The sequence below is a fragment of the Solanum pennellii genome, chromosome 8, assembly GCF_001406875.1.
Source record: "Solanum pennellii chromosome 8, SPENNV200".
NCBI lineage: Eukaryota > Viridiplantae > Streptophyta > Magnoliopsida > Solanales > Solanaceae > Solanum > Solanum pennellii.
This window is the reverse complement of record NC_028644.1, coordinates 29,209,608-29,275,028: the sequence shown is the minus strand read 5'-3', so window position 1 is coordinate 29,275,028 and position 65,421 is coordinate 29,209,608. Positions and strand designations below refer to the sequence as shown.

Genomic DNA, 65,421 nt, shown 5'->3' with positions numbered 1-65,421 from the left:
GGTTTTAAGGTTTAAGATTCAACAGCCTCATCATGCTAATTCATCACAATTATATAATCACATCATGCATGCACACAATTAAGCATATAGGAGACTTTACAATACTACCCAATACATATCATTCGCTATTAAGAGTTTACTATGAAATAGCATAAACCATAACCTACCTCCACCGAAGAATCGTGATCAAGCAATCTACTTCCCAAGCCTTTTTGTTTTCCTCTTCGTTCTCCCTTCTCTCGTTCGTTTCTCCCTCTCTCTCTGTTCTTTCTATTTTTCTTATTCAAACCCTTTTTCTTTTACCCTAATTGTCATATAATTAAGTATAAAAGATGATAAAAATAACTCACTATTTATTTCAAGGTTATCTCCTTTAACCCCCAAGTAATTGAATTATTAACATTAACCCACTAACTTTATAATTATAAGCATGAATAGTCCAAAACGCCCCTTTAAAAACTTTAGTAGAATTCCGACCCAGTCAGGGTTACGCAGCCTGTGACGGTCCGTCATGACTGTGACGGTCCGTCCTGCAGGTCCGTCACAAAGTTCAGAGAGTTAATTCTGTGGAAAGATTTGTGACGGTCCGTCGTGCCAACGACGGTCTGTCCTGCCATTCCGTCGTGAAGTTCAGAGAGTCGATCTCAGTACCCAAATTTTCAGAATCTAAGTGTTTTGGAACGAGACCCCCTCGACGGTCCGTCGTGCCCACGACGGTCCGTCGTGGAATCCGTCGACCCTGACAGTTATTTACCAGAATAAACTCTACTGCTCAAAACGACTAAACAGGTCATTACATATAATTGTATTATAAATATTGTATTATCATAAAATTAATTTTAGATTTTACTAAATACTCAAATTTCAAGATTATTACGTTATTCTCATAAATATTCTATTAATTTATTATGGAGTTCAAAATAAGCATTTTTTTGTCCTTATTTTTTATGTGTAGCTAAAAATTGTATAAATTAACAATTTCATCTTATATTCAATTATTCCGTGTACTTATATACTTCCCATATTCCATTTTGAACTATTCAATCAAATATTTTCATGTTATTTACAAAGTATAGTTTAATAAATTATAACTATAACATAAAAAGTAGATTATTTAAATTAACATGTGAATTTTGTACATACTTCATAATGAAAACTAATTATAATCTAAATTACATATTTAAAATGACCAAAAGAACTAAAAATCAATAATATGTTATAGATGTTATATTTTACTTAGAAAATAATTACAAATATTAAAGACTTAATTAATAATCTTATATAGTATAAATAATATTAAAATAACTTTGAGTTACATAATTAAAGTGACAATTTCTTTTTAAAAAATAAAATAAAAAATAATTAATTTGACGGAAGTAGTTAACTTGTTAAATGTTTGCATTAAAAAATAATTATAAATGATAAAGATTAAATTAGTAATATAATAGAAATAATATTATAATAATCAAAAAGCAAAATAGAGAGGTGAATAGTAGTTCTCCAAATTCTATTCACCTCTCTATAATTGAAGAATAGAGAGTTAAACAGAGAGTTGTTGGAGAACCCATTCTCTATTTTACTCTCCAAATATAGAAATGGAGAGTAAAATAGAGATGGGTTGGAAATGGTCTTAAAGGTCGGCTCTTCTTTTTTTCCTATTTCGATGTTCGTGTTCATATTATACTAAATTTAGATTACGTATTGTAGGATCTCTTTTGGTGTGGCAAAATTATTCTCGAACTCGAAAACTCTAATTAATGGTGAAGCAGTACCAGTGCACCACAATTCATGTGGATATAAATGTTGCTTTTACTTATTAAAATACTATTTCTGGAAATATGTTTTGCACGTTTATCCTTACTCTATTATATAAAATTTACGGAAAAGGGCCAAAAATATTCCTGAACTACAAGAAAAGGTCTAAAAATATCTTACTTTCATATTTGGTCTAAAAATACCTTTTTACTAATTTTTTTGGTCTAAAATTATCCTTCCATCCACCTTTTTGTTCACTTATATCCTTGCAACTAATAATTCTCTCTTTTTTTAAAAAATATTTATTATGTGACATTTTCTTATTGAATGAAATAAAAATCCACTTCTCCATTGGATCCTGCTGTAAAACTCCATGCCAAAGAAGGTCCTCAACTTTCAGATCCTGCATTTTACAGAAAACTTATTGGGAAGTTAAATTTTCTAACTAATACTAGAATGGACATATCCTATAGTGTGCAGCATCTTAGTCAGTTTATGTAGGACTCGAGGGATCCTCATTTAAAGGCAGCATTCCATCTCCTAAGGTATCTTAAGACAGACCCAACTATAGGCATATTCATGTCGCATGATCAGTCTTACAATGTTAAAGCTTATTGTGACTCAGATTGGGATGCATGTCCTGATTCTAGAAAGTCAGTGAGTGGGTATATTGTACTGTTAGGTAATAGTTCACTCAGTTGTAAATCAAAGAAACAGGAAACAATATATCTATCTTCAGCTGAGGCAGAGTATAGGTCCTTGAGAAAAGTTGCAGGCGAATTAGTTTGGTTTAAAAGATTGCTTGAAGAACTCACAGTGCCCCTGCCAACTCCAATTGATGTATATTGTGATAGCCAGTCAGCTCTCCACATTGCTCGGAATCCTGTATTCCATGAAAGAACCAAACATATCGAAGTTGACTGCCATTTTGTGCGAAACCTACTACAAGAAGGCCTCATTTTGCTACATCACATAGGATCCAACGATCAACTGGCAGACATATTGACCAAAATATTGACTGGGGTTAAACATTCTGCTGCATTACACAAGTTGTCAGTGTTTTCCACTCCTCCAACTTGAGGGGGGGTATTAAGATTAGATTAGTTAATTAAATATCATTTTTAGTTAATTAATTCTCAGTTAGTTAGTCAGTTAGTTAGCCTAGTTGGTTATTTTGTTAGTTAGTGACAACTCATTGACAGCTGTACTATTGTTACAATTTTATTCTCATTGTATAAAAACGTGTACAGCTACAATGGAATGAATAGGATTGATTTTTTCCCAAACTCATTATTCTTCTTCTTCTCCAACTGCATCCTTATGGATTCTGCTTTGCTCATGTGAGCACTGATGTTAACAGATTTGAAAAAGAGATCTGGTTTGTGGTGTTCCAGTGAGATTTCGCCGGAGAGACGGAGAAGAGGTATATGAGTCTGTTTGGTTCGCTGTCTTTTGTGGTGGTTTTGAGCTGGTGGGTCGTTGTTGGTCGGAAAAATAGAGGAATGTGGTCTACCGGAGATGGCAACGGAAAATGGCGAGGATGGAGACGCTTTGGACAAAAGAAAAGAAATGGGGGTTCTGTAGTCTAGTTTGGATGGTTGCCGTAGAAAAACGGTGGTCTTATCTTCTTTGTAACTGGTTGTGAAAGAAAAAGAATCAAATAAAAGAGAGGTCTTCAGGTGGTGGCTCCGGCAGCAAGCTGGAAAAGGTGGGTTTGGTTGGTGGTTGTATGGTGTATGAAGAGGGAGCAGGAAAGTGAGGGAGAAAGGTTTCTAGAGTTGGATCCCGTTGGATTTTGCCGGAAAAAAGGAGAAAATGATGGGGTTTTGGGTTGCCGCATCTTGGCCAGATTCCGGGGTGATGGCAGCCGGAGAAAAGTATTGACTATTGAAATCCTTTTGTGTATAAAATTTGAAAATTTATAATCCTAAAATAAATTCATCACACCCTTGACTAGTAAGAATTATTCTATATATTGGAAATTGTTAAAATGGTCCTAAATTATGAGCTTGAGATTGTTGTCCAAAATTATTGGTTCATAAAATATCCTTATATAGAAATTATATTCGTACTTGAATGAATTTTTAAACAGTGCAAAATATCAAAATGAATATCAACCGATGTAACAAATAAAATTAATATTATAAAATGACATGTAAAACTGTAATTTTAAGAGTAACTACTAAAAAAATCTAAATTTTGATAATTAAGGATAAATATCGATAAACTTATTCAAAACTATATAAAAAATTATATTGAACTATTAAATAAATAAAGTCGCGAATTTTAAAATGTTAGGCCAAAATTAGGTGTCAACAACTGTACCTTTCGTCGGATATGATAGACGAAAGAAATCGTGGACAACAAAAATTGACAAACCGATTTTGGCCGAACGCATGACCTTTATATAAGAATGTGATTGGAATTGTGGTGGAAGTTGATCCTGGACTTGCATCCAAAAGGTTCCACCCTATGTTGTGTCCTTGTTGAAGTGTCCACACATGTGGCTCCACTTAGAATGCATCCTCTGAATGTTCTAAAAGAACAAAGATAAAATTCATTAGTATAGGCAAAACTAAAAGAAAAAAAGGTAGCATCTCTTAGATACGATGAATGGAGATGATCCATTGGTAGGATATAAATACATATCATTGGTAGGACGAATGAAGATGATCCATCGAAAGGATTTGAATGTATGTCCATCGATAGGACAAATAAAATGATCCATTGGAAGGATATAAATGTATGTCCTCGGTAGAACGAATAAAAAAATGATGATCCATCGGTAGGATTTTAAATGTGTGTCCATCGGTAGGATTTTGAATGTATGTCCATCGATAAGACGAATGAAAAAATGAAGATCCATCAGTAGGATTTTGAATGTATGTCCATCGGTAGGACGAAAGAAAAAAGATGACGATCTATCGGTAGGATTTGGGATGTATGTCCATCGGTAGGACGAATGAAAAAGATGACGATTTATCGGTAGGATTTTTAATGTATGTCCATCGATAGGACGAATAAAAAAGATGATGATCAATCGATAGGATTTTGAATGTATGTCCATCGGTAGGACAAATGAAAAAGATGACGATCCATCGGTAGGATTTTGATGTATGTCCATCGGTAGGACGAATGAAGAAGATGATGATCATCTGTAGGATTTTGAATGTATGTCCATCGGTTAGACGAATGAAAAATATGATGATCCATCGGTAGAATTTTGAATTTATGTCCATCGGTAGTAATAATGAAACAAATGATCTATCAGTATGATTTTGAATGTACGTCCATCGGTCAGACGAATGAAAAAAATGATCCATCGGTAGGATTTTGAATGTATGTCTATCGGTAGGATGAATCGAAATTCTTTTGACACAAGTCTCCTCTGACTTGAACGTGGAATAGATAGGGTGCACATCCTTCACCTCCGAATAGATGCGACTTAAATGCAAATATCTTTCAATGTAAGTTTTCACTGACTTGAACGTTGAATAGATAGGGTGCACATCCTTCACCTCTGAATAGATGCGACTTAAATGCAAATATCTTTCAACACAAATTTCCACCAACTTGAACGTTGAATAGATAGGGTGCACATCCTTCACCTCTGAATAGATGCGACTTAAATGCAATGGCCTTCTCGGCGAATGAAAAATGCAATGACCCTCTTGACAAATGAAAAATGCAATTATCCTTTCGAAAAATGAAAAATGTAATGACTTTTCGGTAATAAAAAATGCAATGACTATCTTGGCAAATGAAAAATGCAATTATCCTTTCAGAAAATAAAAAATGCAATGACCTTTTCGATAAATAAAAAATGCAATGACCCTCTTGGCAAATGAAAAATGCAATTATCCTTTCGGAAAATAAAAAATCAATGACCTTGTAGGTACATAAAATATGCAATGACCTTTTTGGCAATGAAAAATGCAATTATCCTTTCGGAAAATGAAAAATGCAATGACTTTTTCGATAAATAAAAAATGCAATTATCCTTTCGGAAAATGAAAAATTGTCACGCCCAGAGCCTACACCCTGGACGTGGTCGGCACTCGAAGACCATTACTGGCCCCCAAGCGAACCCTTGGCCTGACTTACTTAACTCAGCGGAAGACTTACTCATCTTAGATAAAGAATTTATAAGCATTCTCATCAAATAACTTAAATAATTGTCTTGGCCAAAATGACACTAAGATAAATTAGAATCCAAAACTGAACTACTAACTTTATATGAAGTCTCTAAACTAACTGAGATGGATGTTGGGACAGACCCTACAACATCCTAATGAACTAGGTAGAAAAGAAATAAAAGGGATGTCCTCCGGAATGCAAGGAGGCTCAACAAGTGATTGTTGAGTGCTCAACTGGATCAACGGTGAGCTGTGTGCTGATCCTGGTTACCTGCGTTTGCATCATGAATGGCCAACTGGCATCAGTACATTGAATGTACGAGTAAGTGAGTTGGAAAGCTTAACGACGACTTAAGCTTGAGGGGATAAAGATGAACTTACCTTGGCTCTGCTCAACTCAAGAATATGCTTAACTCAAAGTATGTATACAAAACAATTTAAAACATATGTGATATATATAAAGCTTGTAAAACAATAAAACAACTTAGTTTGTTATACAAATGCAATAACAAAATCAACTTTACTTATATGTGAAAGTAATATAATTTTTGTGGGAGATTCTGTAACTAACAACCATCATTTTGAGCCTAAGTGATGATACAACATTTTATCTCACGTTGCCCAATGACTATTCTATACCTTGTCATCCGTATAGGACCTTACTTGACTTAGTGGATCTAGTAGCTCAACTTACGTGATCATCTAAAAAGTATGACCCGTCAATTCCCATGATGACTTCATGGTTTACAATGGAGACGTGAGTTAATATGAACTCTAATACCCACATCGGTACTCAATACTACTCCCAAAATATACTTTAGCTCATGCTTTTAATAGAACTTCCTTCCTTTGGGTTGAGATAACTTACTGAACCCTTTAGCTTTTAAAAACTCCTTTTGGAATCAATGTTTCCCTTTTTGTTCAAAACTCTTTTGGAAATCTTAGTTTCCTTTTAACTTAAATGTGAAACATTTGCAAACCCTTAGGGAATACTTTGTCCCCTTATAGCTTTTGAGAAATGAAATCAACCTTGCTCTATACATAACTTGAACTTTAAGTCTTAAATCAAAGTAAACATGTTTGTGAAAGACTTTAACCTTTACTCTTCCTTTAATTCGAAACTTTAACTTTGAAACGAAATTAAAACGTTTAGACAAGATTCTTTGAAACTTTGAGAAACTTTACTTTAACTCACTTCATAGCTTTAGACTTGACTCCTTAACTCTCATGACTTAGATCTTAACTTTCCTTGAATATATTATGGATTCAAGGTTTTGATTCGAGTTCTTTGGATGATTTCTAGGTATTTAGAAATCATTTGAAGTAATTAGAATCATTGGGAGATGTTAATGTACCTTGGAAGGACTTAAAAAAGGTTAACTACGAAAAATGGACAGAAGACGCGGGGTTAGGTGTACTGGTGGCGCACCGCACCAGCCTCAGTTGACTGAGGCCTACTTCTGGCGTACTGGTGGCGCGCCACGCCAAGCCTTGGTTGGCTGAAGCCAATTTCTGGTGCACTGCAGGTGCGCTACTCCTTCCCTTACCCAAGTACGTCTGACGAATTTTTCAACTCGTTTTTCATCTCCAAACTCCCCAAAACATCCTAGTTCTTTCACTAAAAGATTGGGACTATTTGTACTAACAATAAGTACTGAATTCAAATCAAAATATCTCGAAGAAACAAGAATCAAATCAACAATGGCAGCCAACAATCCAATCAACAAGAAATCATGCTTTCCTTTAAGAATTTAACTCCTGACATGAAATCAATCCATAAATTAGCTGAATTGAAACAAGTTGGTGTGTGGGTGAATTAAATCAACACGAAAGATCCCACATACCGCGATAAGGATCACCCCCGATGAAATCCATGCAACGATCTTGGTGTTCTTGGACAATTCTTGACCTTTCTCTTCTTTTCAATTTTCTCCCAATCCCTAAACGTTCTCAATTTTGCTAAAACTGATTTGGGACTTGGTTTTACCCCTAATAAACCCTTAAAACGAATTAGGAAATACTAGGGTGAAAAGACAATTTTGCCCTTATTAAAATCCGGATTGGACTTTCCTCAACCCAACAACCCAACTTCCGAAAGCATCTCTCCCTCATAAGATTTTGGATTTTCGAATACTTGGCAGATTTGGAAATATCTTCCTAAGAGATTTCCAACCATATAAAGAACTCATCCAAACTCCTCGTGAGCTGGAAGTTATGGCCGTTTGAAAATGACAAAAACTCACTTTTGAAAGCTGGAATTTTCGAGATTTTCCTACTTATTCCCAAAAATGATTATTCTTTGTTTCTTAACTTAATATTAGTTAATTCAAGTTACGAGATGTTACAAGCTCTCCCCCTTGGGAACATTCGTCCTCGAATGAAAATTCTTTCACTAAGCTAAGGGTAGTAACATTGCTTCAGCATTCAATAACAAAAGCAAGTAATAACATGCTTACACATAGTCTAATAAAATTTTAAGAAGATAATTTAATAACTTGATTCACATTATGTCCGGATTTAAAGAGATGTGGATATCTCTTCTTCATATCCTCCTCAGCTTCCCAAGTCTCTTGTTCAACAAATTGGTTCCTCCAAAGGACCTTGACTGAAGAAACTTCCTTTGTCCTCAACTTGCGAACTTGACGATCCAATATCTGAACCGTAACTTCTTCATAGGATAAATTATCCTTAATACCCACATTCTCTGTTGGTAATATCAACGAAGGATCACCCAAGCACTTCTTCAACATAGAAATGTGGAATACCGGATGGACCACTCCTAACTCTTGGGGTAACTCCAACTCATAAGCCACATTTCCCACTCTCTTGGAGATCTATAGGGTCCAATATACCAGGGACTAAGTTTCCCTCCTTACCAAACCTCATAACACTTTTCATGGGTGAAACCTTAAGATACACCCAATCGTCCACTTCAAACTCTAATGACGTTCTCCTAACATCTGTGTAGGACTTTTGGAAACTTTGTGCCGTCTTCAATCTTTATTGAATCACTTTCACCTTCTACATAGCTTGGTGAACTAGATCTGGTCCTATCAACCCTGCTTCACCAACTTCGGACCATCCAATAGGAGATCTACATCTTTTCCCATAAAGAGCTTCATATAGAGCCATTTGGATGCTCGAATGGTAACTGTTGTTATAGGCAAACTCAATGAGAGGTATGTGACCATCACAACTTCCCTTGAAGTCTATCACACAAGATCTCAACATATCTTCTAAGGTTTGGATAGTACGCTTTGCTTGTCCATCTGTCTGAGGATGAAAAGCAGTACTCAAATTCACCTATGAACCCAAACCTTTCTAGAAAGATTTTCAGAATTGTGCCGTAAATTGTGCACCTCTATCTGAAACAATAGAGACCAGAACTCCATGGAGTCTTACCACTTCTTGAAGGTACAACTTAGCATAATCCTCTGCCAAATAAGTAGTCCTTACCGGCAAGAAATTGGCTGATTTTGTCATTTTATCAAAAATCACCCAAATAAATTCATGTTGCGTTCGAGATATTGGCAAGCCTGTGATGAAGTCCATATTGATAATATCCCACTTCCATTTGGAAAATTCTATATTCAGGGCTAAACGTCCAGGACTTTAGTGGTCTATTTTCACTTTCTGGCAATTTGGGCACTTGGCGACAAACTCAACAATGTCTTTCTTTATGCCTTCCCACCAATATACCTCTCTCAAATCGTGGTACATATTGGTTGAACTCGGGTGAATGGAATATCTGGAGTTATGAGCCTCCTCCAAGATCCTCTCTTGGAGTCCATCCACCTTAGGTACACATAATCTGCCTTGGTACTTCAACACACCATTCCCCCTTGTTCGAAAGCCAATACTCTCTGCTTATTGACGCTTGCCTTCAAATCAAGTAAAATGGGATCTTGGGCTTGTTTTTCTTTCACCCCTAACACTAATGATGACTCAGCTCCATTGGTCACCACTATTCCTCCTTCTGTAGAATCCATAAGTCTGACTCCCAAGTGTGCCAGTTTGTGCACATCTTTTGCTAACTCAATCTTTCCTTCTTCAACATGGGAAGTGCTTTCGATAGATAACCTGATTAAGGAATCAACAACCACATTAGCCTTACCTGGGTGGTATAGAATACTCATGTCATAATTCTTGAGTAATTCCAACCACCTGCTTTGATTGAGATTGATTTCTTTCTGAGTGAACAAATATTGGAGGCTCTTGTGGTCACTGAATATATCAACATGAACACCATACAAGTAGTGGCGCCATATTTTCAAAGCAAACACTACTGCAACCAATTCTAAGTTATGAGTCGGATAATTCTTCTCGTGAATCTTCAACTGTCTAGAGTCATAAGCTAGACTCGCCATTCTACATCAATAAACAGCTCAAGCCAACTCTTGATGCATTACAATACACAACAAAACCTTGAGTACCCTCTGGTAAGGTCAAAACCGAAGCGGTAGTCTAGTCAATCTCTTTTTCAACTCTTGAAAGTTTTCCTCACAAGCTTCAGACCATTGAAACTTGACTGTCTTCTGAGTTAGCTTGGTCAAACGAGACGAGATAGATGAAAATCCTTCAACGAATCTCCTATAATAGCCAGCCAAACCCAAGAGAAATCCTTGTATCTGTTGGAGATGTGGTCTAGGCCAACTCTGAACTACCTCTATCATCTGAGTGTCGACTCTAATTCCATCACCAGAAACTATGTGGCCCAGGAATGACACAGACTTAAGACAAACCTCGCACATGGAGAACTTGGCATATAGTTCCTTATCCTTCAAAATCTGAAGAATAATCCTTAGGTGACTCGCATGATGTTCTTCATTCCTTGAATAAACCAGTTGTCACGACCAGGGAGCACCCCCTAGATGTAATAGGCGTTAGCGTCCTCGAAGAGGACTAAGACTAGCCTCTTAATATTCGTCATTACATTTCATTAGATTAAAAAGTGCGGAAAATTAAAACTTTTCATATACATATCTATATAGTGAGGTTTACATAGACCTCTCGCATACTACATGTGGAGTTTACTTAGACTCTTCGCATATGAAACATACATAGCCTTCTCATTTAGACAAAATAAGATATATAGGAATTAGTCTAATACATCGTCTCACATTGAACCATCTAAACGAGTACAAATCTTGGACATAGCCAATACAAAGTCAACATGCCAATATAGGCTTACATCAATATCCAAACGATAAAGGGAAGACCAATGTCCTTATGACAATATAACTTTAAAGCTAGAATGTAGAACTATGTAAAGTCCCCGAACATGAGGACCTACCAACATTTGGAGAAAAGATTCCAAGTCTTCTTCAATTTGCCTTCTAGGAACTCAATGGCCAGAACCTATATATTTGTAGAAAACATAGAAATATGGGTTAGTACACCACTTCTACTAAGTATGGAAACATATGCACATAAAACATTGAAATCATGATTAGGGACAATTGTTCAAAACATGTTAATTTACTTTGAAAAGCCTTTATGCAGTATTAAGAGCACTTATGAACCAATAAGCACATATTTATCAAGACAAGACCACATACACTGCAAAACTAACATCATCAAGTAAAGTCAAGTCAACATGTATAGTAGCATATTAAATCATATTACCCCAACAAAGAATTTATAAGAGTTTATAACATTAAAAACATGTGAAAGACCATTACCCATAACTCATTACCAAGCTTACTACTGCAATGATCAAGTGAAGTCCCATAACCCCACATAACCAAGTAAACCCAACAAGGAATCACAAACAATGTCCAACTTCATATAACATGGCATCATAAGTAATCATAATCATATTTAACATTATAGACCAATAACACGTTCATAACTGAAATTAACATCATACAGGTCATCAACATGTAAAGCCAACATACACATATTATTTAGTTTATAAGAACACAGGAACTACCTCCTAGGACTTCCCTCAAGTCCAACTAGTGCAATGTATACGTAGAGTGCCATATTCCTACCTAGACTAAGTCAAACCCCTTAAGTCACCCTAGTTAGTGTTCACTTCATTACTTCATTTTACTTTTGGAAACAATTTCCTTAAAATGATATAGACCACATGAGCTAAAATGTGGAATCTGGTGTCATGAACCCCTACACCGAAAGAAGGTGGACTAATTGCCAAGGTAGTACCAAAACATGAACATAGCATTCTAGGTGGATCCACTAGCTAGTATTCGTATGGTGGCAACATATATAATTCAAGAACTAGGAGACATACTTGAGACCCTATTTATTCACAATTGCATTGTAATATCTATCTCATAAGAATCATTGTGAACCTACCTTCCCACATTGGAAAGGGACACCTCTCATAACTAGTTCACTCAGTGCTAAGCTAAAGTCCCTTTTTGAAATGTCTTTAAGCCTTTATTAATCATCAAAGCTTAGTATAGGCCATAAGAGACTAACCCTTGTATATTCATAACATTAGATCATTAGGAATTGCATGAGAAATTCCTTTCAATACAACCCTCATATGTGAGATTAACACATTATCATCATCATGTCATTGTAAGGCACATAAGTGACTCAAATCAACCTTATATCATTACACCTTAATCATAATCTCACAATCTATATAACCAAGACATTTCAATTACATTCATCATACTATGCCCTATCTAATCTAATCACAATCAATACTTCAATTGAACATCCTTATCAAGTACAAGCCATCACAATTGAAGTAAGACTTCAAGATCATAGGTCTTAACAAATTACCTTCACAAGCCTTCTTCCATGGTCTTACCATTAAAAAAACACATTCATCCATAAATAGACTTAATGAAATCACATAATAGTAATTAACACAAGAACTAAGTTAGTTTCATCATCACTATTCAATTCAATATCAATGCATAATCTAGGGTTATGGAAATAGGGTCAATTCATGATCTATTCTATTGGACTAACATGAAGAACAACCCTAATTCACCAATAATCAATCACATTATATCATAATAATCAAAATAAATCAAGAAAAATACAATTTGAAAGATCAATTTCGGATTAGGAGAAACCCATGTTTTTACCAACTTTTGGAAATCAATTTGGAAGAACCCTTTGGGGAAAGGAATCCCAAAGGTGAAGAGTTCCCATACCTTGTTAATCCTTGGAGTTTGATGAAGAGAAAGTGATGTTCTTGCATCCCTAAACCATTTTGACCATGATATTCTATGGATTCTTCTTTGGAACAGAGAAAGTAGAGAGAAGGAAGAGAATTTGAGTTTTTGGGAAATGAAGTGTGTTAGGTTAGTTAAATGAGAGTTAGGCCTTTTATACTCACTTAACTAACTAAAGCAATCATCCCTTAAAACCCTATTGAAACCCATATATAACTAACTAATTAAATGACTTAAATGAAATTGGACAGTGAAATCACAGGTCTGACTACGAGGCACTGACCTACAGTCCGTAGGTCAGTCGACAAACCCTGCACCCACCGTCCTACACATACGTCGATTGTGTCAGATACCATGTTTTGGAAACTGTTTTGAGAGGCATCACCTACGGAGGCCATCGACCCCTCGTCGCCTAGACGAATGCTCGTCGACTGGTCTCGTTGGTAGCCACTGTTATTCGACAGATTTTGGCCATTTTGGAAGGGTCCTCCTCAAGGACCCTTAGGGTGGTCCTTGGGGAGCCTAGAAGTTTCGACCCTAAATGTACTATAGTACATGTTTGACGCCTTCTTATTAAATTTCATTAAATTCCAACTCATAAAACCACATGAAACATGCCAAGGCACTAACCTCTATTTCACAATTCACCAGAAGTCGTGGACGTTCCTTAAGGTTTTGACTCTAAAGTTTCCTAAATGATTTATATTCGTTATTTTAGGTCTTAAAACAGTAGTACAAGGTCTAGTTCATCATGTGAGACTCTAGATTTGGTCTTAGACTTTCGGAGTGTTATATTATCCCCCCTTAGGAACATTCGTCCACAAATGACACTAAAACCTTTTTATAGGGAGATGATAGACTCAATATTAGTAGCCCAACCAACAACAACATATAATAACATGAGTTAAAACTCAAATCAACATAAAAATTTGGCATTTACAAATAGCAATTCAAATGAAAATTTACTACATGTAAGAGCTCAACATCATAACATGAGGAATTTCCTTCGATATATCAACATGAGCTCAACATGATCATCAAGTCACTTATGCCAAAACTTCTTACAACACATCGACATGCTCATTACTATTTCATGAAGGCAACAATACACAAAACATAAATAAGTGCAAAATTAAGCAACAGAGCATTTTCACACGAAGACTTATTTAAGCATAAACTATTACCATAATTATGCATATTTTTACCAAAAACGTCAAATTCAAATATATTCATTATTTAATTATTATTAGGAATAGCTGAGCTTAGTTAGGAAAAGATGAGGATAACGGGACTTCATGTTGGCCTCAGCCTCCCATGTTGCTCCGTCAACTAGGTGATTCCTCCATAACACCTTTACGGGGGCCATCTCCTTGTTTCTCAACTTCTTAACTTGTCTATCAAGGATCTCCACAAGATCTATTCATATGAGAGGCTTTGATCCGCAACTAACCCTTCAATAGGAATAAAGGATACGGGATCACTAATACACTTCTTTAACTTGGAAACATGAAACACCTGATGAACCAAAGATAGTTCAGTAGGTAGTCTCACTTCATATGCAACCTTTCCGACTCTTTGCAAAACCTCATACGGACCCACATACCAGGGACTTAACTTCCCCTTTTTGCCGAATCTCATCACACCTTTCATAGGTGAAATCTTCAAATACACCATATCACCTACTTCGAATTCAAGATCCCTTCTCCTATGATTGGCATAGGATTTTGGCGGCTATAGGTTGTTTTCAATCTATCCGTTACCACATGAACCTTCTCCAAGGATTCATAGATAATCTCGGGACCGGGGAGTGAAGACTCACCAACCATCAAAATACTTGAATGATAGCTATTATTATGGGAGAACTCAATTAACGACAAGTGATCATCCCAATTTCCTTTAAATTCTATCATACATGCCCTTAATATATCCTCAAGGGTTTGAGTACGCTCCGCTTGACCATCCGTTTGGGGATGAAAAGTAGTGCTAAGCTTCACTTTAGTACCCAACCTTTTTTGAAAGATCTCCAAAAACGAGATGTGAATTGAGCACATCTATTTGATATGATGGACAAAGGGATCCCATAAAGACTCACAATTTCATCAATGTAGATCCTTGGATAATCTTCTGTCGTATAAGTAGACTTAGAGGGAATAAAATGAGCGGATTTGTCAATCTATCCATTATCACCCAAATGGAGTCATTTTGCCTCCGGGTTCGAGGCAACCCAACAACAAAATCCATATTAATTTCTTCCCACTTCCAAGTAGGAACCCCCATTTCTTGAGTTAGAACACTTGGCTTTAGATTTTTGGCTTTCACTTGTTGGCAATTTGGACACTGGATACAAACTCCGCTATGTCCCTTTTCAAGCTATCCCACCAATATACCTCTCTAAGATCACGATATATTTTGGTGGAACCCGGATGGATGGAATATCGAGAACCATGAGCTTCCTCTAACACTCTATTCCTCAAATCATCAACATTTGGTACACATAATCTATTTTGGTACCTTATCACACCATCCCCCTTTGGGAGAATAACTCATTCAAGTTACTAAGTACCGACTTCTTCAACTCCATAAATAGTGGATCAAGATGTTGTTTAGGCTTCACCTCAACCACTAAGGATGACTCAGAGTTGTTATGAATCACAAAACTACCATTTGACGAATCTTCCAACCGAATACCCAATTTAGCCAACCTATGAACATCCTTCACTAGGTCTTTCTTCCCTTCTTCTACATGAGACATACTACCCGTGTTCATACGACTCAAAGCATATGCAACCACATTGGCCTTGACGGGATGGTAGAGAACACTCATTTCATAATCTTTCAAAAATTCCAACCATATTCTTTGTCGGAGGTTTAGCTCCTTTTAGGTAAACACATATTGAAGACTCTTATGGTCGATATAAACATCCACATGAAAACCATACAAGTAATGTCTTCATATTTTCAAATCAAACACTACGACCACCAATTCAAGATCATGAGTTGGATAGTTCTTCTCATTCACCTTGAGTTGTCTAGAGGTGTAGGCTATTACCTTCCCATGTTGCATAAGCACACACCCCAAAACCACTTGGGATACATCATAATAAACCACAAAACCCTTGGTACCCTCCGGTAAAGTCAATACCAGAGCGAAGGTAAGCCTATCTTTCAAAATTTGGAAGTTTCTTTCACATGCCTCCGACCAGTCGATTTCACACTCTTTTGGATCAAGGTAGTCAAAGGAAAAGCAATGGATTCAAAACCAGCCATAAACCTCCTATAGTACCTGGATAAACCCAAGAAGCTTCTAATGTTGGTTGGATTCAATGGTTTAGGCCAATTTCTAACAGTCTCGGTTTTCTTTGGATCAACCTCTACACCCTCACTAGAGATGATATGACCAAGAAACGCCATCGATCTCTACCAAAACTCACACTTGCTATACTTGGCAAATAGTTGGTGTTCCATTAAGACTTGTAACACCACTCTCAAATGACCCGTATGATCACTCTCATTCTTCATATATACCAAGATATTGTCTATGAAGACAATTACAAAGGAATCTAGGTAGTTTCGGAACACTCTATTCATTAGGACCATGAAAGCTGCCGGGGCATTTGTGAGACCAAACGACATCACTAAAAACTCATGATGCCCATATCTAGTTTGAAATGCCATTTTAGGACATCCTTACCTCTCACCCTAAGTTGGTGATACCCAGATCTCAAGTCAATCTTAGAAAAGTAGTTAGCCCCTTGGAGTTGATCAAACAAGTCGTCGATCCGAGGGAGAGGATACTTGTTCTTAATAGTGACTTTTTTGAGTTTGAGATAGTTAATGCACATCCTAAGGGACCCATCCTTTTTATTAACAAACAACACCAGCATGGTGAAATACTAGGTTGAATAAACCCCTTTTCTACCAAGTCTTTGAGTTGAAGCTTTAACTCTTTCAATTCCGCCAAAGCCATCAGTTAAGGAGGGATTGAAATGGGACTTGTATCAGGTAATAGGTCAATACGAAAGTCAATTTCTCGCTCGAGAGGAATTTTAGGCAAGTCATCAAGAAAGACTTCCGGAAAGTGCTTCACTATGGGGACCGACTCAATAAGAGAGATGTCAGACTCAAGATCTTTGACTCTTACAATATGGTAAAGACACCCTTTAGAGATCATTTTACAAGTTTTTAGACAACAAATTATACGACCTCTAGGAATTGAGACCCCCATTCCACTCTAAAATGGGTTCATTAGGAAACTTGAACTCAACCAATCTCGTTCGACAACCAATGAAAGAAAAACAAGCATGCAACCAATGCATTCCCAAAATAACATCAAAATCGACCATATCAAGTTCAACAAAATCCACCAAAGTAACTCTATTGGTCAAAAATATAGGACAACTCCTAAAGACTCTTCTAGCCACAACGGATCACACACCGGGGTTGTAATCGAAAATGGTTCAATGAAAATATCAGGTAGAACATCAAACTTTTTAGCTTCAAGAGGAGTTACAAATAATAATGTAGCACCTGGATCAAATAAAGCATAAACATCAATATAGAAGACTTGTTACATACCAATAACCACATCGAGGGACTCTTCTTGTTCAGCCCTAGAGCGGAGAGCATAAAAGTGGTTCCTCTTTGAAGCATCAGAAAAAGGACCACTTGATTGAGCTTGACCACTCCCCTTATCTTGACTCCTCACATTAGGACAATCCCTAATCTTATGGCCACTCTTTCCACATCCAAAGCAATTCTCCTTCCCAACTAGACACTCAACCTGATGCTTCTTACCACACTTGGAACAAGTTGGTTTATCACTTGGTGAATTTCCACTTATAGCCTTTTGGGACTTAGGGTTAGACACCCTATACTTGGTGGTCTTAGGAAAGTTGGAAGGAACTTTGTCGGAAACCCTCTTCTTGAACCTAGGATTGTCTTGAATACCAAGCCTACCTTTACCTCCCTCATAAGACTTGGCCCTCTTAAACTCTCTATTCTTCTTGTTGAGTCGAGTTTCCTCAACTTGCTGAGTATGCACTATCAACCTAGAAATATCCATGTTGTCATAGAGCATCGCTGAATGACACTCTTCAACCAAATCATCAGACACTCTCATAACAAAGCGACTTATTTTATCCCTTGGGTTAGACACTAAGGAAGGAGCATACTTGGACCATTTGGTGAATTTCAAGGATTACTCTTACATACTCATACCTCCCTGACGAAGGCTAATGAATTCTTCCAATTTGGCCTCCCTTTTCTCCGTAGGAAAGAAGCGATCAATAAAAGCCCTTATAAATACCTCCCAATTGATAAGAATAGCTCTAAAGGACCTATTTTCTCTTCATTGGGTATACCATGTTTGAGCCACATCCTTGAGTTGATAGGAATCTAGCTCGATTTTTCATTTTAAGTAAACCCCCATAGCATAGAGAATATTGTACACCTCATCAATGAAGTCATTGGGGATATTCATTCACTTTAGACCCATATAACATAGGAGGGTTCATCATAGAGAAGTCCCTCAAGAGGGAAGCCATGGTACTAGAATTTGGTTGAACACGAGGTCCAATTTCCCAATTGGCTTGAGCCATCATGGCTTGTGCTTGAGAAGCTACCGCTTGTTCTTGGGTAGTCATAACTTGAGACAAAGTCAAAGATGCCGACCTTATCTCTCCATCTGTCATATGTGGACGAACGACCGGAGCTTGTTTTTGAAGAGGCACTTGGTTGTCTTGTGGAGGGACTTGGTTACCTTGGGGAAGAACTCCCGCTTTAGCCAAATCTTCCTCCACTCTTCTTGAGGCTGCACGTCTTATAGTCATATCCTATATCCACAAGAAAAGAATTATAAAAAACATGACACATAGAGTTTCAACTCTCAAGGCACGAATTTAAAGATTACCATAAGTGAGAATTCCTAAATGTCACATAGCCTCTCAGTCATAAGTGTGGTGCGCTTCACACCCATGAACAAGACTCTACATAAACGTGGTTCAACGAGACATCAATCCTACAATTTCTTTAACCTCGCTCTGGATACCAAGTTTGTCACGACCGGGGAGCACCCCCTTATCCGATAGAGGTTAATATCAGGATTCCAAGTCTAGCTTTCATGGTCTATGTCGGTTAAGCTAACTGCCACAAAAGTAATGAAAGTGCTAAGTCTTCTAAAAGAGTGTACTACTTAGGATAGGTAGTGGAATGGGATGCTATTTATCCATTGCACTAGGTAGGCATGCCTAAAGGGGAGTCTTGGTGAGCCTTATATGAATTGAATGAACTAAGTCTCCTAAAAGAATGTACTACTTAGAATAGGTGGTGGAATGAGACGCTATCTATCCATTACACTAAGTAGACCTTCCGAAAGGGGAGTCTTGGTGCTAATCCTTCTAAATGAGTGTACTACTTAGGGTAGGTGGTGGAATGGGACGCCATCTACTCATTGCACTAAGTTGGAATTCTGAAAGGGAAGTATTTATGTGTTGCTTTAGTGTTCTTCTAATGTCTTGTCATTGAATGGAGGCTTGTTCTCCCGAGGTGAGTAAGCCAAAAAGGGGTAGTCTTAAGGATCACTTTGATGTGTATTGTAGGAGGTGTATGTGCATTTCTTTCATGTCTTACCTTGGTGAGTCTTAGGATAACCTTGGTTAGGGTAGCTCCTATGGTAATGAGTTCACTTCCTCTTTGCTTGGCATTGGAAGTTCATTATTTTGGAATAGGGATAGTTCACTGTAAATGTTAAAAGAGTTCACTGTAATGTTGAAAAGCTTACTGTAAGTTGGTCCTTTGTGGTAAAAATTATAGATATTTTTCTCTAAGTGTTAAATGATTATTCTTATGTTGTTTTACTTCTATATTCATGAATGTTTTACTTAATTTGCATGAAAATGTGTTTTTACTAAAATGACCCTTTTTTCATGTTTTTGCATATGTCATACTTATTACATTATTTGTACTAACCCCACACTTTTCTATACTTTATAAGAATAGGTTTGAAAACAAGAAGAAGTCTAGAAGGTGAAGCTTGGGAAATCTACTCTCTCGAGATTCGGTATGTCCTCATATGTTCGAGGACATAGTCTATGTTTCTTAGTTTTGTTATTAAGACTTATTATATATTTTCTTTCAATGTAAAGGTTCGTGTTCCTAAGATATTATGTCGTGTCTTTAGGATTGGATTGTGACGATGAGACTTCCTTATTATTTTATGAAAATATTTCTTTACTTAAATTGTTCGTGAAAATTTTTAATTCCGTATTACTTTTCATGTCTTATGTAATGAACTATAGTTAAAGGGCTTGTACAAGACCCCAAAGGGTCAAGTACGCCTTGTCTCGATCCAAGGGTTCTCCCTAACTTCTAAGGGGTACTTGCGGGTCGTGACAGACGAGGTATCAGAGCATAAGGTTATGGGAAATAGTTTAGGGTCTAAAAGTCTCACAAGCTACGTCTAGTAGAGTCTTGGTCATTGGTGTGAGCTGCGACGCATACATAGACAAGAGGCTATAGGACAATAGAGTTTCATTTCCTTCATTACTATTGTATCGTGCCATAAAACTTAATTCCATAAGATCTCTCTCTTCTTCTCCTTTGTGCAGTGGTTTTCTAGGTGTGATTTCTTGGAAAGGAGATGTTTCTAAGTTTGAGGGAGAAAAAGGTGAGTTTTGATGTCATGATGGTTTTGTGGCTAGAAGAGTAAATGTGAAGGTGATTTTTTTTAAAAAAAATTGTGATGTGATGCCATCTATGTCTAGTTGTGATTTATGAGAATTGAGATGTTATGATGAGAAACTTTATGGTGATGTAGTTCTAAGTATGGTAAGAGTTATAGTGATTGAATAAATTATCTTTGAGAATAAATGAGTTACCTTGTGATTATGTTCAATGTGGTAGAAAGCTTTAAGGTGTAAATTTGAGGAATGTTGAGAGAATGTGGAGATTTTGTAGGAGTAGAGGGCAACCCTCTTGTGTGGATTATTGTCTTAATAGTTGTTCTTGGGATTTGGTTGAGGTTCTTGTGTAGGTTTACACTAAGGAGTAAATGTGGTATGAATACCTAGTAAGGGAGTTTTGTTCCATGAGATTGAGTTAAGTGGTGCCTAAGAGTTGAAGTTAAGAGAGTTTGTCTAGGCTTGAATCCCAAGAGGAAAGTGATATGCTTAACTTGTAGGTTGAAGTTTAGTCTGTATGTGCATGAGTTAAGGGTAGTGTGAGTTCCTACCTTGTGATAGGTATAATGGTACTTTGAAGTATGAGACCTTGAAGATGGCTTTGCCTAAGTGGAGGGAGAATGAGTGAGTAGAAAGGTAGTTGATATCACATCTTTCCTTTTGTTCTTATTCAAGCTTGAGACCAAATCCTTAGTAGTTTGGTAATGATTAAGAGTCTTGCATCATAGTATGAGTTATCATGTGTTGTATATGAAGTTAGATGACTTAAGGTCTAATGTTAAAGAAGCAAGTTAAAGCTAAGTTTTGCATAGTGAATGTTAAGTAGAATTGCATGTAGTGTACTTAGTCCAAGAGAATCCTCAAGGGTCACTGAGTGGGAGTGGTAGTATGGGATGCTACTCTCACATTACACTTAGTGTAACTTACCAAGTCTCTTTGGAGTAAGTTAGAATGGACTTGTCTCTCATATTGTCCTGCCTTCTTGTTAAAGTTGCTTGAAAGGTGCATTATAGAATTTTTAAGAAAGTGACAAAGTGAAGTTTTGAGTCACTGTAAAGAAGTCCAAATTTTTGAGAAAATTGCATTTTTCATGAACAATGGTTTCAATGTGTTTAGAAATGATATTTATAAGCATGTTTAAGGTTCAAGAAGGTAGTTCCTCAATAAATGAAGAAATGAAAGTGAGATTGAATTTGTGAAGTTTTGCAAAGTTACCTGTGCTACAGTGATGCTCACTATGAAAATCTTCTTTTTTTGAAAAAAAAAATCTGTCTTAAATTGTAGTAACAATTTATGTAAAATTGTTGTATATGAGCATGTTTAATGTAGGAGAAAGTAGTTCCTCTATAAAAGAAGGATAAGGGTGAGTTTTGAAATTGTGAAGTTGATGCAAAAGTTGCTTATGTTGCAAAGTGTGTGAAAGTGTAAAGTTGTGACCCTTGTTAGTTGATGCCTTTACTATGATGTTTTAATCATGATAGTAATGTGTTATGTGATACTAAGTGAGTCCTTGATGATCTTAAAGTTTTTAGTGTCATTCGAGGACGAATCACATTCTAAGTGGGGGAGAATGTAACACCCTAAAATGAACTAAGGTGAACTAGAGCTTCGTGATTGTTTCTTGAGTTAATTTTGTGATAAAATGATTTATATTAGTTTCCATAGGCAGTTTGTGAATTTTGGTTAAGTTTGGAGGTCAAACGTCCAAGAACGTCCATGACTTTCGGAAGATATGACTTAGATAGTGCTTGTGTGTTCTCATGTGTTTGAATGAGTTTTACATGTTCATTTTGTTTGAAATTAGTGTGGGATGTTCCTAATACCTAGACGACTATGTTTAGTGGTTTAAAGTCCGGGTACGACCCCACCTAGGACCAACAAGGGGCCTAGAGAAGAGCCCAAGACAAGAACCCAAGACTGACTTGGCAGTGTCCACTAACGAGGGCAAACGACGGTTAAAGAGGGTCGATTTATTTTTACTGAAACCACCCTAGGCAGTCTTGCAAACTTCTGCAACACTCAGCCTATCTAACTCACACAGATTTGACTAAGCATAGAACTACTTAAGCAGCAAAGTTAAATAGCGAACAGAATGTACAGGAACTCGTCCCAACCTTTAGTAATCTTATAATTAATACAAAGGGAAGGCTTCACGAATTTATCTAAGGTTTGAATCACTCTCTATAGCCTTAAACGAAATTTCCACCTTTATAAAATTTCTGCACATGGCAGTTAGATGCGGTAGTTACAAATTACACCTGTCCAACACTTGTCATCATAGGATTCAAACTAAAGTTTCCAACAGCTATATTTCTAACAGATAGAATCTAATTCAAATTACATCCTTATCCACACGAAATATTAATATTCTAACACTTAGAATATTTCAGGCTACATTCCAACACTTAGAATATTTCAGCCAGCTTCCAACACTAGAATATTTTAGCTGCCCTCCAACACTTAGTTTTATTTTAGCAATCCACGTGAAATGCCTTTGTTTTTGCCATTGTCAAGTCTTCACAGCCTTGCCTTGTCAAGCCAACACGCTGCCTTGCCGATGACTCCAGCTCGCACGTAAGCCTTGCACGATCAGGTTGCTTTGCCAACACCGAAGCACCTTGAACCTGTGTGCACTGTTTTGCCCCCATTCATGTCAAGACCAATGCCCAAGTCCTTGACATGTCTGCACGTAGTTAGATCAAATAGTTTACGGGTCTAACAGACCACCCATAGCACTTGAACTCGATGTCCTCATCGAGACTGTTTTAAGATAGTCATCGATTTGAGCATCAAACTTCCATAAGTCTTTCGCCTTCTCCCAAACTACATCAGCTTCACACTTGCCTTTCCAATGAACCAAGAGTTCTGTCTTAGTATTCTTCTTACTTGTGCCCAAAACTCGGTGATCAAGGATCTTCTAAATTTCAGCATCATACTGTGTAGGTACTGATGGAGGAGTCCTCTTTGACCTATTTCTGTCCGAATCATTTGCATTTTCAAAGTAACGTTTCAAGAAACTCTCATTGAAAGTGGGATGAATTTTCAACCTTTCTGGCAGCTTCAATCTATAAGCAACTTCGTCCACTCGTTTTACCACTTCTTCTGGACCATCATATTTAGGAATCAATCCCCCGATGTCTAGTCTTACTTACAATCTGTTTCTAGATTTATGAAGTAAGTTTCAGTAACACTTTGTCACCCACATTGAACTAAACTGAGCGACGATGTTGATCAGCATACTTCTCTATGCGCCGCTGAGCCTTGTGCAAGCTATCCTGTGCTTCAGATAACATTTCAAGTATGTCCCTTGCAACCCTGTATGCTGATGGACACTTTCCCTAATTTTTAGTTTTGGCAACATCTAGTGGCGTCATAGGCTGTTTACCTAAAACAATTTCTAAAGGGTTCATTTCTGTTGCAGACGACTTGTGCAGATTATTGCAAAACTACACAATGTATAACAATGCCACCCAATTCCGTTGACTTGCTATCACATAGTGCCTCAAGTATTCTTCCAACAAGTGATTAATTCATTCCGTCTGCCCATCTGTTTGTGGATGATTCGCAATAGAAAATTTCAAGTCAGTTCCTATCATATTGAACAAAGCTGTCCAAAACCCTGTAGTGACCTTGTATCTCTATCACTAACAATGTCAGCCGGAACATCAAAATACTTAACCACATATTTGTAGAACAAATCAGCGGCAATAAAAACAGAATATTTCAAAAACCTATCAACTACCACCATGATAGATGCTTTGCCATCTACCTTAGGGAATCCAGAAATGAAATCCGTGCTTACCGATAGCCACGACCTTTTAGGAACAGGCAAAGGTTACAGCAAACCTGCTTCCTTCTTACGTTCAGTCTTGTCAACTTGACAAACATGATAAGTCTTGACGTATGCCTCTATATCGTCTTCCATTTTTGGCCAAAAATAAACACGAGACAGTAAAGCTAACATCCTGTTCAACACCTGGATGTCCAGCCCAAGCAGAATCATGTGCCTCTTTCATTAAGTCTTTGCGTAATCCATCCTGATTTGGTACAACGATCCCCCCCCTTCAAAATAGAGCCGATCTTCCTCGATCCAGTACCTTCTCATTGTGCCATCTTGCACTTGACCCATCCATTTAACATACAATGAATCATTTGCGGCACACATCCTGATTCTATCAAAAAATCAATTTTAAGTTTTGAAATTGAATATATTTCAACAAATACTTCTTTTTTCTACTCAGCGCATCAGCAACCTGGTTGTGTTTTCCTTGCTTATGTTCCCACATGAAATCATATTCTGCCAGAAATTCTTGCCATCCTACTTGTTTAGGACTCAACTTTTTTTGTGTCTTGAAAAATGTATTTGCTACATTATCAGTTCTTACTACAAATTGAGTACCTAGGAGATAAACTCTCCAAACCTGCAGATAGTGTACCACAACGACCATTTCTTTTTCATGTGTTTAGTATCTCTGTTCAGCATCGTTCAATTTCCTACTTTGAAAGGCCACAGGATGACCTTCCTGCACTAATACGCAAGCAATTGCTTTGTCCGACGCATCAGTGTGCATTTCAAATGGTAACTCAAAATCAGGCAATTTGAGTATTGGTTCAGATACAATAGCTTCCTTCAAATTCTAAAATGCTTTACCACATCGTTCAGACCAAACCCATTTCATATCTTTCTTCAACAAGTCTGTCAAAGCCGCTGCCCTTTTTGAGTACCCAGCAATGAATTTTCTATAGTTAGCTAACCCAAGAAACGACCTCAAATACTTCACCTGACGAGGTGCCTGCCAATCAACAATGGCTTGCACTTTCTTAGGATCCATTTGAACTTGGTTTTTACAAACAAGATGCCCCAAAAATTTTATCTCCTGTTGAGCAAACTCACACTTTTCCACCTTAACATAAAGTGTGTATTTTCTCAATTGAGACAGAACCAAACTTAAGTGATTAACATGTTCTTCATATGTTCGACTATAAATGACAATATCATCCAGATAGACAACAACAAAGTCATCAAGATAGTCAAACAATACATTATTCATTAAGTTGCAAAATGTTGCCGGAGCATTAGTTAGCCCAAATGGCATTACAAGGAATTCATATGAACCATATCTAGTTACACATGTTGTTTTTGGTTCATCACCTTATGCTATCCTAACCTGCCAGTAGTCTGCCATAAGATCAAGTTTTGTGAACCGACATGCTTTACTCAACCTGTCCATCAAATCCTGCACCAATGGAACCGGATACTTATTCATTACAGTTGCCTTGTTCAGTGCCCTGTAGTCTACACACATGCTCATCGTCCCATCCTGTTTCTTTTGAAATAAAATAGGAGCACCATATGGAGTCTTAGATGGTTGAATCAATGCAGCATCCAACAACTCGTTCAATTATTTACGTAATTCAGCCAATTTTTTAGGAGCCATACGATAAGGAGCCTGCGCAGGAGCAACCGTACCAGGCAACAACTCAATTTTATGATCAATATCCCTCCTTGGTGGTAATTTATTTGGTAACTCAAGCGGCATAACATCAACATACTTTTTTAGCAATTCAGCAACACAATCAGGAACATCAGGTCTCACTTCGACCAAGGCACCAAGTATAGTGTCATCACCCCTCTTCATAGCAGACAACAACATTCCCTTGTCTTTCTTTTTTGCAACTTTATTAACATTCCCAAATGGATGAACTCCTTTAAGAAATCCAGCATTGCTTTCATTCATGACCAGAAGTGAGGAAACGGAACAAACTGGAATTTTCTTAGAAAATCAATCCCAAGTATGATCTCAAATTCACCAAGCGGCATCACCATCAAATTATGTTTTCCCACCCAACTTCCAGTCGACATAGACACACCATAAGCCATGCCCACAATGTCCTGTGCCTTAGCATTGACTGTTTTGACGTAGGAAGGGCTTTTAGACAACTTCAGCCCCAATTTTGTAGCAATTTTCACATCTACAAATGTATGAGTGGCTCCTGTATCAACCATTGCCATCACACGTTGTTCTTTAACTGTCATTTCTATATGAATTAGGGGATCATGAGGATTTGAAGTACCAGACGTTTCTCCAACATTATTAACCAACGTAATATGGTTGAAGGACAATCCTAATTGATTTGTCATTGCAGCCACAATTTCTTCATCTTCCTCCCTTTGATTCATATATCTAGCAAGCAAAGCATTTACTTTTTCCCGGTTTGGACAAGACTTGTCCAAATGAGGACCACCACAAGTCCAACAACCCTTAGAATTACCAGTTTTGTTCTTTGGTCTATCTTTACCGTCCTTCATTAGTGCCTTTCCTTTGTCATTTGTATTGTCCTTACGACTATCCTTTTTCCATTTCCTCTTTCTTGTCACTCTTTTTCTTAATTTTTGAATTAGAAGAATATCCTTCAAAGGACGAGTCATCCGGAAATCAACCAACGAATCTGCAACAGCAATTGCCCCAAGCAGATCTTTAACATTCTGCCTCCGAAGTTTGTTTTGAGCCCAGCCTTGCATACCCGAAATGAAGTTATGTAACTTATCCTCATCAGACATGTTTGAATATATAACATCCTCAGCACTTACATCATCTGCATTTTGAGTCATCCACCAAATTTTAGCATCACCTGTCAAGTACATTGTGGTAATGTTTAACTTGTCAGCATCAGGAACCCTTGCAGCAGTAAAATACTGTTCCATGTCCCAAATGAAATTCTCCAGTTCTTTAGCACTTCTTGCACCATTAAAGGCTTTAGGTTTTGGAATTTTAACCTTAGATAATTCAACACGATTTGAACTCAACGTTGCCACAGCCCGACACAATAGAACGATCTCTGCACGAAGGTTTTCATTTTCCTTCTACAGTTCCTCAAGTTGTTGAGTAGTTGTGTCACAAAATTTCAAGTATTTCAGTGATGTGTTTATCAACATTCTGTCGATATGCACTAATCTCACCCTGACTTTCTCAGCGTTCAGTCTCAAATCAATGATTTGTGTCAACAGATCTACAAACGAAGGGTCTCCCAGATTATCATTTTTAATCCCAATGAATGCTTCGATTTTTTGTTCCAGTTCCCAGTTCTGCTTTTTTCACCATAGTTTAACCGTGATTTGATACCAATTGAAAGAGGTCAATTTTTTTTACCGAACACAACCCTAGGCAGTCTTGCCAACGTCTGCAACACTCAGCCTATCTCACTCACACAGATTTGACTAAGTATAGAAATACTTAAGCAGCAAAGTTAAACAGCTAACAGAATGTACAGGAATTTGTCCCAACCTTTATTAATCTTATAATTAATACAAAGGGAAGGCTTCACGAATTTATCTAAGGTTTGAATCACTCTCTATAGCCTTAAACGAAATTTCCACCTTTATAAAATTTCTGCACATGGCAGTTACATGTAGCAGTTACAAATGACACCTGTCCGAAACTTATCACCATAGGATTCAAACTAAAGTTTCCAACAGCTATATTCTAACATATAGAATCTAATTCAAATTACATCCTTATCCACACGAAATATTTATATTCTAACGCCTAGAATATTTCAGGCTACATTCCAACACTTAGAATATTTTAGCCAGCTTCCAACACTTAGAATATTTTAGCTGCCCTCCAACACTTAGTTTTATTTCATACATCCACGTGAAATGCCTTTGTTTTTTCCATCGTCAAGTCTTCACAGCCTTGCTGATGACTCCAGCCCGCACGTAAGCCTTGCACATTCAGGTTTTTTTGCCAACACCCAAGCACCTTGAACCTGTGTTGCACTGTTTTGCCCCTATTCATGTCAATACCAATGCCCAAGTCCTTGACATGTCTACACGTAGTTAGATCAAATAGTTTACGTGTCTAACAGACGGCCAGTGGTCCAACCAACGGCTCGTCGACTTGCCCCGTTGTTTGGACCTGCAAGGTAGGATATCCAGGACCCAAATGAATCTAAGTATCAACCCACAAAACCCCACCAACGGACCGTTGATGGACAAATGGTCCGTTGGTTGGATCCGTCTGTGAGACTTCCCCAAAAACTGTCTTTTTCCTGTAATGACTTGGGGTGTTTGGTAAATTCACCCCAAGTCTTTTATGATCCTTGAGTGATATTTCTAGGGTATTTTAGGTATATTAAAGTGTTTCAAACCCTAAGACCTAATTTTAGACTTGATGAATTTGATTATAGTTAGTATGTATTGTAAGTGTGGCTTTTGAAGGCCTAATGTGTGAAATGAAATGATAATGAAGTTATTCTAGTTAATGTGTTTTATGAAGCTTGTTACGAAAAGTATGCTAAGGATTATGCCTAAATGACTTCTATGATTATGTGAAGCATGTTAAAGTGTGTAATGTGATGAAGGAAGGTCTAAGCATGTATTGAATGAAATGTAAATGAAATAATTCTTACGTGCAAGGTGTGTTCACATGTATACATACACTCACACTTGAATTAATGAATGAAGCTAAGTTAAGTCAAAAGGAGAATTTTGGGGTGAGCATTTTCCGTGAGTTGAAAGAAGTGTTTAGTAGCAACCTCACTATTCCCAAGAGATTTCTAATGTAGGTTTTAGGATGGATACCCTTCGTTAGTTTATATGTGGTGTCCAAAAGTTATCCTTGACCTTTAGTAGTGAATGTTGAGAATTTGTGGGAGTTATGCCTCGCACCGAGAGGATATGAAGAACAGGTGGTTACACTTCGTGAGTTGAGATGTTGTATTCTAATATACCTCTTGAGATGAGTACTCCTCATTAGTAGAGAATGAATTACTTAGTAGCAATCTCCTTATCCCTTAACTATTCGTCAGCATAGGTGTAGCTATTGGGAAAGCCATATAAAAGCTAAGAGAATGACCTTACTCTAGGCAAGTAGGATCCCTCATCCGATAGGGGTTAATATCGGGATTCCATGTCTAGATCTCATGGTCTATGTCGGTCAAGCTAATCCCCACAAAAGTAATGAAAGTGCTAAGTCTTCTAAAAGAGTGTACTACTTAGGGTAGGTAGTGGAATGAGACACTATTTATCCATTGCACTAGGTAGGCATTCCAAACGGGCGTCTTGGTGAGCCTTATATGAATTGAATGAAGTAAGTCTCCTAAAAGAACGTACTACTTAGGGTAGATGGTGGAATGTGATGCTATCTATCCATTGCACTAAGTAGACTTTCCGAAAGGGAAGTCTTGGTGCTAAGCCTTCTAAAAGAGTGTACTACTTAGGGTAGGTGGTGGAATGGGACGCCATCTACTCATTTCACTAAGTAGGCATTCCGAAAGGGAAGTCTTGCCGTGTTGCTTTAGTGTTCTTCTAATGTCTTGTCATTGAGTGGAGGCTTGTTCTCCCGAGGCGAGTAAGCCAAAAAGGGGTAGTCTTGAGGATCACTTTGGTGTGTATTGAAGGAGGTGTATGTGCATTTCCTTCATGTCTTACCTTGGTTAGTCTTAGGATAACCTTATATAGGGAAACTCCTACGGAAATGAGTTCATTTGCTCTTTGCTTGGCCTTGGAAGTTCACTATTTTGGAATAGGGATAGTTCATTGTAAATGTTAAAAAGTGTTCACTGTAATGTTGAAAAGCTTACTGTAAGTTGGTCCTTTGTGGTAAAAATTATGGAAATTCTTCTCATAGTGTTAAATGATGATTCTTATGTTGTTTTACTTCTATATTAATGAATGTTTTACTTAATTGGCATGAAAATGTGTTTTTACTAAAATGTCCCTTTTTGCATGTTTTTGCATATGCCATACTTAGTAAATTATTTTTACTAACCCCATACTTTTCTGTACTTTATAAGTATAGGTTTGGAAGCAAGAAGAAGTCTAGAAGGCGAAGCTTGGGAAATATACTCTCTCAAGATTTGGTATGTCCTCATTTATTCGTGGACATAGTCTATGTTTCTTAGTTTTGTTATTAGGACTTATTATGTCTTTTTTTTCAATGTAAAGGGTCGTGTCCCTAAGATATTATGTCGTGTCTTTAAGATTGGCTTTTGACGATAGACTTCCTTAGTATTTTATGAAAAATGTTTCCTTTATTAAATTGTTCTTGAAAAGTTTTAATTCCGCACTACTTTTCATGTTTTATGTAATGAACGATAGTTAAAGGGATTATACAAAACCGCAAAGGTTCAAGTACGCCTTGTCCCGATCCAAGGGTTCTCCCTAACTTCTAGGGGGTACTTGTGGGTCGTGACATAACTAGTTCACTCGATGCTAAGCTAAAGTCCCATTTTGAAATGTCTTTAAGACTTTATTAGTCATCATATCTTAGTATACTAACCCCTTGTATATTCATAACATTAGCTCATTAGGAATTGCATGAAAACTTCGTTTCAATACAATCCTCATATGTGAGATACACACATGATCATCATCATGTCACAGTAAAGACATGAGTGATTCAAATCAACCTTATATCATTACACCTTAATAATAATATCACAATCCATATAATCAAGACAGTTAAATTACATTCATCATACCATCACCTATCTAAAATCAATACTTTAATTGAACATCCTTATCAAGTACAAGCCATCACAATTGACGTAAGAGTTCAAGATCATAGGTCTTACCAATTTACCTTCACAAGCCTTCTTCCATGGTATTACCATTAACCAACCACATTCATCCATAAATAGACTTAATAACATCACATAATAGTAACTAACACAAGAACTAAGTCAATTGCATCATCACTATTCAATTCAATATTAATTCATAACCTAGGGTTAGGGAAATAGGGTCAATTCATGATCTATTCTACAGGTCTAACATGAAGAACAACCCTAATTCACCAATAATCAATAACATTATATCCATAACAATCCAAATAACTCAAAGAACAATACAATTTTAAACATCAATTTTTGATTAGGAATGAAACCATGTTTTTACCAACTTTTGGAAATTAATTTGAAGAACCCTATGGGGAAATGAATCCCAAAGGTGAAGAGTTTCCATACCTTTTTAATCCTTGGATTTTAATGAAGATAAAGTGATTTTCTTGCAGCCCTAAACCATTTTGACCTTGGTCTTCTATGGAGTCTTTTTGGGGAGAGATAAAGTAGAGAGAAGGGAGAGAATTTGTGTTTTTGGAAATTGAAGTGTGTTAGGTTATTTAAATGAGAGTTATGCCTTTTATACTCACTTAAATAACTAAAATAATCATCCCTTAACCCCTAATTAAACCCCTATCTAACTAACTAACTAATTAAATGACTTAAATGAAATTGGACAGTGAAATCACAGGCCTGACCTACGAGACCTCGACCTACGATCTGTAGATCAGTCGACAAACCCTGCACCCACCGTCCTGCACATACGTCGATTGTGTCAGATACCATATTTTGGAAACTTTTTTAAGAGGCATCACCTACGGAGGCCATCGACAGCTCGTCGCCTAGACAATGGCTCGTCGACTGGTTTCATTTGTAGCTACTGTCATTTGATAGCTTTTGGCCATTTTGGAAGGGTCCTCCTCAAGGACCCCTAGGATGGTCCTTGGGGAGTCTTACCTTGACGTTTCGACCCTAAACATATCCTAGTACATGTTTAGCACTTCCCTACTAAATTTCATTAAATTCCGACTCATAAAACCCCATGAAACATGCCAAGGCACACTAACCTCTATTTCACAATTCACCGGACTTCATAGACGTTTGACGTTTTGACTCTAAATCTTCCTAAATGATTTATATTAATTAATTTAGGTCTTAAAATAGTAGAACAAGGTCTAGTTCATCATGTTAGGATCTAGATTAAATCTTAGACTTTCGAAGTGTTACACCAATATGTCATCAAAGAAGATGATGACAAACAGATTTAAATAAGGTTTGAAAATTCTCTTCATAAGATCCACGAATGTTGCAGGAGCATTTTTCAAACACAAGGAAATAACCAAAATTCATAATTACCATAGCTTGTTCTAAAAGATGTCGTGGGAAAATCACATTCCCTTACTTTCAACTGATGATAGCCTGATCTAATGTCAACCTTGGGAAAATAAGAAGCACCTTGAAGTTGATTGAATAGATCATCTATCCTTGGAATACTTATTCTTAATGGTCACCTTATTCAATTGGCGGCAGTCTATACACATCCTAAGAGACCCATTTTCTTCCTTACAAACTAGACCAGAGTGCCCGTAGGTGAGACACTTGGTCGACTAAAGTCCTTGTCAAACAAATCTTTCAATTGTTCTTTTAGCTCTTTCAACTCTACTGATGTCATTCTGTATGGCGGAATACAGATAGAAAAAGTATATGGGATGATGTCTATGCCAAAGTCTATCTCTTTTTCGGGAGGGCCAGGAGCAGGACCGATACTTTGCTTAGCCAACACATCTTCACATTGCCTTCCCTCCAAATATGTCTCAATTCACACCTCCAATCCCTTCTCATTAGCTCTCTGATTCTCAGGATAATATTGAAATGTGGATCCTTAGTGCGAGCTCAACTTAAGCTATACATTGCCCGAGAAGAGCGGTTTGGGTGCACCCAAACCGCTCTTCAACCACTCCGAGTAGATCATCAGAAAATACTTCTGGAAACTCACTGACTATAGGTACTGTCTGAAGAGAAAATACCTCAACACTTGAGTCATTAACTTGGACTAAGTGATAGATACAACCCTTTGGAACTAACTTCCTCGCCTTAAAGTACAAAATGAAATGACCCTTAGGTACTGCCAAACCACTAATCCACTCTATGACTTACTCAATAGGAATTTGAAACTTGAAAACTCGATTTCTGTAGTTTATTGATGCATAACATGAATGGAGCCAGCCCATACCTAGAATGACATCAAAATCTACCATGTCTAACTCTACTAGATCAGCCATGGTGCTCTTGTGATTGATGGAAACAGAACAATCACAATAGACTCTTTCCGCTAGAATAGACTCCCCAACAAGTGTAGAAACAGAATAGGGTTCACAAAGTATTCCAGAAAGAATCTCAAACTGATTTGCAACATAAGGAGTTACAAAGGATAAACTTGCTCCTGGGTCTAACAAAGCATAAACATCGAAAGTAAAAACTTTGACCATACCCGTAACAACATCTGGAGTTTTCTTGCTCTTGGCGGCTAATGATTGCATAGAAACGGGTTGCCCCTCCGCCAGTACCAGAAGTGGCTCCTCTAGGTGTTGCCCTGTATGGTGGAATAACTGATTAAGATTGAGCTCTACTGCCTGGATTTCCACCACCTTGCTTATTCTTAGGGCATTACCTCATAAAGTGACCCTCTTGCCCACACCTGAAACAACCTGTCTAGGCATCACGACATTTACCCGGGTGGGTGCTACCACATTTACAACATGCAGATTTCCCACTACCTCCTTGTGCCACACTACCTTGGTAATGGGCTGGTCTAGCCTTGAAAATCTGTGAATTTCGACCATTATACTCACCTATGATTCTGGGCGCAGGGCACTAGCAGATGGTGGTGCATGCCCTTTGTTTTCTGAAATTGGGGTCGACTTGAACCATATTTTTGCTGCCCACACTCATTCCCAATCTTCGCTTTCTTGTTTCTGTATTCCTTTGTGTCCCTCAGCTTCTCCTCTTCAACTTGTTGCACATAAATCATAAGCCTGGATATGTCCATGTCACCAAATAACATTGCAGCCCTATCTTCCTTGATTGAGGCACGAACCAAACCGGAAACAAACAAGCTCATTTTGCTCCTCATATCCTTCACCATAACTAGAGCATAGTAGACAGTTGGGTGAACTTAACCCATACTCATTAACACTCATGGAGTCATGTTTCTAAGTTAGGAACTCTCGTACCTTTGCTTCATTCAGTTCTCGAGGAAAGAACCTCCTTAAGAAGGCTTCTTCAAAACAAGCTCAACTTGGATGTGATGCATCCTCAACTCTTCCCAACTTCCATTGGTGAAACCAGGTTCTATCCACACTCTTCAGTTGATATGTATCTAATTCAACCCTCTCAGTATTAACCACATGCATCACCTCAAACACTTTTTTTAATTCTTTCACAAAGTTCTTCAGATCCTCAGTAGTGCTTGGTCCGCTGAATCTAAGAGGATCAATTCTCATAAACTCATGAACCCTCGAGGTGTCAGCCTCTTCTTGTCGAGCTCCTCTCTGTTTCCCGACTTGGTTGGTTACTACTTGACTTAGAATTTGGATAGCTTCCCGAAACTCAGTATTGGTAACCTTTCATTGGGGTTGCACATCAGGTGCATTGGGTAACTCTTTCTCCTCAACATTTCTCCTAGTTGGTTGACCCCTGACTGCTCTTTGTGAAGGCATGATGATCTAAAACACGCGCAAACACAAATTAGAGATAGACTTTTTAGAGATAAACTCTAACGCATGAAAATAATGTGAAAAAGTGAGATGTTCCTAGATGTTGTAGCCTCCTAATCATAGATGTGGCACACTTCACACCGATGACTAAGACTCTAAAGACATGACTTCATATAATCCCTGAACTTTTGAACTCTATGCTCTGATACAAAGTTTGTCACGCTTGAAGCCTACACCCTGAACGTGTCCGACACTCGAAGACCATTGCTGGCCCCCAAGGGAACCCTTGTCCTGACTTATTTAACTCAGCCGAAGACTTACTCATCCCTTAGATAAAGAATTTGAAAGCATTCTCATCAAATAACTATGTGCTTATCCAAAATGGAGAGGTCATAGCTTATGCTTCGAGGCAATTAAAAAAATACGAGAAAAATGATATTAACATTCGACAACGAAGATGGGTGGAATTATTGAAAAACTATGAATGTGCAATTTTATACCATCCATGCAAAGCCAATGTAGTCGCTGATGCGTTGAGTAATGTCAATGGTGGAGTTTGTACCACCTTACCTTAACAAGGAGACCACTAGCAAGAGAGATTCATGAACTGAAAAAAGGTAGAGTATCATGAAGTTTAGCGCATGGATGTTCGTTATTGGCATGTCAGTGAAGTCATCATTAATGGAGGATATAAAGGCAAAGCAGTAGCTAGACATGCGGTTGTGAAAAGTTAGATATGAAGGTGTTTTCAACAAGAATAAAGATTTTATCATGGATAGTCATGGTGTGCTGCGACTTGGCATCGCGTTTGTGTACTAGATGTCAACCGTTTGAGACGAACTTCTCTTAAAAGAACATGACTCCAAGTACTCAGTCCATCCCCCATCCACAAAAAATGTACCAAGATCATCATTAGTTGTACTTGTAGGAGGGTATCAATAAAGATGTTGTGAATCATGTCACTCGATGTTTGACTTGCCAGCAAGTTAAAGCTAAACACCAAAGACCTGCAAGGTTGATGCAACAACTTATGATACTAGAATGGAAATGTGAGAGAATTACCATGGATTTTATCACTGGATTTCCACGAACTCTTAAGGTTTATGATTCAATATGGGTGATCGTGGAAGGATTAATAAAGTCAACACACTTTCTACTAGTCAAAATTACCTATAATGATGCACGATACGTACAAATTTATATTGATGAAATTGTTCGGCTTCACGGAGTTCCAATTTATGTTATATCAGATAGAGGATCCCAGTTCACCTCATAATTCTGGAAAGCATTCCAAGGGACATTGGGAATGCAAGTGGAATTGAGTATGATATTCCACCCAAAAATTGGCGTCCAGTCAGAGAGAACCATACAGACTCTTGAAGATATGTTGAGATCTTGTGTTCTGGATTTTGGTGGTAGTTGGGAAAAATATCTTCCATTGACAAAGTTTGCTTACACTAATAGCTTCGAAGCGAGCATACAGATGTCACCTTATAGGCATTATATGGAACACTATGTCGATCTCCCACTGGGTGGTTTAGAGGCTGGTGAGGCTAAGATATTAGGTCCAGATCTTGTGAAGTGAGCAATTGACAAAATAGAGTAAGAGAGACGAAGCAGAGAAAACGGAAAAAAATAGCAAAAGAGAATAGAACTCAACACTAAGTAAAGGACTACATCTTTAAGGCCTAAAACAAGTAGTATAGTAGAAGATCCCACAATTGTTCTCCTCGACTTTGCAACTGAGTTGTCACTATACTTTTCACCTCTAAACTCACCCTTTTGCTAAACATATATATAGAAGTAACAATTGTGATTTAGAATCTAATGTGAGACCTTTTCTTAAGCTTTGAAGTTGGAAAAATAAAAAGCTGAATTTTTTTTGTATTAAAGCTTGTGGTATATTATTGCTGGAAACTACAAGTTCTGCATCATAATTTGCTATTACAAATTGTTTGAATCATGTTCTTACGGTAGAGAAGTTGAGCAAAAACAGTAATTGTAATATCACTTAAGGACACAAGCAGCTTACTTGTTGTTGAAGTGTTCATAAACTATAGATATTGTATCTCAAAATATTTACAGTTAAATAGTATCTAAAAATCATGTTATGATTTTAGATTATGTAAATTATGTGTCGTAATTACTGGAAGGAGGATGGAGTTATTTTGAAGCGAGTATTGTGAGTGATAATTTCTTCCATAGTTGATTGTGCAGTATCCATTTTTCAGGATCCACTAGGCTGGCGGTAGTCCGCACGGCCATTTAGATCTAGCTTTGCACATGGCCAAGTTATAATTGAAACGTATTATAGTTTATAAATTTTTTATCCTAAATTTCGGCTGTATGGTAAACTTTTACTCAAGAATGAGGCCTGTCACAATAATATACATGGTAATGTATAGCAGTTCTAACATGGGTTTCAAGCTGCCCCTTTCTTCAACAATTAGCAGGGACTTACAATACCACATGCTCGCTACCATTAACAGTGTATTATCAGACTATACCACCATCTCGAAACCAAGTCAAAACTTGTGATAAAAGATTTAAGAACTATAATAAGAATTCATTATAACTTGATTAGATCCAGATATTAAACAAAAACATCATACATAAATTATGCAGCTAGCATAGATATGAAAATTATCTTAGCCGGCCATGGAGGCGGCAATAATAAAAGAAAATAAAGTGAAAGTTACTAAAAGAAAATACCTTCGAAATATTTAATCTAAAACGCTTCTTTATTAATACACACAAGAATGTTTTTACAAAAGAGAGAGAGAGAGAGCAAACTAGAGAGAAAAATTCTAATTTAACTTCAGAAGTCCTTGCTTCTCCTATGAGAATAAGGCTTCTTATATAGAAAAAGAAAAAGTAAAATGGGTCCCTTGTGTGGGTCCTACAATAATGTTTTAAACAGTTTTAAACAGTAATATACTGTTCTTGATAAGGACGAATAAATTTTTATCCTTTTTTCTTGATAAGGAAGAATCAAATCTTATCCTTTCCCTTCAAGTTCTTCATTATTGTGCCTTCTTGATCTTTAATTGATGCGAGGAAATTTTCCACTTTCTGCATTTGACTTTCTGTCAATTCAATATCTTGTTCTACCGACTGTGCATCAGCAGTATTGCCACTATGTCCACTTTTCATCGAAGTGTCTGATTTATCGAAGTCTGAAATATTTTGTAATAATTTTTTCTTGACTTCTTCCAGATAATCATTGATCATTTCTTCTTTATTTCCATCTTGAATGGAAATTCTTCGAGCAATATGCTTAATGGAACTCCCCGTAGATATTCCTTTTTGAGGAGAGTCATGGTATACCTGAATGGTCTTGCTGATTTGATCAATTAATTCTTTGCCATATATTTGTCCACTTGCAGGATCTTGTCTATTTAATTTTTCCCAAATATTATGAAAATACTTTCTGTATAAACATGGAATATTTTCATTTGGGGTATAACCACTTCCGGTACCCATTTATGAATCCAGGGTATAGAAAACTCAATGAAAAAGTACATTTGATCAATTTTTTCTACAATCGAAATATGATCTTGTAAATATAAATTAGTTAAAAAGGGAGAAACCTTCACCCACTGCTTATATAAAGTTAGAAAATTATAGGGTAAAATCTTTACAGTTGGCCCATGAAGAGTCCACCAGTTTATTAACCAATTTGGTATGTTCTGAGTAAAAACTTTTGCACATATTTTTAAAAACCAAGTGTGCTTGAGCTTTTCATTATTATAGTAAAAGATTTTATGAAAAGCTTGGATATAATCCCAGTAAGTAAAATTCATATTTATTTTATTAACAGACACAGATCTTTCCTGCATCGTGGATATTCCCCATTCTTCTGCAGATATAATCTTCTTAATAGTGATTTTAGAGAAGTTATAAACATTCTTGTCATATTCTGAAGTGAAATGCTGAAATTCAGCACTTCCTGTATGACTTAGAGTAGACTCATAATATGTCCGAGTCTTATATGCTTCGCCAGGGAAATATAATCCCTTTGTTAAATACCTTTGGAGTATCTTCCAAGGTTCATTACTTCTCTGAATATCAGAGTTTTTCAAAAGAAATATAATCTCTTTTGTGGATGCTTCTTCTGAGACTCTGACTAAATCAGCTTCTCTGGCTAAAGAGGCATAGGTATCACCTTGCTCTTTTTTCTGCAAATATGCCTGAATTTGTTCATATAATGAACTGTCTTTAGGAATATCTTTTTAATTTATAGAGGATGAAGCTGATGAAGAGGCTTCGCCAATTTTTGAATTAATCAAAGTTTTACTTCCTAACTGTATAACAGGAAAAGAAGAGTCATATGACGACCTTGTAGATTGTGAATAGGACGATCTTCCCCTTCCTCATTGATTTTTTCCCCCACGACCACGAACATGTGACAACGGCGGAGGGTCAGTACCTCCCATACTGCAAATTTTTAACAGATGAATAACTCTACTCATAAAAATATCCTGATATATCTAATTCCCAATCATTATCAGCAAGGGAAAGTTCAGAAAATGGTGAATCATATATAAAAAAGTCTAGAACTAAATCGTTGATAATTATATCGATGATCTTTTCTTTTAAATCTGCATTAAAAGGTAAAACCCTTAAAATTGTAATAAGAGCTTCATTACCTAGAAAATATTGGTAAGTAGACATAATAAGAATTTTTACGAAAATAAGAATTCTCTTGATAAATATCGGGAAGTGAATTATCAGTTCCCTTTTTATATTGAATTTCAAAGTCGAACGGAGCTAATTGTGCCTGCCACCTAGCAAACATTAACTTTGAAATATCATGTTTAAAATCTTTATCAAACATATATTTGACTGATTGAGCATCAGTTCTAATAATAAATTTTTGATTATATAAATCATCCTGAAATTTTAAAACACATTTAACAATGCATAACATTTCATGAGCAACAGTCGCATATTTGCGCTGAGATTCAGACCATTTGCCTGAATGAAATCTAATAAGATATTCAACTTTATCATGGGGATTGACTTGCTTTAAGATTCCACCATAACCAATATTAGAAGCATAAGTCTCAACAATCTTAATCCAATTTGGATTTGCTAAAGTAAGACAAGGCAAATATTTAACTCTTTGCTTGATAGATTTAACTAATTTGGTAAGATCTTTAGTCCAAGGTAATATTTTACCTTTCTTTAACCAATCAGTTAAAGGAGCAAGATCTTTATATAAATTTTTATAAAATGGGGAAATATAATTTAAGCTGCCCAAAAATCTTTGCAACATGTTTTTATCAAGAAATTTTGATGCAAATCGATGGATCTCTGAATAAGAGTAATTTTTCCTTGACAAATTTGATGGCACAAAAATCTCACATCAGTTTGAAAAAGACTCATTTTTGTTTTAGATATAACTAAACCATTTTGTATAACAATGTTCTTGAAAATATCAAGATGACTAAACCATTTTGTATAACAATGTTCTTGAAAATATCAAGATGCTTAATATGAGATTCTAATGTTTTAGAATAAACAAGAATGTCATCAATATAAACAATTATGAAATCCATATAAGGAATAAAAATATTATTCATAATTTTTTGAAATTCAGAAGAAGCATTTTTCAAACCAAAAGGCATAACATTCCACTCGTATTGTCCAAATGGAACATTAAAAGCAGTTCGATAAGTATGTTCCTTAAAAATCTGAATTCGCCAATAACCTGATTTTAAATCAAATTTGGAAAATATATTAGCATCATATAATCTAGAAAGAAGATCTTTCTTATTTGGAATGGGGTACCTAATCCATTTTAAAACTTTGTTGAAAGGTTTATAATTTATTACCAACCTGGGAACACCTCTTTCTTGTTCTGCAGCGTTATTAACATAAAAAGCAGTACAAGACCATGGAGATTTAGAGGGTTTTATAAGTCCCTTTTGTAATAAACTATCAATTTCCTTTTAACAGAAATCAACTAACTCTGCATTCATTTGACAGGGGCGAGATTTTGTTGGAATATCTAATTCAGAAAAAGAATCTTTATAAGCAAAGTCACAATATGCTTTTTCCTGTCCCAAAAAGCATTTGGATGATCTGCACAAATATCAGCAGCCATTTTTCCAGAAATTAATTTAATTTTTTCCTGTACTTTAGTTGATTGTAAAGATTCTGAAATATTCAGACTATAAATTTCCATTGGTAAAGAATCGATATGTTTTTGTTTCAAATGAATTAAAGAGCTAATATCTCTAGTAATAGGTCCAGTTATGAATTTTAAATTAATGGTATTACCATTATAATTTGCTGTAAATCCTTTTGCATTTAAATTAGAAAGGGGATAAATAACATTAATAAAAGGGGTACCAAGTATAATTGGTGGATATAATTGATTTTTAACCAGAAAAAGTGAGGAATACAAACCTTACTCTGGCAAATACAAGTATTAGACAGATTATATTTTATGTCTAAAGCATTATTAGAAGCAAATTTAACAATATGAGTTGTTTTTTCAAAAAATCGTGAAGGAATTAATCCTTCTTGAATACAGCTAACATCAGCACCACTATCAATCATAGCAATGCTTGAAACTTTAAAATCATTATTAATCAGAATGGTGCAATTAATATACCAACGATGAGCAATAACAATTTGCATCATTCCAAGAAATTTAGGACTAAGAGATGAATCAATCTCTTCATCTATAACAGCCTTACCTTTATCAAAAACAGAAATATCTTTTTCATTTTCCAATTGAGAAATTCGATGATTATTAATCAACTGATTTCGTTTTAAAGATTTAATCTCCTTTTTAAGGTTTTCAACCTCTGATTTTAAATCATCAAGAGACGTATCCCTGATTTTTACAATATCTTGCCCTTTCTTTTCAAGTCGTGAAAATACTTCTTGTAAAGAATAAGGACTAGAATTGTAAGAATTGTAATTGAAATCTTCAACTTCATTCTTCTTTGTTTTTTCAAATTTCTTTGAAGAAGATGCTTTTGAAGAAGCCATTTCTAAAATCTTATTTCTAAGATTTTCATCAGAAACATCTTTTAAAAGTTCAATAACATTTTCAGAAGAAATCATTTTAAAAGTTAATTCTTCAAAACTTTGTTGTAATTTATCTAAATAAGGATCTTCCATCTGAGATTGCAATTTATAGAAATCATCTTGTCCACAAGTACAATTATCATCTGGACAACTAACACATTTTTTATTACCATTATCAACATGACTATCAGTACTATAACCTGAAGAATAACCAGAAGAATTTGAATCGGAATTTGATTCATATAATAACTCATAGAGTTTATCTTGAGTCGATTCATCCAACTCCAAAGCTTTAAACTTATCGGCCTTATAATTAGCTGCAAGGTGACCAAAACGTCCACACTTATAGCATTTAATATTTTTCAAATCTCTTTTAGAGAAATTTCTGGCAAACCTTGTTGCTTTCCTATGAGCTTTCTTTTCTTCTTTCTTTTCCTTGTATCGTTTTGAACGATGACGTCTTTTATGTTTTCGCAGGTGTCTTTCCTCAGTTTGACCTGTCTTTGGTTTAGAACTAGACGGTCCTTCTATTCCAAATTGCGTACAAAAATCTCCCAATTGAGATTTTTCAGACATTTGAGTTCTTTTTATCTGTTGAGCCAACTTAAGCTCATTACAAAGATTTAATCCTTCTTGAGTACAAATCCCTATTAACTTTCCATAAGTTAATCTATCATAAGGGATTTCTGGTTGATCTCCTCTCAAAACTTTCTTAACTCTTTCAGAAAATAATGAAGGAAGACCATCAATAAATCGATTTTTCCAATAACTTGATTTACTTTCAGGTAGATCCATAACTCTACTCATGAAAGTATCCTTATACCATCGAAAATATCCCAAATTGTTACATTTAAGTCCATTTAATAAAGTTCGAATTGTCTCATTTTGATTGGAAAATTTTCCATTAAAATGTTCTAATTATTGTAAGAACAAGAGTATAAACTGCATTTTCAACTTTATGAGTTGTAATCTTTTCTACTGGTTTTCCATCTTCACCAGTACCTAGTTCTCTTTTAAATTCTTCTTTGTATGCATTTGTTATTGCATACTTTTCTTCAGATGATAAGAAATTATCCCACCATCCTCTGAGTTGACCTGTAAATCCTGCTATAATCATTTTACATATAGCATGAGCAGTATTCCGATTTGTATGACGACAAATTGATGAGTACATCAACATCCGACGTACCATAATGGAAACCTGTCTTTCAGTCAAAGCATCTAAATTCCATTCATACACCTCATTACCACTGTAAGATGTGTTAGTTTGATTCCAATCTCTTTCTTCGACTAACACATCTTGTGGAGTAGGACGAGGATAATAATAAGCCATCATTGAAGGGAGAGTTGCATAACCCCCTTTGCCTATAATCATTTGCTTGTTATTATAACCGGCTTTGAATCTTCGAGCATTTACTTCCGAAACATCCTGATTCGGATCTTGAATACCAAGGAGTTGAATTTCAATCTTAGCAATATTTGATTCAGGAAAATCATTTGTAATAGGTTTTGAACTTAAACCAGACAATTTTTTATCAATAAGATTTTCTAAATCATTAAAAGATTTAACTTTAAAATCAGCAGTATCAATAGGATGCTGAATATGAGTAGGAACACTTAAAGAAATTTTTGAAGTAGAAGCTTTATCTTCTTTTGGACCCTTTTGAAATTCCTCTACTCTCAATAGCATTCGACCTAGGCCCCAAATCTCTATTATCTTAATCCTTCATAGCTCAGGCTAGGGTAAGAAGAGCCACTCTAATCTCCTCATTGGTCATGTCCGGGGGAATCAGCAAAACCTCATTCTCTTGATTACCTTAGGGAGCTTTTCCATATTGGGGACCTAAGGGAGGAATCTCATCATTAGAAATCTCCTCTTCCACTTTCCTTGCTGGTATTCCTCTCGTATTCATATTCTATAACCACAAGAGAAGGATTAGGAAAAGGACACTTATAGAACCACACTCTAAGGCACAACTTCAAGAATATTAAAAGAAGTGTAACCTCTAACGTCCTATAGCCTCTCGCCTATAGATGTGTCGCGAGTCACACCAATTAACAAGACTCTACTACACGTGGCTTGTGAGACTTTGAATCTAAAGACAATTCCCAAAACCTTATGCTTTGATACTAATTTTTTCATCACCCGAGATCACCCCCAAGTCTTAACACGGCGTACTCGACCTGGAAGACATCTAATACAAACTTTTAGCATTCACAACATTCGATCTAAAAAATAGTAAGGTATTAAAAAATTATCAATCTAACCAAACTATTTAAAATCTCATTAAAATATCTTTCAAAAGAGATAACGGAAGACTAAGTCTCACATGGCCATTCTTAGACAAACATAAGAAGATAAGGTCATGACCCTTTATACAACCGAAAATACTAAAGTAATTACAAAGGTCTTAGTAGAAAACTAGAAACATAGAATGTTTTTCCTCGTCATATGAGGACATGCCAAAAGGTATTGACGGAAACTCTAATCCCAAGCTTCACTATAGAAAGCACTTCACTTGTCAACACTTACACTTATAGTAAAACATAGAAGAAGAACAGAGTTAGCACAATTAATCACTAAGTATGATGACCATGTGAAAACATGCAATAAAGAGGACATTTGTTTCAAATGTATGCCTTAATGCCATTTTCAATACAGCTTTATAAAACACAAGTATAATAGGCCATAATATAAGTCACCATCAACATGCAAGACCATACACACATTATAGACATGCTCTAGTAGTATCAATCTGTAACATATAGACATATTAGTCAAGTGAACCATGTCATAAATCTTAGGACCTCTATCTAGGTTACCATAAGACGCATCTAAGTAAGACAATTCATCATAGCGGTAACTCTATCTAGCAGACTATAGGTACCTAGATCTAGATTCAAGGAAAAAAACAAAGTTATCACTGTTGTTTCGACATTGTCAACCAACTCAATCCATTCCTATGATGAAGACAATCTTCAAGAAAAAGATAAAATATTAAGATTTGTTAATGAGTTAATAAACCTTCAATTTTTTAATAATTTTCCATGTTTGGCAGATTTGACCAAATAGAATATCTACACTATAACACGTTCGGAAATAACCTATGTGAGTGTGAAGTGTAAGCCATTTCAAAGAGGATTATTGTCAAAATCCTATCTCTCCATACACTTCTTACACCAGGAGGTGTTCATGGATGAACGAACACACCGTAAGAACCATAAATGGTGAAGTGTTAATTGTGTAAAATATTGTTTTCTAGGTATAGACCAAAGTTCTACGGTTCAAAGGTATCACATCTACCAATTGACTAAGTATATTCGATATATGTTCACTACAAAAAGTCCAAGGGGAAACCTACTTATCCAGATGCAATTAATTCTTCCTTGTAAAGTACACATAATTGTCTGTTTCATTATCTTGGAGTCACTTTTCATTCATGCGAGGGATTGTTGGGTTTTAAAAGTTGTGCATGGAAATTGTATGACTTTGATGAAAAGTAGCGACTATTATGAAGAATTGTGACTTTTATGAAAAGTTCCGACTTTTATAAAAAGTTGTGACTTTTGTGAAAGGTGGTGACCTTTGTGAAAGATTGTGACTTTTTCAAAGGTTTGTGACCTTTCCGATAAAGAACAATAAAAACCTTTACACATTACCCTTTATTTTCTATAAATTGAGGGATTTCCTCTCATTTTAAGAACAAACTTTTTTGGACTTCTGCTACTACTGCTAAATAAAGTATTCTAAGTGTATTTTACTGTCGTTGAATGGTTCGCTGACACCGTGGTTTAGATATCAATACAACTGTGAGTAAGATTGTTCTATATTGGGAGGATATATTACATTAACCTCGGGTGCTTGAGAGGAATAATTTCCTTAAGGGGACACTATGCATTCAGTGAGCGAAAAATGTTTTTATATTATTTCTATCTGTTTCTGATTCTATTTTCTCTACAAGTATTAATTTTCTAGTTTGAAATACTCTTTAACTTTTTTGTTTCTTACCAAATTCTTCAAAGTTCTGTTCTAATTATCTTAGGAACACAAGATGAACAACACCATCATATTCCTATATTCCTCGAAAGGACATTTAATATCAGCAAGAAACTAAACTCATGTTCAAATATTGTTAGGAGACAACATTTGTTCATTTACTTCTTCTCATAGCTATATTAAACAAGGAATATAGAAAAAAAATTAAAGTGCATATCTTACCCTTTATGCATAGAATAACTTTTCTTATTGAAAAGAAAATTCAAGGGGTGAATTACTTCAATGCATTTGGGAAGAAAATAAAAGTTATCTTACCCATCCAAGGAAAACATAATCCATAAAATATACTCGAACATAGTAAAGTAGTATTATGTCATGCCTTGACCAAACACCTTAGGCAAGACTGGCACTCGAAGTCCACTTTGCTGGCCCAAAGCGAACCCTTGGCCTAGCTTACTTACTCAAAGGAAGGCTTAAAACACAAGAATAATCTACATAAAGAACTTGTGAAATAAACTGAGAATGTCTTTAAATAAAGCATTCAACTGGCCAAAATGGTTACTCAAGTCTCATAGCAAAACATCTGAAATATAAAAAAAAGACTCATAACTAACTATCTGAATATCTATAAAGTCTCTAAACAATTGAGATGGATGTTGTGAAAATCCCCACCACATTCTAATGAACAAAATTAGAAAGCACTAAAAGTGTCTTTCGGAATGCAAGGAGGCTCACCAACTAACTCTAGAGTGCTGGACTTGATCAATAGTGCGCTGGATGTTGATCCTCGTTACCTGCGTGTACATCATAATATGATGCAGGCCAACGAGTATAAGTACATTGAATGTATAAGTATCTGAGTTGGAATGTTAAACAACATAGTCAAGAGAGAATATGAAGGAAACTGAAGAACTTACCAGTCACTACTCAACTCAACACAACTGATTCATTCCAATATAAAACAATTTAAAAATAAGGGCAATACAAAGAAAAGTTGTTTAAAAACATGGTATAAACTTTGTATGTATTCAAGAATACAATTAACTCTGGGATGGATATAAAATACAAGTAAATTGTGTATATATATAAATACATCTAATTTCTCTTTTAGTTTTTCTAATTGACAACTATCAAATAAAAACTATAGTGATGATATAACGATCTACCTTAAGCTGCCAACACATGATATACCCAGCCAAAGGTAAATGACCTGAAGTGCCTAATGGATCCACTAGTCTACTGTGAAAAGGGTTCACCTAAAAAGCATGACCCCTTTTTACCCATGGTGGCTAAATGGTTTTATGGAGACGTGAGTTATATGAACTCATTCCCTTCCCCAATTCGGTGCTCAGTATTACTCCCAAAAATATACTAGCTCTTATCTTTTAAAAAAAGATACTTCTTATGTGATTAGAGATTATTGCCAAAAAGCATAGCTCAAAGGTTATGTTTGAAATATAGTTTCCATGTTTGCTTCATTTAGAAAGCTATTACTCTTTTCTGAAAACTAGCCCGAAGGCACTTTGGAAATGTCAGTTTCCATTCTTTTTAAATTTGAGAACATTTTATACTTCTTTGGGAATACATAGTCCCCATTAATTGCTTAGAATAAAAGACTTCACTTTACTCTAAATTGCACTAAAACTTAAGTTTTAAAATGATATTAAAACATTTTTGAAAGAAATATGAAACTTCAAATAAACTTCTTCTTCTTATATTTACTCTTTACTCAACTTGATATTTAAGTCTTAAAATAATGTTTAAAAGCATCTGTAAAAGACTTCTTGAAAGGACTCTAAGAACTTTCTAGACTTGGCTTTAAACTTTCCTTGAATTTACTGTTATGGATTCAATATTGTAATTCATGTTTTTGGATGATTTCTATATGATTAGAAGTCATTTAGAGTAGTTAGAATCATTAGGATGCGTTAAATTACTTTTCAAAGGCTTAAAGATATTGAATTACAAAAACTGGACGCAAAATGTCGATTCAAGCGTATCCTGGGGTTCCACGCCAACCCCATTTGACTGAGGCTCCATTTGGGCGCACTGTAGGCGCACCGCCCTAGGCCCTCTGGTGATGATGGGGCGCACCGCGCCTGACCTTGCCCAGGTGACGTCTGACGAATTCTCAACTCGTTTTCTGACCTTAAATCGTTCTAATTTGATTTCTTTTCTCAAATTCACTTAGATTTCATGCTTCCACATCATATAAACAAGGATCTAACCCAAAGAATTCAAGAATAACACTTAGATCATCAAAGAACTCCTAAATCACGACTCATGTTCAAGAACTAAAGCAATTCAAGAACCACATAAAAAACATTCAAATTCCAATGTTTTTAGGATGAAAACATGCTAAATCAAATATGATTGGCACATGGGTGAATGAACCCAACGCTGAGATAGACTCACATACCTTTTTAGGTATTACGCACAAGTCAATTCGACGATCTTGACGAATGTTGCCTTTTTTAGTTATTCTCCTTTCTCCTTAGCCCTAGCATGAAAATTCCCAACTTCTAAAACTGACTAAATTTTGATTTGACCCCTATAAAACTCTTATAAACTGATTAAAATAAAAGGGTAGTGAAAAGACTTAAATACCCTTTAATATCCCATATTAGGACATTCCCTTAATCTGACAGCCCAACTTCCAAATGTCATAAGTCACTCATACGAACTCGGGCTCAATTAAATCCCTATATTATATTTCCCGCACAATAATCCAGTGTAAATTGTTTGAAAACCAAACAATCTCGTAAGTTTTTGGGCTCAATTTCAAACATGTAATTGACAATGTGGGTAAATCGAACATCGATGACAAATAAAAAAACTTATCTACAATTTGCATTTCTAAAAGGTGGAGTTTCTCGAATTGTGAAATTTTTGCCTCTATGTTCCCAACACATTTTAAAGTTATTCTTCAACTTCTATGATCAAATATCAAATACACAAAACTTTTTTGTTTCTAAAACAAGTTGCAACCATGTTTCCTTCCTTTTTCTAACACACTTCAAGAATACAGTAATCTCCATTTGTTAGTTTTTACAATTTTACCCTCCTTAGGTTACCATATACTCATGCATTTATCCAAAAAATCACTTCCCATGTACTCACCGTTCTGACAAAATGCAGCATAGTTAACTACTTCTTTGGATTCAAAACGGAAGAGAACCTACTCAGTAAAAAATAAAAACATTTGACAAGAACGATAGTTTACTTATTCTCACTGACAAGAACGATAGTTTACTTATTCTCACTGCCCTCCCCTCACATCCCCACCTAAATAAAAAGAATAGGTATATAGGTTCTCCATAATTCAGAATACGAGTAAATAAACCACATAATACTTGAATGTGTAGTTGACAGTTAAAAAGTATGATTTTATTAAGAGTCCTTATTTTTATCTCCTGTGTCCAAGAAGACATAACTAGTTCACATGTGTTACATTTGTCCGTTCAAGCTTTGAGATAACTCCTTGTTCAAGATCCCATAAATTCACAGTAGAGTCAAATGAAACACTACACAATAGACCATAAAAAAAACCAATAAGCTAAAAGAAATAAAAGGTTAGGCTTAATGCATTAAATCAGCACACACGAAAAATTCATTTGATGGACAACTGAAGTAAAATTGTATCTCTTTTTTATTTTACTCGATAGAGGATTATGGGTAAGATTGAAATAATTTCATATACATTACAAAGTGAACAACGGAAGCATTGAGTACTACTAATGAAACATGTTAACACAACAAAGGCAATTATCACTAATCTTTGCGCCTAAAATTACAATAAGTTCGTAAATAAAAAGTGTACTAACTATTATGATCATTTGTTGAAGGTTGAGAGTATTACTTATGATGTTGACTCCTCAAAGAATGATAGTATCTCAAAAAAAAAGTATTGAATAATTCGATGATATGAATGACTTATGCGAACCATTGAACAAATTGGTAACAAAAGGTGACACCTTAGACAATTCCAAAGTTCCAGATCAAAAGTTCATCATTTGTATTCCACTAATCAATCTTGATGATTACTAAATTATGCAACAATGACGATCAAGAAGAAGACAATGTGTATGTGCTTTCGCCAAAAGTTAAGAAACACAAAGTTAGCATACAAAATGTTCGTTAAAAATTAGATGTTTTTAAGCTGTAGAAGCACTATTAAGTAGTAATAATAAGAATACTAATAAAGGAGAAGCGGAAAAGGGATGACATGGAAGAAAGAAAAAAGAAAAAAATAGTCCTTCTCCTTAACCTCCTCTTGTTGTCTGCAGTGATGATACTGATGGTAGGATGGAGAAAAAAATATTAATGTAGAAGAAGTTCAACTTACTACTGAGTTAGCAAGAGGTACAAGCAGTGGTAGTATAAGAGTAGTGAATGAAAGAGTTCACCCAAGGCTCTTGTACTAGTGCTTATACCTTTTGTTGTCTCAGTACTAACTTGAACTTGTTTTGCATTAATATTTGTTCCACCACCATCACTATCATCATCACCACCACAGACAACAAGAGGAGGAGGAGAAAGAGGATTATTTTTTTCTTTTTTCTTTCTTCCACATTATCCCTTTTTCCATTTTCCTTTATAATAATTATTATTACTACTACTTCATGGGGCTTTTATAGCTTGAATAACATCTAATTTTATGTAGAACAATTTGTTTCTATGATTGTGTTCGTTAACTCTTGGCAAAGTAACATTCTCATCATCTTCTTTTTCATAATCATCAGATTGATTAGTGGAGAATTACTGATGAACTTTGGAAGTGAAACTTTGAAATTGTCTAAGGTGTCAACTTTTGTTACCAATTTGTTCAATGGTTTCCATAAGTCATTCATTTTATCCAATGGTTCAATACTTTTATTTTCTTTGTGATACTATCATTCTTTGAGGACTCCACAGCATAAGCAATATTATCAACCTTTAACAAGTGATCATAAGAGTTAGTATACTTTTTATTTACGAACTTTGTGTTATTTTAGATGCAAAGGTTTATGTTAATTGTCTGCGTTGTGTTTACATGTATCACTACTAGTCTTCAATGCTTTCATTGTTTACTTTGTAATGTATATGGAATGATTTCAATCTCACCTGTAATCTCCTACGAGTAAAATAATCCATAGAGATACAATTTCACTTTATCCATCCATGAAATGGATTTTTGGTGGATGTCGATTTAATGTATTACACTTATCCTTTTATTTCTTTTAGCTTATCCATGTACTGTTTCATTTGAATCTACCATGAAGCTATGGGATGCTGAACAAGGGCGTCTTCTTCACAGCTTGAATGGACAGAGGTATGGGATGTGATCTCATTATGTCACTGATATGGGTATTGATGCGGATGCTCCTTTAAGGAATTACTCTAGAAGAAAGTATAGGGGAGTAGCATGTGAGGATAATCTATCTTAGTTTATATTTTTTAAGTTTCTTTGTTTTAAATAGGATAAAATAATAAGTAGTAATTATCTATTAGTTATAAGTTATTAAACACTAACATCAGTCATCTACAACAGTAATTGTTTCTATATCTTTCCAATAGGAGTTATCTTTATGTGTATTATAAATATGTGTATTTTAGGGTAATTCTAAAAATAAATATATATTATTATTGTCTATGAATATGGAGATTTGTCCACTCCATACAAACATTATTATTAGTTAATACAGTCTTTAAGATTCTTGCACTTTATTTAACCAGTAAATTTTTATCTTTATCTTGTTTCTTTTTAGTTTCTATCATTTTTGTTTCAGAGCAGCAATATCCAAGATAGTGTTATCTACACGTTATTCTAATGAACCATCACAACAACCAGTCACAAATCATCTTAGTGAGCCCTCTAATGATCAGATTGTCCAGCAATTAACATTTATAACATCACGTTTGGAAGAATTCGATGTAACTGTGAAGGCTTAATCTAGTGGTGCTCAATTTGATGCTAATCTTGGTACATATGCTAAAGGAAAGGGTCCAAAACGTCGTAGAGGTCCTCGTGACACTAGATGATCTTCTTGGTTTAGAAGGTTGATGTTGATGTGGACATGCCTTAGTGGTTGAAGAATCCATCACACAGGCCATAGATAAAGATGGAATTTCCTCGATTTGAAGGAGGAGATCCTCGTGGCTGGACTTTGAAGCCTGAAAAATATTGTCGTTACTATAAAACTCCTAATGATTTAAAGATAGATGTTGCAACCATGTATTTGGAGGGTGATGCACTTGATCTCTTTGCGTGGATTAAAAATCAGCGTACATTGTTTTATTGGGAGGACCTAGTTAATGCTTTACAAGAAAACTATGATCCTGCTAAATTTCAGAATCCAGATGAATTATGTATCATTCAACAGTTGGGCACAATACAAGAGTATCGCTAGTAAATAGCTAATCGATCTTCCTGGGTCAAGGATTGGCCAAAACATTGTCTTTTGGGGGTGTTCCTTACTGGGCTTATATAAAAACTCAAATTATATGCGAGAATTCATAAGCCTAGAACTGTTTATAAATTCATGAGCCTTGCATTGTAATTTGAGCTAAAAGTAAGTTCAAATCGTGGGCATGAAGGGTCTCAATGGTCAAATCTATCACGATCCAACACAATCCAAACTGGTTCCGCATGTAATGTTCCTTACCAATCAGTAGGCAACCAATCAACTCGTACTACAAACCAATACTAATTCTGCACAGATTTCTCCTCGTCCTTTTGCAAATCATGCTTGGGATATAGAGAAGCAGAATCACATAGCTAAAGGAGTCTATTTTAGGTGTAATGAAAATTTTTCACCGAGTCATTGTTGCAAGACAACATGTCTTACTCTTATGGAGGCAAATGACAACATTGAAGGTGACGAATCTGGAGAACAAATTCCAAGTGACATAATTAATGAAGATGCAGATACAAATGACCTTGCTGAAATTTCATTCCACGCCTTTCTAGGTAACACAATAGGGACAACGATGAAACTTCAAGGGACCTTAAATGGATGCAAGGTGTTGCTTCTGGTTGAAAGTGAATCATCCCACAATTTTATCTCTGAAAAAATTGTTGAAGAATTACAGGTGCATGCTCAAGTTGTGCCCAATTTCGGAGTTCAGACCGGCAATGGTGATATCCTATGTTGCAACCATCTTTGCCAAAATCTTGTTGTCAAATTTCCCGGATTAACAATTGATCAAGATTTTTATCCTTTCCATATTGGAGGAGCAGATCTAGTGCTTGGAATTAAATGGTTTGCTTCTTTAAATACATTAAAAGCTAACAGGAACGAGATTCTTTTTATTTTAATTTAAATGGGACGCGACATAAGCTTTAAGGGGTCCGACAAGAATCAAATGCACTAGTTGCTTTTTAGTATTTCTTCAAGGAGGCTGATACTTAAGGTAATTTTCTACCCATTGATATTCAAAGCTTTCTTCATAAGTTTGAATCAAATTTTGAAAAAACCTAATGCCTTACCTCCTTTTCGTCAACACATCCACTCTATCCTTTGATTCCTAACTCAAGACCACCAAACATCCGTCCATATCGTTATCTGTATTTCCAAAAGTCAGAAATTGAAAAACAACTTACTGAATTTCTCCAAAAGGGTTTTATAAGGTCAAGTACCAGTCTGTTTGCTAGCCCTGTCCTTCTCGTCAAGAAAAAGGACAATACATGGAGTATGTACATTGATTATAGAGGTCTCAAACAAAATACTATTTTTGACGAATTGCATGGAGCAACTATTTTTTCAAAGATTGATGTACTTTTGAGTTACCACCAGATAGGTGATGATCCTAATGACATCAATAAAACTTCTTTTCGTACCCATTCTTGTCATTATGAGTTCACTGTTATGCCCTTTGGTCTCACTAATTCCCCCTAAGCGTTCCAATGTGCTATGAATGATTTGTTCAGACCACACCTGCACAAATTCATTCTTTTACTCTTTGATGACATCTTGGTATACATTAAGACCATTGAGCAACATATAAATCACTTGGAACTTGCTCTCCAAATCCCTAGAGATTATTGTTTCTATGCCAAAACATCTAAATGCTCATTTGGGCAAATCCATTTTTCTTTTTGGGTCATGTGATTTCAAAAGAAGGGGTTGGTGTTGATCGGGATAAAGTTCAAGATGTCTTGGAGTGACCAGTACCAATTAATGTGAAGGAGGTATATGATTTCTTGGGTTAACTGGTTACTATCGTTGATTATTAAAGGGTTATGGAATGATGGCTCGACTACTCATCGAACTTACCAAGAAAATGCTTTTCAATGGTCGAACTCGGGTGAGAATGTTTCCAACTTCTAAAGCAAGACCTAACAACTGTTCCGATACTACAACTTCCAGATTTTACTCAACCATTTGTGGTAGAATGTGATGCTTCTTCAGAAGGAATAGGGGCTATTCTTCTTCAATATGACCATCCTATTGCTTATTTTAGTAAGGGACTTTCTTTTTCTAGTCGTTTGAAGTCAACTTAAGACCGCAAATTGGTTGCTCTTGTTTTAGATTTGCAGAAATGGAGACACTACTTCTTGGGAAATCATTTTTATGTCCGAACAGATCATTATAGCCTCAAGTATCTCCTTTCCCGGCGTATACTACTAATGAGCAGCAAAGATTTAATGAAATTGCTTCCCTTCGACTTCACAATTGTTTACAAAGCTGGAAAAGATAATTTGGGAGCCGATTCTCTTTCTAGGAAGCCATTAAATGCTGAGTTTTTGGCTCTTGCTATTCGTATGCAAATGGATTTTTCCAATTGGCAAAATGCTCTCCAAGCATATACATATATTCGTGAAATTATTCAAGTCATTCACCATGATCCTTCCTTACAACTAGATTTTCATCTTGTGGATCAGAAACATTATTTAAAGGAAAGGTTGGTAGTTCCGGACAAATATTCTATTCGACAAAAGGTTCACTCAAAGTCTCACGACACACCTTCTGCCGGGCATGGAAGATATTTGAAAACCTTGAAGCCCCTTTCCTCCAACATTCTCTTGTCAAAGATGAAGCATGATGTTTAGATGTTTGTTCAAAACTTTTTGGTTTCTGAACAAGCCAAATACCAAGCACTAGCACCTGCTGGACTTCTACAACCCTTACCTATACCTGATAGAATTTAGAAAGATGTCTCACTTGACTTCATTGTAGTACTTCCCAAATTGGGTGACTTTGATACAATTTTGGTTGTTGTAGACCGTCTCCGCAACTATTCTCATTTCATCCCACTTTCTCATCCATATACTGCCACGATTCTTGCTAAGGTTTTCTGCAGAGAAATTGTATGTCTTCACGGCATTCCTCGGACAATCCTAACTGGTCGGGATGTTATCTTTCTCAGTGTTTTTCGGCAGGAGCTTTTTTGAGTTAGCCAGATAAGACTAAGAATGGGTACATCTTACCATCCACTATCTGAAGGACAAAAAGAGGTGGTTAACAGATGCTTGGAATCGTATATACGATGCTTTTTATGGAGCAGCCTCGTAAGTTGAGTCAGTGTCTACCATGGGCAGAGTTTTCTTTTAATAGGGGCTTCCACTCATCCACAGAAACTACCCTATTCAAGGTTTTTTATGGTAGGGACCTTCCATCCATTTTTCATTGTGTTCATGGAGAAACATGCATTGCTGAACTTGACGAACAACTTTTGAATCATGATTTTGAACAAGTTTTGGGGAATAAAGTATTGATATATAAGACTAGAATTAGAAATGATTTAATTCCAAAATACATTTTGAATAAAGTGTTGAATGACAGTTGTGTCCTCAAGCCATTTCAAAGAGTTGAAAGATAAAATTTATTTAATATAAGACATTCAGAATTTAAACCAGATGTTTAAATTTGATAGTTTATCACAATATATTTAATATTCTTAAGTTCAATTTATTGGTTTTTGAGGTCTCGTTGTTAGAAGATCTTGTTTTTCAATCAAGGGTCGTAACATTCTTTTTTTCCTCAGTTATTCGACTTTGGATAGTAGAGTTACACGGACTATCTCCAATAGATCTAATTCTAGTAGTAGAATATCCATACCTAAATTGATATCACACATGATTAGGTATAAGAGTTATAATTCCTTAGACGAGTCTAAAACAACTCACAACCTTCATAAAATCATAGTGCTAATGATTGTCAAATTTCAAAGTAATAAAATCACAAGATAATTAGCAACAGAAGTAACAATATGAACATGAGTGTGCATAGACGAGAGCTATAAAATGAATAAATGGAAGTAATGCTTACACAGATACAAGAAAAGACTGTTTTGGACTCCAAGCACAACCAAAAGCCTAGAACAAGAAAAAAAATGTTATGTTACTATAGAAGACAAAAAAGGTATGATATTTATCATTTTTCCATACCGAAATATTGTCGGATAAGGAGAAATTTATAAAGAAGCGGTCAAACCTTAGATGTATATCCTTCATAAGTCGTTACTAGGAATTTCACTCATCAAAGAGGTTGAGATTATGCTGATATATGTATGCTCCAAATCTGTCTTGCATCAAAAGAAAAACTTTAGTGTCACAAAAACAACAAACCTTGGAAGATCACTAAAAATTAGTGAATTAAGCACGAAAATGGAAGATTCTAACGTTTTTCATCTAGAAAAAAAATGCAATAAGAAATTTAATTGAAAATGAAACACAAAGAGTATGAAAATTGAGATCGGCTCTTGAAGAGTAAAAGCTAGCACCGAAAAGGCTCTCCTTTTTACATTTGTCGTGTTTGACCAAAAAAGACAAAACACAAATTATATTTCTACAAAAGTACTTTCTGCAAATGTTGTTTTGAAAAAAACGTCTCTAGATCAGAATAATATTAGTTTTCCTACCTTTGAGGTTTAGAGACTTTCAGAAAAACTCTTGATTCAGAAAAAGATTTCATACTAAAATGGTTATAGAAAAATGTTAACTTTCGCAAAATTAACTGTTTTAACAACAACAATATTTCTAATGAGTTCTGAAGAAGCCATTGACAACAGCTTAAAGAATCTAGATAAAGGGTCAAATCTCTCCTACCTATGGTGTGTATATATATATATATGGTAATGGGGATTTTGGGAAACATGGTATTTATATATAAGACAAGAATTCGAAATGTTTTAATTCCAAAAGATATATTGGATAAAGTTTTGAATGACAGTTGTATCCTCTAGACATTTCAAAGAGTTGAAAGATTAAATTTATTTAATCGTGAGATAGATTCAGAATTTAAACCACATGTTTAAATTTGATAGTATATCACAATATATTTCATATACTTAAAGTTCACTTTATTGGTTATTTTAGGTCTCGCAATTAGAAAATCTAAATCATATTGTATAATTATATATTTTTAAACCTAAACCTTAATTTTATTAGCACGTACATTTTTCATGTTAGTTTTGATTTGTTTAGTACTTTATGTTGTTATAATACTGAAACCCTTATTTTTTAGAAGTTAAAATTTTTCGCAAACTTAACCCTAATTTTATAAATAGTATATTTTTTAAAAATTCATCATGTCGACATGCATATATAATGTCTGACCTAAACACTGGTTTTCTTTTTTAAGTGTATTTTGTTTGTATTCATTTAAAAGATTTCTTTTGTCAATTACTTCTCGTTAGTATTATTCATATGTTTTTTTGGTTAGTTTGAAAATTTGAAATTTCTTTGCTTATTGAGTTATGATTTAATTCCTATATGACTTTCTTAAAACAATTTCTTCTCTAGGGGATTTTTGAGTCATTTTAAAATGACATTAATAGTAAAAAGTTTGAATTTTAAAGTTAATTTGTTTTAGGGAAAGGGATCAAAGACCCTATATCCACTGCAAATTAGATGCATTTACCTTTAGGGAGTATTCAAACGGTTTTTTTTTTGGGAGACCTCAGCTAGGAGATCTTTGACTTGTCGAGTTCAAGGGTGAGTTCGTTCGTTTAGGATATTATGGATTCATCTAGGATCTTAGTCCATTTCATTTGGACTTAGACATTATAGACTCTTTACATGTTTAGTTATTGCATCCCCTTATATTACACCATTTAGTTAGAATTTTTAGTACAATGACTTTCAGGTTCTAGGGGTTGAATGTTTGCTTGGTTATGTTTTGTTTTAATAAATTTCCGAGTTTATGGGAACTATGATTTTAATTTATTATTTAAGCATTTTTCTATATCTTTTAATTCTTGTCTTTTGGTTAGTATCTTTTAGTTGGGTTGTAGTAATGTTCGCCCACCGGAGGATTAGAGTGGGTGTCAATCATGATGGTTTGGGTCGTTACAAATTTGGTATCAGAGAGCTAGGTATGTTAATCTCGTTGTAACAAAATGATTCTAGTAGAGTTTCGCAAAATAGAATAGAGACATTAATACTTTTATTCAAGAGGCTACAACACTTTAGGAAAATTTCTCCATCCTTTTTCCCTACGTGCTATAACTTGATTTCGATTGGAATATGGTGATCCAAATTGGTATATAATCTCTTCAACTCTTCGATCCACAAATGGTAAACATAAAAACAATGGTGGCAGGTAAATAGTTTCTATCAATGAGCTAGCAGGGGAGACCATATCGAGAAGATGTGGTTGAGGCAAAAGTAGAGAAAGAAGAAGGGGCAGAGGCAAAAGAAGGGTAGAACCCGCTTAGGGATGAAGCCCAAGACTGATATTTAGAAAACTTTTATGAATAAAAATTAATCCTCCAACCTTTCATCCTTAAAGCATGGATCACTAAATGTATACAAACACGACTAAGTGTTTTGTCACTAAATAGTATTGTATTAACTACAGAAATATTTTTTGTCCTCAAATGCAAAGTATTTATGACGGACTTGTTCGCCAAAGAAATTATAAAAATTTGTAGGTAATTGTGTGTTTTCTCCACTAAAGAAGCCATCAATGCCAACAAAATTGATTTGTCACTGAATATTTAGTTTAATTCGTAACGACATCATTTGCCTCTAATATTATATGCATTTTGTAAACAGAAAATATTCTTTCATCACTAAAATTTGTGTCTTACATACAAATTCTTTTGTCCCTAAATGTATAAATTAGTGACTACTATATTTTTTTACAATTTTGGAGTTGAAAAGAATCATATCGCCACTAAAATTATTTCTAGTACCAACAAAATAAATTATCACTACCCAATATCATAATTAACAACAATCACAGTTGTCACTAAAGGGAATATTTTTATGACAAAAATATAATTGCCTTAATGAGATCGTCACTAAAAAATTAAATTTTTAAGGATGAAATATTGTCACTAATCACAAGCATCTGTTGATATTTAAATTAGTAGCAACATTATTTACAATTTGCATTTAAATAGGCTTCACTAATTTAATATTCTATTAAACGATACATAGATATCTTCAACTTTCTAGAATGTAGTGTTTTATTTTATAATGAACATTGTACAAATTAAAAAATATAAATGTGTGGTGTGTGTCTTAACATTTCTCTTCATTTAATGAATAAGTATGGACCGAAAATTCTACATTTGGCTCACAAAGTTAGATTTGAAGGAATTTGACAAAATCAAGAATAATTTTTGTACCCACTATGTGTTGGTATTACTGCACAGGTAGCAAAACATCGAGTGAACCCGATAACGATTTCAAAGAAAAGGTTAAAACCGCTAGAAAGCAAATAGAAGTTGAATAAACCAAGTACATTCTTTAAAGAAATAAATGTAAACCATGCCCAAACTTATGAAAAATATTTCTACTTCAGAGTGCTTATGCCTCAACAATGCCAAATTTGACCCAACCTTTAAGTTGACATGCACTGACAATATTCAAGAACTAATTTAAAAAATAAAAATACTGCAATGATCTACATAACATCCACAAAAGAGTGAGATTAAATTAAAATCTAACATGACATGCATTTAAGGAATCAATTCTTCTTGGAAGGGAATGTCAAACATAGAAAGTTTTATGTTGTTAAATAGGAGAAGCTTATCAGGGATAGAAAAATGGGAGGATTGAGTGTAAAATTAGCTTTGTCATTACATGCTTAAAAACACACCTTAGTACAAATAGTATACCGTGTCTAGTTTCTAGAAATCTCTAGAAAAAAACAAACAAGAGAAACAATTGTTGTCAATAATACAATCATTAATTTAGGTAAAGGAAAAACAGAAAAGATTCAATGATTCAATCTTTTCTATGAAATGCTTATGACTCAATCTAAAAAAAATTCATTTTAAAGAAAAATTCAGATGATTCATTATTATTATGATAGCAATATTTAACTTATGGTGTATTTCATAAGTCCACATGTAGTTTGTATCTATGTATAAGGTATATGCAAAGTAACTAACTAACGAATCAAGTTTAAAAGATATAATAGGTGACTGATCACAACATCCAATGTGTTTTGTACCTTGAAGAAACAAAATTAGTTTCTGAGAATCAATTCTAGCAAACAAAATAGTTCTACTATTAGATTCACTAATCTTTTAGGCACTAGTACTAACTGAAATTCAAAAAAAAAAAAAGACCTTGAAAAACCATTTTTACAAGGTTATCTACTTCATTGTATTTCCCTCTCTAATTAAGAACATTCAAATCAAAGAAAAATGACATGCTTTTAAGGAGTACCAGAGATATGCCTGAGTGACTGAGGTATAAAGACTCATTTAATATGCAAGATGGAATAGAAAATTTATGGGATATATTATTGGATTTTTTTATTGTGCATTTGGTTTGTGGGATAAGAGATTGCAATCCTATGAGATGTACTAAAATTATGGGATTAATTGTTCCATATAAAAAATGGAATAGCTAATCCATGATATATCCTCGTTTATCCCATCTCATACCAAATGTGTCCTAAGAATAACTAAATGGTGCGTCAGGTTCTGATCCACACTACAACACTCTATATAATATCATGTACTACAGCCTTGTTGGACAGGTTTGCTTGGCACTGAATTTCTGATGGGCTCTAACAAGCTGTTCAATACAATTAGATAAGGTGTGATACAACTTACCTGCACACCACCATCCTCTTCAACAAACTAGGACAACCCTTGCCACTATAATCTAAAAGATCCTATTAACAATTTCTCAAGTTTAATATACAATACTTCTTCTCCTCCTCATAATGGACATATATGATTTACTCTAAAAACAATATCTAGTCGCAGCTCGACAGTGACATGCCTTAACATTGACTAACTAAGAAAAAAAAGCAACAACAATGACATACCACAAGTGGGGCCTTGAACTTGACTTTTTCATTATTAACCTTCTCTAATTTAGACATTGTATTGCTTCAAGATACTTCATAATTTAATGCCTCAAAGTTAAAATTCAAAATTAACTTATAAAAAATCTGCACAAGTTAGTGGAGAAATATACAAATCATTAACAAATTCATTTTAATAAGAGATAGAAGAGCGCAGAACTTCAGAAAAAAAAAATCACAGCATGGACTACATTCTACTATCACATGATATAGACCTAAAATATCAAGACAATGTGATAATTTAATCGATAACAAAATAAGAGGTGCTACAACATATATTAGAATAAATCAGTAAAAGAGAAATGACTAAAAATCGAACTTATGGTGATGAGATCCAAAGAATAGAAGTCATCAACCCATGAAACTTCACATCAACACACATACATCAAGAAAATTGACAAATTGGAGAGAATCCACCTGAGATGTATAGCTCGAAAAAGTAAATAGAATGAAAGGGGGAGGACTTACAACCATCACTAGAGCTCAGAGAAAGACCAGGTATGCCGACAACGATGGAGGCTGTGGCCAGTGACGATGGAGGCTCTGGCCAGCAACGATGGAGGCTCTGGACGGTGACGATGGCAAACTCCTCTGGCCAGCGATGATGGAGGCTCTAGCCAGTGACGACAGAAAGAGAAGCTCATTTTTAAGTTTAACTACTAAAAATGAAGAAATTTTATCTGCTTCCAGATAGATCTGCTTCTTTTATCTTTTATTTTGATTCTTTATTTATTTACCTTTTTTTAGCATATGGGCCATCCAATTTTGGGTTGGCCAAAATTTATCATTTTAATGGGAAAATTAGTAAACTAGTCAAAATAAATAACATATTTAGTAAAAATATCAATACTTTATAAATATTAGCAATAATGTCAAAAATGTCATTATTTTAAAAATTTTATGTGTCCCAATGTTCCTCCTATTTTTTCTCTCTTTTTCAATTAATTCTATATATCCTTTTTTTTAAAAAATCATTCTCTCTCATATTTATCTTTTCAAATTGTTAATTCTCTCTCCCATTTAATTTTTTTTTCTCTCTCATGGTTATCTTTTCTGATTTTCCTCCCACATTCAAGTTGCAAATATTTTTTTGCCATATATTTTGGTTGTTTGTTTAATTCAAAATTGGATCAACAAGAATCCCTTTGATTAAGTTATCTCTAATCTTTATCCTATTTTCAGATTTTTTTTCTAATTTTATTTTTGTTTAAATCTTAAAAAAATGTTGTTTGTATTTTTCAATTTCTGTTATGATTTACTCTCCAATGGCTGAATCCAAGAGGCTTACTAGATGTATTCATCTTAATCAACCAATTTCTGGTGATTTTTCATCCTTTAATTTATTTATTACTTAACAAATAGTGTATAATGTATGATCCGCGGCTAAAATGAGGGAAGAAAGAGGGTAAGAACAATTACAAGACTCATTGGTGTGCAAAACCTTCCTCAAATTCAGAACGCAAATGTACAATCTTTGTCTACTCGTGAGGATCTTGAAAAAGACGACGAAGATCTACTTGTCGAACAATTTTCTATTATTTGTTTTGTATTTATAGTTGTTTTTTAGAATTTGGTATGCTTTCTCAATTTGTATTCAAATCACTATGTATACTATCAATATTTGTATTTATTAAAAATTTCATGTTGCATGGTTTATGAATCTTGTATTTGTCCCTAATTTGTATTCATCCAAATGTATGTCAACTAGTTATGTATTTTATTTATAAGAAGAACAATTTTCTATTAGTTTATTTGTATTCGAATACAAATACAAATAATAGACATATTGGAATGAATACGACTTAGAAAAGGAAACAAGATTTTGAAAAGAAAAATAAATACAAAGTGAAAAAATATACAAATACAAATCTATTTCTTAAATAGCTACATTTTATTTGACATACATATTGGAATGAATACAAACTAATAAAGAAATACAAGCTTCATTATACAAAATACAACATGAAAACTAGAATGGATACTAATACAAACGATATACATATTGGAGTAAATACAATTTAAGTAAGGATACAAAATTTTAAAAAATAAAACAACTACACTGTGAGAAAAGTATGACAATTACAAATAAAACTATAGGTGTTCAAGTTTCTAAATTAAAAAAAATTAAATTTAATATATAAAACTATAATGTATTATCATAAAGTTTCATAATAATAATTAGTGAGAATGGGATATTATATTTTTTGATTATGATTTTCATAACAATAATTAGTGAAAAATTGATATTGAAATTTTATAGATGTGGTACTTCTTTAATTCCGTGATTTTTATAACAATACTTAGTGAAAATTGGATATTTTATTTTGGTTAATAAAAGTGTTTAGAAACAAAAAAAAAAGATTACAAAAATTGGATATTGAATTTTTTTAGAACAATAGAGAAAAAAAAAGGATTTTTTATAACATGATGAAAAAAAGAATAAAGAGATGAAAGTTGGTGTATTTTAATAAATTGTAACTGATGAGACTTTTAACATTTGTTCCTTTTTAAAAATAATTATCTCCCCTAAATTCCTCTCAATCTGTTATATAAAAATTATATTTTTTTAAAATAAAACAAATAATAAGAACATAAATAAGATACATAACAAACTTAAATTTGTACATTTTTACTCAATATTGAAAGTGTTGTTAATTAACCCTCTTAAATGTTAAAATATTGACATTTTAAAAAATTTCCCTTTTTTAATTATATATATATATATATATATATATATATATATATATATATACACACACACACACACACACACAATAATGAAAGGTATTCATTTTTCTATAACTTATGAATTATTAAATGTTCTAGATAGATCTGCTTCTTTTACTTTTTAGCTTCCATTTTATTCTTTATTTATTTGGGCAAATTTCAGAAATTACATACTTTTAAGGTAAATTTACAATTTATTCCTTAAAAAAATTCATAATTACAAATCCTATGCGCTGATACATTAATATAATGCGCGAGATAAACTAATATGATGCACGAGATACACTAAACTGATGCGCGATATATATTAATCTTATGTGTGAGGTACAATTTATACATGATGCACCAATCTGATGCATGAGATATATTAATTTGATCCGCGAAATACACTAATCCTATGTGTGATGTACATTTTATACATGATACACTAAGATGATGTGCGAGATACATCAATGTGATACGCGAGATACATTAATGCGATTCACGAAAATGAAGGATTTTGGAAATTTGTAAAATTTACAGGGGATAATGTGAATAAGTAAACTAAAAGGTGGATTTTTGTAATAATCCTATATATTTATTTCTTTTTAGGTGATGGCCATCCTATTTTTGGAAGGCCAATTATCTATTTAGTTTTTTCATGAGATAAATGTCAAAGTACATCTAAACTATACTTTTTCTTTAGCTTAATATATAAACTATTGAGAATGTGAGTTTCATATCTAAACTATCATTTGTTAGTTTGAGAAATACACCTCTCTCTTTTATACCACTTTCATTATGGTGTTTGTAATATACTCTCTCTTTTATTTTAAAAAACTATCACATCACACCCTACATGGACAAACAATTCAACCTTGACAAAAATTAGATAAATTATTAGTATTAGATAAAATTAAAAAATTATTATCCCAAAAATAATATTTCTTTTATTCAAAAAATGTAAATTACTTTTGTTACCCCACTTTATCACTTCCTCTCACCAAACCCCGGGCATTTTTTTTTGTTTAAATTTTGTTTTATAAAATTATTTCATTTTCTTACTTCATCTCCCCCCCAATCCCCTCAAATAATAATTTAGATATTATTTTATTTTTCTTAAAAAAATAATAATTGTACGTACCCCACCTAATCCTCCGCTTCCAAGTTTTTGGTCTCATTTTGTGTTGGATATATACATATCAAAAATATTTTTTACTTGCCGTCGCAAGAGTTTTCTAATTTTTTATTTATTTATATTATATCTGGTACACTAGTAGAATTTTTCTTTTGAATTTATATGGACGTACATATCTAATACAAAAAAAGATATAAAAAAAAATAGGAATAGAGGGTTAAATAGGATGGGGCATTTTTTTTGAAAAGTAATATCAATTTTTTTGGTGGTGGGGGGGGG

General features: G+C 34.9%; 1 long non-coding RNA gene and 1 pseudogene across 1 annotated transcript; both read right to left on the bottom strand.

The window, feature by feature from the left end:
- Positions 1-33,185: 33,185 nt before the first annotated feature.
- LOC107027565 lies at positions 33,186-35,006 on the bottom strand (annotated as a pseudogene).
- An 11,530-nt stretch (positions 35,007-46,536) lies between these two features.
- Positions 46,537-61,982, bottom strand: LOC107027245. Its single transcript, XR_001457743.2, has 4 exons — positions 61,767-61,982; positions 56,460-56,546; positions 56,295-56,341; positions 46,537-46,838 (listed from the first exon to the last, which is right to left on the bottom strand). It is a non-coding gene; the product is annotated as an uncharacterized LOC107027245 (long non-coding RNA).
- Positions 61,983-65,421: the final 3,439 nt, after the last annotated feature.